General features: G+C 58.1%; 1 protein-coding gene and 1 long non-coding RNA gene across 2 annotated transcripts; both read right to left on the bottom strand.

Annotated features, from left to right (window-relative positions):
• Positions 1–45,489: 45,489 nt before the first annotated feature.
• LOC127493479 (uncharacterized) lies at positions 45,490–55,760 on the bottom strand. Its single transcript, XR_011390045.1, has 4 exons — positions 55,228–55,760; positions 54,940–55,131; positions 47,616–47,890; positions 45,490–47,085 (listed from the first exon to the last, which is right to left on the bottom strand). It is a non-coding gene; the product is annotated as an uncharacterized lncRNA (long non-coding RNA).
• A 5,399-nt stretch (positions 55,761–61,159) lies between these two features.
• Positions 61,160–64,846, bottom strand: CAMK2N1 (calcium/calmodulin dependent protein kinase II inhibitor 1). The gene is made up of 2 exons (XM_051856751.2): positions 63,789–64,846; positions 61,160–62,477 (listed from the first exon to the last, which is right to left on the bottom strand). Exons 1-2 carry the CDS (start codon positions 63,952–63,954, stop codon positions 62,407–62,409), a joined length of 237 nt encoding a protein of 78 aa, XP_051712711.1. The 5' UTR covers positions 63,955–64,846; the 3' UTR covers positions 61,160–62,406.
• Positions 64,847–69,677: the final 4,831 nt, after the last annotated feature.

Here is a 69,677-nt window from a genome sequence, read left to right as displayed (position 1 = left end):
AACCAGTGGATGGAAGATCTCTCTCTCTGTCTCTCCCTGTCTCTTGTGTATCTCTGACTTTCAAATAAATCTTTTTTTAAAAAAGAATCACCATAAATTTGAATAGAAAGGCATAGAAAAGGCCTTTCCAGTGCCTGACATAAAATGAGGCCGTGGTGAGGGCTAATGATCACTCCTGTTTGCAGAGGGAACAAAGCACGACCTCAGCGCTGAGAGCGCCCGAGCCCGGGTGGAGGCTGCGTCTCCCCAGGCCCTGTCCTCCCCTTTCTCCTACGGATGACCTTGCAGATCCTGGCTTCCTGCTCTGTGCAACATAGGAGGGACCCCCCTCAACTTCCCCCATCCCCAGGGCCAGGGGCCCCAGCAGGGCAGTCTCAGAAGGGCGGGAGCAAGGGCAGCCCCTGCAGGTTTGGTGAACTCCCTGTCACTCCCTGTGGCATCCGCAAACCCTCGCTGGCTCTGCCATCTTGCAGGTGCAGGTGGGGCCTCCTCCGGCTCCTCCCCCCAGGGCCTTCCTGTGGGAAAATCACACTCACATGAGCCAAGCCCCCACCAACAGGACCTCCCTGGGGCCCAGGACGGAAAGCCCGGAGTTGTCCTTGTGTGGGTATCAGGAGCTCTGACTCCTACAGTGAGCTGCGTATTGTCCTCGGGGCCTCCGGGCGAGGGGTGGGCTCTGTGCTTCCTAAGGCCCTCCCACCTGCCTCCTGGGGCCCCTGCTGCCTCACTGCCTGTCCCTCTCCCAGTTTTCTCCTTCCGAGCCCCAGCCTCCAGCCTGCCCACTGCTCCCCTGAGCTCTGCTTGCACTGCCTGAGGCTGCCACACCCACAGCCCCACCCAGTTCCCGGCCTCTCCCCAGCTGGCATTGGTGGGCACCTCCTGATGCCAGTGACACCCAGGTCTTCCCCCCACCAGGACTCAGCCATGCCCTAAGGAAAAGCCCTCGGTCCTGTGGGAACCCACAGCAGGGGTTAGCCAGAGCCAGGGTTTAAAAATACAAGGGCCCAGGCAGCCTCAATGCCGACCGCCCGCGCAGCCCACTTCCCAGATGCCAGCGTAGCCACTGTGGGTGGCACAAAGGGAACACATAGAGCTGGGGGATGGTGAATCCAGAGAGGGCCGGGGGTGGCCAGTGAGGGGGCTGGACATTCCACAGAGCCCAGGCCACAGAACAGAGCTGTTGGCGCCATCTGCCCATGCCCACTGCTCTGTCTCCAGGGAACACAGGCAGATTCTGGGCAGGTGCACGGTGCCCGTGGGCGCCGGAGTCTAACGGGCCTGGAGTCAGATCCCGGCTCAGCCCTTGCTGATCGGTCACTTGCCCTCTCTGAGCCTCAGCCTCAACCTGTTATGACGTCGGGAGCAGCTGATGAGCTGGTGCCTGCCCAGGGCTGGGCATGGGGCCTGCCCCACGGGAAGTGCTCGGGCGCTGGTGGTCCTCTTTGTGGTCACTGTTATTGCCATGGGGTATGGCTGGTCTCTGCCACAACCCGATCGGGGAGCAAGGGGGAACGCAGAGCACAGGAGGCTCCGCTCCCCTCCCGTGCCCAGCTCCAGAGCCCCCAGTGCAGCCAACAGGCCACAGAGAAGGAGTCAGAGCCGGGGGAGGGGGTGGACACTGACCCCTAGCACTGAGAGGCCCCCTAAAGATCACCCGGGCCACCCTGCCTCAGTTTTCCAGAAAGGGAAACTGAGGCTCAGAGAAGGAGGGGAACGTTTCTGGGTCCTGAGAGAGCGAGGACCCAAGCCAGGCTCCCCGACTCGTGGCCAGTGCCCCTGCTCTACCTGGCTGCAGCCGCACTTCTGAGCGCCAGGGTGGGCGCTGGGCGAGGTGGGTGCAGGAGCCTGGCCCTGCCCGCCGGGAGCGGCTGCGTTCCCGCGTTCCCACCAGGGCCTGCTACCTTCTTATGTAACCAGCTCCGGTTACATAACCAACTGCTGCTGCCTGCCTTCCGGAGGGAGCTCTGGGAGCAGATGGGAGCGGAGGGAGACCACCAGCTGCCTCCACAAGCAACAGCGCTGGGCCGTGCACTTGGTCCCAGCTCCAGCTCGTGGTGCTCCTGCTGCAGCCTGCAGCCCCCAGCCCCCCCAGAACCTGGAGCAAAGGAGAGGCTCAGGGAGAAGAGGAGCCCCGTGCCAAGACATGGCACAGGGCGAGGTCAGCATCTGGGGTGCAGGTCCTCCGTCGCAGCACCAGGGCAGGGCCCCAGCCCCCAGACTCCAGAGTCCCAGGCACCTTGATCAGCCCCAAAGAGTTCCCTGGAGGGAGACGGGCAGCAGGCACGTTGAGGCGCCAGGAGCTCAGGAGGCTCAGGGCCGAACCTGAGTTGGCGTCCCCTGGTCACCAGCCAGTTACTGTAGACTCCTCCATTCAGGTCCCTGTGCCTCATTTTCCTTATCTGGAGAATGGAACAAAAAGGAGCAAACTCACAGCTGGCTGCTGTGAACATTAAATAAAACGCCGACCGGCAGGTGCCTAGCCCGAATAAGCGCCCCGTAGGCAGCAACCCCCTTTGGCAGAGGTGATTGTAGGGCTGCCCGCCACCAGCACACAAAGCTCTCGGCAGGGCAGCACACCCACTGTGTGCCGAGTGCAGCCGTCCCAGCAGCCCTCACAGCAGAACGGGTGCTGGCGTTGCACCCTCTTCGAAGATGAAAGGCCCAGGGTAACAGGGGCTAAGTGACTGAGACACACCCACAGGAAGTGGGTCTAGCCAGGATCTGAACCCCGGCGTTGGCTTCAGAGTCAGAGACGCTGCCCACCCCCGCTAAGCAATCCGGGCCAGCAGACTGAGACGGCAGCCAGCAGGAGTTCAGCTGGACACACAAGGCAGGATGCTGGCATCACGGATGTCCCGTGGCGTGTCACCACCCTCTGCCAGCCCTCCCTGTGGCTGCTACTGAGCTGTGTGACCTTGGCTGAGCCCGTCAACCTCTCTGGGATCTCACATCCCCAACTGAAACAGGGAGCCAGCTCTCTGGGCTCACGATGAGCGGGGTTATTGGGAGGACACGTTGGACGGAAACCACTTCTGAGCAGAGAAAGTGTCGCACAGCTGTGCACACTCATCACTTCCCCAGCCTCAAGGCGCTCGACTCAGCAGGAAGTGGCTAATGGACACCAGGGGCCTCTCTGCTCCTCTGGCTGTTCAAACAAATGCCAGCGCTGCCCTGCTCTGGGCTACCCTTTGGACGCACAGGAGAAGGGTCCAGCCTTCTCCGTAGCTCAGGGGTGGACCAGGCTGGACACTGAAGACCCCCCCTTCCCGCCTTCGTTCAAAAGGAGAGATGCCTTCTGGGATCCTCGGGCTTCGTCCTCACAGCTACCTGCAGGAAGCTGGGATTCGTCTGCCCTGTGTTTACAGATGAGACGGCCACAGCTCAGAGAGGTGAAGTCACCTGCCTGGAGTCACACAGCTCTCAACCCTGCAGAGCCAGGATTCACACTAGGTCCCCGTGCTCTTAAGGGCCACACAAACACTTCCATGAGAAACGGGCCTCTCAGAGGAAGAGACTGGTGCTCAAGATGAAGGCGATGGTCGGAGAGGCCCAAGGAGGTGGAGCGACTGCCAGCATAGGGCAGCCGCCTAGTGCGATCACCTTGCTCCTTCCTGGCCACATTTGGGATGTCCTGACCAGGACACATAGGTGACAGCTGTGACATTCAGCTCGCAGGGGCAGCCAGGCTGGTGGGCACCGTGATCATTGATGGAAAAGCAAAGTCACAAGACGGAGAGTGCCAGAGTTAGGTCAAGTCATGTCCCCTCGCTGGACCCCAGCCTGCCCAGGTGAACAATACTGGCTTGGCTGGGGAGGCCAGCTAACGCCCTTCCACCTATGGGAGGTTGTGGCCTGAGGGGAGATCCCTAAACCTGGCTGATCATCAGAATCCCCTGGGAACGTGTTAAAACCCCCCAATGCCGGGCTGCACAGTCATAGAGTGCAGCTGCAGGGAGCGGGGCTGGACACTTGCATTCTCTTCATCCCCACGACCACCTCACATACCCCTGCCCCGAGCTCCTGCCATCAGCCAGCCAAGTGCAGGATGCCCCACGGAGGACCAGATGCACTGCCGTCCCCTGCTCAGTCTAAGATCCTCGGGGGCCTGTGGGGTCCGGGGCAGGTCGGCCATGATGCACAGGGTCCCAGGTACAGCCAACAGCTCTGAACCACGACCTGTGAGATTCCTGTATGCGAGGTGGAGCTGAGACCTGGAGACGCCCCCACCTTCCTGGGCCCATTCATCACTGAGCAGGTGCACCACCTACTGTGTGCTGCCACCTACTGTGTGCTGGGCACCGTGCACAGTGTGCAGAGGATGCAACTGTGCCTAAGACAATGCCTTTGTACTTTGTAAAGATTTATTTGTTTATTTGAAAGGTAGAGTGACAGAGAGAAGAGGGATCTTCCATCCGCTGGTTCAATCCCCACACGGCTGCAATGGCCAGAGCTGGGCCAGGCCAAAGCCAGGAGCCAGCAGCTCCATCTGGGGCTCCCACTGGCAGGGGCCTAAGCATCTTCCGCTGCTTTCCCAGACGCATCAGCAGCAGGTGGATGAGAGGTGGAGCAGCCAGAACTCGCAGCACTCCCCTATGGGATGCTGGCATCACAGCAGCAGCTTAACACGCTGCCCCCGACGCTGGTCCCGACGCTGGTTTTTGATGGTTCCTGCGCCGGAGAGGAAGCTTTCGGGGCTTCTAAAAGCTCATGGGGTGGGCATGTGACCTGGTGGGGAAGCTGCCAGTGGGGCAGCTTCCCAAGTCCCACCAAAGTGCCTGGGTTTGAGTCCTGGCTCCACCCCTGACTCCAGCTTCCTGCTCACGCGCACCCTGGAGGCAGCAGGCAACAGCTCACGTAGTGGGCTCCCTGCCAGCCTCATGGGAGACGCGCATGGGGTTCCCAGCTCCCATGCTCAGCCTGGCCCAGTCCTGGCCCTTGTGGGAGTGACCTACAGCTCTCCCCCAGCTCCCACAGGAATAAATCGAAATGCTTAAAGTTTCTTGGAAAATGTGAATTATGAAAAACTGTGCGCAGCTTTCAAATTCTCTGTACCAAAATGAGCTTATCTTTTAATTGCATTTTCCATGAACTTTTTGCAATCGACTCCTAACCGTGACAGCCGGGATTGGCACAGCCCTGAGCTTCCCAGCAGATCTCCCCTTGGACTGACCCTTTAAATTGGACCCTAACCGTGAGCTGGGAGCTTAGCCCCATTTCACAGAGGAGCACTGAGGCTCCGAGAGCCATCTCCACACCCGTCTTCCCCTCCAGCAGGCGACACGAGGATACCTCCTTGCCTGTCTGCTGCTGCCAGAACTTCCGCTGTTGCCACGGCAACCCCCCCAAGGGATGCCTGCCCTACTTTGCATCTCGGGCATAGGGCGGCAGCCTAGGCCTCGACTGAGGCCTGAGATAAGGGGGGGGTGCGGGGGACAGGAGAAAGAACAGCTTCCTGGTTCACACAGTCTACCGACACTGAGCAGGACCCCCAGGGTGGCTGGTGGCTGGTTGCTGTGCCAGAAAGTCATGGTCCCTGCCCTCACAGAGCTCCAAGGGCTGAACAACGCCCTGATGACCGCAGGAGCCGGGCTCTGGGAGAAGTTCAAACCACTTTCCAGGTGCCAACTTGTAGACTCCTTCCATCAGTTTCATTCCCATTTCACAGATGGGGAAACTGAGGCTCGGGGACGTTAAGGAACTCGTCTGAGGTTACATCGCTGAGAAGTAGCAAAGCCAGCGATTGGACCCAAGGAGCTCCCAAGCCACGCTGCAGGTGCTCAGTGAAGGGGCCCCTGACTCCACCAGGGTGGCCCAGGACATTTCCTGGGGAGGGGCTCTGTCCTCTCCCAGAGCTGAGGGCAGGGGTGGGAGCCGGTGGAGCCGAGGGGAGGCGCTCGCAGCTGCCTGAGTACTCAGAGCTGGGGAGGTGACCTGGTTCTCCCTGCCCACTGGGGCACGCGGGGAAGAAAATGCAGCACAAAGCGGCCAGTGCAGGAGGAGCAGTGCACACACACTCAGCCACCTGCCCATCTGCGCACCTGTGGGCAACACTGCCAGACACCTGCTCACCTGTGAGCCGGGCTGGCTTACCCCTCGGAGGACCCGCACAGTGAGCGCAGGCTGGGGAGCCCGAGTTCAAACCCCAGCTCTCCGACTTCCTAGCTGTGGGAGCTTGAGCAGGCTCTGTAGCCCCCCCCCCCCCCGGGCCTCAGTCGCCACATCGCAGAAACGGGAATGTGCACTGAGCGCCGTGTGAGGGCGCGCCGCGTCAGCACCTCCCGAGCTCGCTGTGCTGGCACACGGGGTGCGTGACCATCCTGTGACACAGGTCTAATCTTGACACGGAGAAGCGCAGATGAACAAATCCGTGGACACGACAGCACTCGCGTCCCTGTGCCCTGTGTGTGTCGCTGCCACCCTCCTGCAGCAGGTGTGAGGGGAGCCCCTGCAGCCAGGGGAAGTGGGTCTCTCCAGAGCCCCCAGAGACCCTCCCCCACCCCGGGAGAACACGTGACGTGCACCTGCACCTCCGGGTGGGACGTGTGTGCACTGAGGTTCCCACTTTTCTGTAAATGTATTTACTCTTATGTTGAGAACGGAGGAGGAAGGATCGGGCTCAGTCCCTCATCCCTACCCCCTCCGGCTCCCCCCACCCATCTCCCATCCACCCCCTCCCACCCCCTGCCCAGCACCACCGGGATAAACAGAAATCTCAGCTCTGGAAAACAAAGATCAATCAGGAGGGGGCAGGGCTTGCGAGGGGGGGGGGGGGGGAGCAGTGCTTGAGGCTTAAAGCTCCTGCCACAGGCCCCCTGGGAGTGTTAAAGCCACAATTCAGGAAAAAGAAACATCATTAGCATTAAAGCCAGGCGCCCACAGAGGGGGAGTCCAATCCAGCCGGCCAAGGGCTTTCCTGTTTTCCCAGAAAGGAGGCTGTCCCCGAGGAGGCCACGGCCCCTTGGAAAACACTCAGGGCCTGTCTGGGCCCCAGCTGCCCCCAGCCAATGCAGGAACGGAGTCTTCTGGGGGAGGGGAGGGGAACCCAGCTCCCCCAACCCCATCACCACTTCGGCTCTCTCTTGTCCAGCAGAGACTAGAAGGAGGCGGCTGCGGGGAGACTGGCCTGCAGCAAGTCCTGCCCCACCCCAGCGGGGAGGAATTGGGGTGAGGGGAGCCTGGCTGTGCCTTCCGCTGCCCACAGTCCCAGCCCTGGAAGTCACCCCGACGTGATGCTGCGGGCTCAGGACTTTTGAGCTTGGCATTCCGCTGGTGGCTCCGAGGCTGAGGCCAGCCCCTCGCCCACCCACCTGCCTGCTGCCATCACCGCACTGCCCACATGTCAGAGTGGGAGACCAGAATGGGCCGCCCTGAAATGTGAAAGCCTGCTGAGCCGCGGGCCGGTGGGAGCACACGCAGGGAGACGCCTGCCCTCCTCTCCTGCCGTGCCCTCCTGGAGACGACCCCGGGGCGGAGGGGTGGGGGTAGGGAAGGCGCGCTCTGCACAGAGCGTGCGGGAATCCCTGCTTACTTGTCTGCCCTCCCCCAGGCCGCTGCCTTGGCGACCTGAGTCATTCTCCTTGGGCTTGTCACTCCTCTCAGAGTTTACTGTGCTGTGTTGAAGATGCTACAGGAGCTGGAACTCCAAGCCACCTCTGGGAACCACTCACTCCTGGGACTCTGGGAATCTGTCCCTGGTAACAGGGCTCCACCTAGGAGAAGAAAATCGCCCGGATCTTTTCCCAATGGCGATGCTGGTCCCAGACGCCAAGGAGAGGACTGGGGCAGAGCTGAACAGGCAGACGGAGGGGCTCCTTTGTGCGGTTCCTAGTCCAAGGGCCCTAGGAGAAAGGGGGCTTGGGTGGCCTGGGTGCTGGGGGCTTTCCCCTTGGGCCCAAAAGGAGGAAGAGGGTGTGGACAAGCTGAGGGGCGTGGCGACTTTCTAGGCTGGGAGAACACCAGAAGTACAGGGGCAGAAACCAGAGAAGCTGGGGGTGGGGGATGGGCGCAAGCTGGTCTGATGGGAGAATGTTTGGCAGAAGGGGAGAGGAATGAGGTGGGTAGACCAGATGCTTGGAGTGTGAATGTGGGGTGAGAGGGAGCAGCTGAGACAGCCATGCGTTTCCTGTTGTGTTCAGGCCTGAGATGATACAGGTAGGTTCTTTATATCTGGATGGATGAATGGAAGGAAAAAGAAGGGATGGGTGGGTGGATGGGTGGGTTGGGTGGGTGGATGACCCGGGTGGCAGGGGGAAGTGTGAGGGCCCTGGGCTGGGCACTGGGAGTGCAGCATTCACATCCATGCCCCCCACTAACCACCTATCAAAGGGACACCTCTGGGCCTCAGTTTCCCCCCCTATAAATCCCAGATGATTCTCAAGGGTTCGTCACACAAGATAGTCTGATTTTGTGGACAGGAAGTGGCTGCAGGGGGCCACGCCTGTTGGTGGGGGAGAGGCCAGGCCTGGGGGGGGGGGTGAGAAGCCCAGGCCCCCACCTGGCTGTGATGCACTCCCCCTCCCTGGAGGGCTGGGTCATCGGATGCTGCCCAGCTTGTCCCAGGCATCTTTGAGCCTCGTCAGCGAGGCCCGCGAGGGGGAGGGGCCCAGCCTCACACCTCCCTTCCCCCACTTGGGATGTGAAAGCAGCTCGGGGAAATCGCTTTTTCTCGCCTCCTGGAATTACCTTTCACTTCCCTGGCAGACAAATGGGGCAAAACAGAAGCTGCAGTTGCATTTAAATGGAGTGAGGCAGGCAGCAGCTTAGAAGATTTGCATACGCATGTTGGCCGCTTTTGAATATTCATTTGTTCAGGGGAGAATTGGGCAGCCAGCTCTACGGGCCCACGGGGAGGTTATTTGAGGTTGGGGGGAAGGGAGGCACAGAACCAGGGCTGGCAGGAAGCCCTGTTCATCAGCCTTTCTGGAGCGAACTGCAAATTCTCCACCAGCTGAAATGTCACAGGCTCAGAGGAAATTCTGGGAGTTGATACACCTCATGGTTACTGTTGCCATAGCAACCATCTCCCTGTCACCATGTGCACCAGCAGCTCACAGCTGACAAGGCAAGCCCAAGGAGGTGACGGATGGGGAGCCAGACCAGGCAGGACTCCAGCCGGCGCCCCTGGAGTTCTGAATTCGTCCCGGATATCAGGCTGCACCCTGGCCTCCGCAAGCATCTTTTTTTTTTTTTTTTTTTTTTGACAGGCAGAGTGGACAGTGAGAGAGAGAGAGAGACAGAGAGAAAGGTCTTCCTTTGCCGTTGGTTCACCCTCCAATGGCCGCCGTGGCCGGCGCGCTGCGCTGATCCGATGGCAGGAGCCAGGAGCCAGGTGCTTTTCCTGGTCTCCCATGGGGTGCAGGGCCCAAGCACCTGGGCCATCCTCCACTGCACTCCCTGGCCACAGCAGAGAGCTGGCCTGGAAGAGGGGCAACCGGGACAGAATCCGGCGCCCCAACCGGGACTAGAACCCGGTGTGCCGGCGCCGCAAGGCGGAGGATTAGCCTAGTGAGCCGCGGCGCCGGCCCCGCAAGCATCTTTGAGAATACGGAAAGCGAGCCCAGAGAACCCGAGCGAGCCTGGGGTTCCACAGTCCGTCCTTGAGCTCCTGAATACGTTCCCCCACAGCCCAGTGCACACCGAGACATCCCCCAGATCGCCCTCCGCCAGGGTGCACCCCAGACACTAGGACAAGCTCCTGGCAGCAAGAACACGCCCCTCAGCCTACCTCACTCTGCTGCCTGGGACCACTTTTCTGTCTGAACCGCAGCATTGGGGCAGGCTCAGGGCTGTCAGACAAGAGGGCAGGAGAAGGCGGCCAGCGGGGCTGAGCAATTGAAGACTTTGTCCTGTGCCTGGGGAAACGCCACGGTCACACGCGAGCCCTCGGAGCAAGCAGCTCCCTTGGGCCAAGAGGCCCAGCTGTGCCTTCCCTGCAGTGAGTCCCCCCCACTGTCACCCAAGGCCCCTGGGCCACCAGCAGCACATTCACCCTGGGGCCCTCAGGCAGGGGGCAATTAGAGGGCCAGCCCCGGAACCCCTTTGCCCAGGCACCTGCCTCACTAGGGAGCCCCAGCCCTACTAACAAGGTCACCCAGAACAACCCCTGGCCAAGGGCACCATCCCCTAGGCCAGCTAGGAAGCCTCAGCCTTAGGGCGGACCCATCCTCCCCACCACACACGGCCATGTCTGCTCCATTCTTAGCCCTTTGTCTCCCGAATCCCAACCCTCGTGCCACCCACCCCTCACCTTCCTGCAGCCTCCTCCGGGGCCTCCCTGCCTCCATTCCTGCCTTGTCCTCTTTTATCATCCAAATGCCAGGCCCTGGTGACTTCACTGCCCTGCCCTGAGCGCGGAGCCCACGCCCACATGTTACAAATCAGGCACAATCAGCCCGCCCTTACCGTTGAAGCCGCCCTGCCATCCAGCCCGCCTGATACCTGCCTGGAAGAACCCTAAGTCCCTCCCTCTCCAAACCTTTGCTGCTCCCCTCTGCTTCCTTCTCCCAGGCTCTGAGCACCATCCCCAAATCTCCAGGCCGACTGAGAGGCCACCGTTACTCCTGAGCCCACCACTCACCTGCCCAGCTCAGCCAGCCCACTGTTTTCAGAGTGAACCTGCATCTGGTCAGAGCAGCAAGTAGCCAATGGCTTTCACGCTTGGCCGTGGGGTAACCGGATTGGGGGGCGGGGGGAGGGGCTCATCGGCTGCAGAGGAGAAGGGAATCTGTAAGGGGGTGGTCCAGCCAGGGTGGGTAGGGAGCCCTCCACACCTGCTCCAGCCCAGAGCAACCTCACCTGGGTCTGTTTCAGTCGGGTGTTCATTTATTCACCCACCCACTCGTCAATATTTATCGAGTACTTTCACTGTGTTGGCTGCTGTGACTGGAACAGAGAATGAGACAAAGCCTCTATTCTCAGGGGATTCAAAGCCGATGGGGAAAATAGGCAGGAAGCATTTCTACAATTAAAGACACAAGAAAAGACCACGGAGTGGGAAAAGCTGAGGATACAGCACAAGCGGGTAGGATACAGGACACCCCGGGGATAGCAGGTAAAGGATGTCACTAGATGGGCTGGCCAGGGAAGGGACATCTGGGGTGAGCCCTGAATGACGAGCTGAGAGCCAGCTGAAAGGGCAGGTGTTGCGTGCAGTGATACAGATGCCACTGGGAACGCCTGCATCCCGTACTGGATGGATGGCGTCTGGATCTGAGACGTGGCCCTGTGCCTAACTCCAGCTTCCTGCTAATGCAGACCCTGGGAGGCAGCAGGTGATGGCTCCGGCGGGTGGGTCCCTGCCACCCACGGGGACACCTGGATTGGTCTCAGCCTAGCCCTGCCCCATGGCCATGGCAGGCGCTTGGACAATGAGTCAGAGGATAGAGCTCTCTCTAAATAAATAAAATATATTTTTAAGCTAAAAAAGAGCCAGCTATGCACAGATCATCCTAGGAGAAGGAAGTCATGCAACAGGAAAAGCCAGTGCAAATCCCTGAAGCAGAAACAAGGACACCACCTTCAAAAAGCACAGAACGGGGGCTGGCCCTGTGGTGTTGTGGGTAAAGCCTCCGTCTGTGCTGCCGTCATCCCGTATGGGCACTAGTTCGAGCCCCAGCTACTCCACTTCTGACCCAGCTCCCTGCTACTGCACCTGGAAAGCAGTGGAAAATGACCCAAGTGCTTGGGCCCCTGCACCCACATAGGGGACTTGGAAGAAGCTCCTGGCCCTTGGCTTCGGATCAGCACAGCTCCAACCATTGCAGCCACTTAGGAAGTGAACCAGCGGATGGGAGAGCTCTCCCTCTCTCCTCTCTCTGTATCTCTGCCTTTCAAATAAATAAATAATTCTTAAAAAAGAAAAAGGCACAGACAGGGCAAAAGAGTAGTGACAGGCCTGTCCAAGGTGAGATTTCAGGGGCCAGTTTCACTTAGAGAACTTGTATTTTTCTGCAAAAAGATGGATGGGTGAATGGATGCACGGGTGGACGCACAGACAATGGATAACTCCTGAATGGGCACATGGACGGACACACGGACAATGGATAACTCATGAATGGGTAAACGGATGGACACATGGACAATGGATAATTCAATGACCTTGTCTAATCCCACTACACCACAGAAGAAAAACTAAGGTCTGACACAGACAGGGATTGCCCAAGATCCAGCCCAGAGTGGGTAGCTGAGCCAGGACCAGTGCCCCAGGCCTGGCGTGCCATTTGTCACTCCACGTGGGTGGTCACCCAGGGCAGGCCTCCCCTTGCCTGGCCACCCCTGCTCCTGACCCAGCCCCGCCCTGAGCCACACACGGTGAGAGACGTGACTGAGGCAGTGTCTCCCGGGCCGACTGGGCAGAGAGGAGTGGGCAGACAAACCAGAGGCGTCACTGGATTTGTGAACCACTCGTCCCAAGGCCAAGGCCTCCTGTACCAGGCAGCATCAGAGGGGACAGAAAAGCAGACGAGGACATTAAAAGGCATTTCATTTCCAGAGGCAGGGCTGACGGGCGCAAGCCAAGGATGCGTCTCTCCTGGGCTCTGTCCCCATTGTCCCCTGCCCCCTACCTCCCCACGTCTGCCTGTGGTGTGGCCCCACTGGCCACGGCCTCCTGGGTGGCATCCTCAGGCACCTGTCCCAGGAATGCAGGGCCTGGGCGGGGCCCCAGGACAGGTGTGTGGGAGGTCAGCCGGCCCTTCACTGCCTGCTCCACAGAGCGAGCTGAGCCAGGGGAGTTGTCTGTGGCCACCTTCTCTTGGAGAAACTAAAGGGAGAGGCAGATGGACAGACGGACACATGGGTGGACAGGAGACTCATCGCCCCAGCCTAATCCCACCTGCTCACAGGAGAAACGCTAAGATCTGGCGTAGCCAGGGATTGCCCAGGGGCTGATGGCAGAGCCAGGACCCAGGGCACCCACGAGAAGGGGGACGGGCGGTGAGGAGCAGTAGCCAGGCTGGCTTCAAGTCCCAGCTCTCCGCCAACCACACTTGGCCTCCATGTGCCTCTGTGTCCCCTGTGTGTACAAGTGTGTGTGTGTATGTGTTTGTATATATGTATGTGTGTATTGTGGATGCGGTTGTTTATGTGTGTATATCATGTGTTTGTGTGAGTGTGTATGTGTGTATATTTGTGTATGTGTGTATATATGTATGCATGTGTGTATGTGTGTATTGTGTATGTGTGTATGTGTACGTATACGTGTATGCATGTGTGCGTGTGTATAGGGAGTAATTTTATTAAGCGGATGTTCCCAAGGCCAAGGTTTTCCCCTGGTCTATGCCACCTTGGAGGAACAATCTATGGGGACTGAAAAGCCCCAGAAGGACACGAGGCCGTCCATGGATTTCTCTAGAGATCGCGTCACTCACTGCTGGTCCTTTTCAGGGTTTTGTCCAGCAAACACTGACCGACCACTTGGTGTGGGCAAGGCACGCATGAAATGGAATCTGTCCCCCAGCGCGGGCAGAGCAGACCCGGCGCCGCTCCTGCAGGGGCTCCCGGGTCAGGGCCGAGCGACTGCCCGGTTCTGCAGACCTGTGAACCCTCCAGCGAGCCGGCCCGGGGCTTGGACCAGCGGCTCACGTCAGGCCACAGGAGGTCTCTGAAGACGGCCGTGGGGGTCTGACCTGGGTCCTTCTCTGCAGGGGTACCACGACTGGGCCGTCCCAGATGCAAGCGCGCTCAGGGCAGCCGTGCACTCTGGGCCAGGCACTGGGGACACCGCAGTGAGGAAGACGGTCCCCAGTCTCTGTCCTCGTGGGGCTTAGGCTCTCACTGAGGAAGAAATCAACCAGGAAAGAAGGTCAACAAAGAGGGGGCCCCGCGACAGTGAGCGAAGGCACTGAAATTTCAAATCGAATGACCACGAGGGGAAAGCATTTCAGCAAAGACCTGGAGGAGGGGAGACCAGCCAGGCCAACCACCTGGTGACACAGAGCGTCCCGAGCAACGCGGCATGTGCAAAGGCCCCGAGCGGGGTGTGCCCTGGCCTGTTGAGGGAGCAGCACAGGGGCTAACGACCAAGAGGAGCAGAATAGGAGATGCGGTCACAGGGAGTGAGGGAGAGGGCGCTGCAGAATCCCGGATCCCAGTGACAGCACTCGGACCAAGGCAGACAGAGCCTGGTGGCTCAAACAGGGTCCCAGAGCCAGGCTGCTGGGGTGGAGACTCGGCGGCTACGTAACCTTGAACAAGCTACTCAGGACTCCGTCTTCTCATCTGTAAAATGGGACTCAGTGGGCTAGGCTGCTCCTTGCGATCCTGGCACCTCATATCGCAGTCCCAAGTGCTCCACACGGCTCCAGCTTCTGCTACTGCACATGGGAAGGTGGCAGAAGACAGCTCAGGGGCTCGGGCCCCTGCCACCCACGCGGGAGACGCAGATGGCATTCCTGGTTCCTGGAATGGCCATTTGGGGGTTGAAGATCCCTCTCTCTCTCTCTTCCTCTCTCTCTCTGCCTTTCAAGCAAATGGATATATTTCTTAAAGACAGTTGTGGAGTGTCTTCCTCCTAACGTGCCTGTGAGGGTTGAACGAGCCAGCCCTGTGAAAGGGTTTGGTGTACACTCTGCACACGTGTGTGAGTTCTACAGCTTTATCGTGGAGAGACCTGGCAAACACCAGCCGAAGAAAACAGTCAGGGTGGACAGTACATTGATGCCACGTGGTAGCATGTGTTTCCAACATTAGGAAAAGGCACTCCACCTCTGTGGTGTATACCCAAAAACCCACAACATGGGACTGGCATTGTGGCATAGCAGGTAGGCAAAGCCGCCACCTCCAACACCTGCATCCCATATGGACACCAGTTCAAGTCCTGGATGCACCACTTCCAATCCCCCTAACGTGCCTGAGAAAGCAGCAGAAGATGTCTCAGGTCCTTGAGCTCCTGCACGCATGTGGGAGACCTGGATGGGGTTCCAGTTACTGTCTTCTGGGCCTAGCCCTAGCTGTCACGGCCATTTGCGGAGAGAACCGGCAGAGGAAAGACCTGTGTGTGTGCGTGCACACGCTTATGTGTGTATTGCAATGGACCAATGTCGGGTTCTATTTTTTAAGATTTACTTATTGATTTGAAAGAGTGACAGAGGGAGGAAAAAGGGGGAGACAGAGGTCTTCCATCCACGGGTTCACCCCCAAAATGGCCGCAACAGCCAGGGCTTGGCTAAGCCAAAGCCAGAGCCAGGAGGGTCCTCCAGGTCTCCCACATGGGTACAGGGGCCCAAGCATTTGGTTCTTCCAGCAAGGAGCTGGAACAGGAAGAGGAGCGGCAGGGCCTAGAACCAGCGTCCGTATGGAATGCCGGCATCGCAGCTGTCGTTTAACCTGCTGTGCCACAGTGCCGGCCCCAGTGTCGATGTCTTAGTTTTGACGCAGGTGCCACGGCTGTGTGAGATGTTAACAACGGGGCGGGGGGTGGGGGGAGCATTAGCTTATACTCATTCACTCCCCAAGGGCCAGAACGGCATCTTCCTGTCATTCATTCAACAAACACACGGGTTAACAGGCCAACCCCACTCAATCCACAGGACCCCAGCAGAGAAAGCACAAACCAAGCAAGGAAGCAAGGAGTGCAAAAGGAGGCGTTTGCCGACAGTCGGGGCCCCTCTCCCCAAGCCGAGCGGACTTCTCCCACCCGGGAAGGCCTCAGACAGAGGCAGCAGAGCCCTTGGCTGTGGAGGCCACGTTCTAGAATCCAGAAAGGAGGCCCACACGCCCTGGCATCCCAGTCCCCACCCAAACATCTGAAGCTCCTGTCAGCCTCCAGGTCTGATGAGTGGCCCGGGCCACCCTCCCTTCCTGTCCCTACAAAGACTGCAGCTGACAGATGTGAGCTGTACAAAGCATTTCCTGCTCATACCAGCATCTACCATCATAGATCATCACTGTTAGTCACTCAACAAACCCTGAATACAGCAGAGGGAGACGACACGTAGCTCAGCACCCAGCGAGGGCTTGGACCTCAGCTGTGTGACCATGGCTGGACTTCCCAACATCTGTCTCCTCCAACAAAAACATCCACAAGGAAAGGAAAAAACCCTGGCGCTCTCAGAAAGATAGAAGGATGAGAAGAGCCAAGTGAAGACGGGAGGGAGGAGAGCAAGGAGAGTTAAACCTTCCCTTACAGGAAGAGAACTTAGTGTAAGGTCCAGCGGCTTGAGTTCCACTGCCGGTGTGCAGGGTGCAGCTGCTCAGGCCTGCTCAGCCATGACACTGCTGCAAGTTATTTACAGACAGCCACGTGAAGTCTCCAGAAATGGTTGTAAGATCATACAGCCCATGAGGACATGTTCATTCAGGAGAATGTTCCAGAACTCAGGAGAACAGCAAGAGTCTGGTGTTTCAGCCACGATGCAGTCACCCCCCGCCTCATGTCCCAGCGTCATGCACCTTGCATTCCAGAGGGCGCAGCTGAGACCACAGGGGTCCCTCTCTCTCCAGCTCCCAGCTGGAGATGCACAGGATCTTCCCAGGAAGGGCACCTACCATCCTGCCCCAGCCGATGGTTGCAGAGGCCAAGTTCTAGGTGAGTGCAGCAGAGAGATGGGGCTCCCTTCTGTCCAGCCCCCACCAATGAGATGAGACTCTGCCTTGCTCATGGCATGATGAGAAATACTGGAGCCCCAGCTGCACTTGCCCTGGCTGGTTCATAAACAAGAGGTCCCACGCCAGAAGACGCAAGCTGAGAAGACCAGAGGCTATAGCCAGCCCCCACTCCACCAGGTACCCAGCTCCTAAGGTAGGGGTGTGATGCCACTGTCCATCCCCAGCTCCAAAATCTAGCTCAGAGATTTTCCCAGGGTGAGAGACAGACCATAAAATAGAGTCCAAAGTCATTGCTCAGTCATTTGCAACAGAATGTGAGGAAGCTGAAACCTAAGGATAACAGCAAAAACAGTCCAGGTTGTGGTGAGAAAAATGAAGATAGAAGTAGACTTGCCAGAAGTAACGTGGAAAGGGGATCACTAATAAGAGTCCTCCTAGGGTCACAGCAAATATCAAACAGTCACTTTGAAAACCACCCCTGAAAAGGAAGCCAGAATGGCCACAACATATTATTTTTTTTTTTTTTGACAGGCAGAGTGGACAGTGAGAGAGAGAGACAGAGAGAAAGGTCTTCCTTTGCCGTTGGTTCACCCTCCAATGGCCGCCGCGGCCGGCGCGCTGCGGCCGGCGCACCGCGCTGATCCGATGGCAGGAGCCAGGAGCCAGGTGCTTTTCCTGGTCTCCCATGGGGTGCAGGGCCCAAGCACCTGGGCCATCCTCCACTGCACTCCCTGGCCACAGCAGAGGGCTGGCCTGGAAGAGGGGCAACCGGGACAGAATCCGGCGCCCCGACCGGGACTAGAACCCGGTGTGCCGGCGCCGCTAGGCGGAGGATTAGCCTACTGAGCCGCGGCGCCGGCCACAACATATTATTTTAAATGACCAATTTTGAACAGAAGAAATTATGAGACATGGATGGAAACAAGGGTGTGTGACACACAGGAACAAAAACGCAAACAACAAAAACTGCCCATGAGAATGAACAGATGTCAGATTTAACAAAGAATCCCAAGTAGCCATGTTATAATACTTACAAAGAACTAAGGAAGTCACGCTTAAAGAAGCAAAGCAGAGTATGATTACATCAAGTAGGGAATACAAATAGCCAGATTTTTTAAATGGAAATTGGAAATTTTGGAGCTGAAAAGTATGACAACTGAAGTGAAAAATTCACTATAGGAGTTCAAAGTAGGTTTGAGTTGGCAGAAGAAATCATTATCAAACCTGAAGAAATATTAGAGAAAATTATGCAGTCAAAGGGATAGATAGGGAAAAGGGATAAAAGAAAGTGAACCAAGCCTCAGACAAGTGTGGACCATCATTAAGTGCACCAACATATGCGCAATAAGAATTCTGGAAGGAGAGTCAACAAATAAAAGAGCAGGAAACAAATCAAGGAAATAATCACTAAAAACTTCCCAAATTTGATTAAAAATAATCAACATATTTAAGAAATCCAGAAAGTCTCAAGCAAGATAAATGTAAATTAGTAAAACTGCAGAAAGCCAAAGAGAAGGGGGAGCTATCTCAAAAGCAATGAGAGATGAATCCAATAAGATTCACAGCTGAGTTTTCCTTAGAAACAATGGTGGCCAGGCAACAGTGGAATCATGTATCCAAAGTGCTAAAGAAAATCTGTCAACCAAGAATCCTCCATCCAGAAAAACTTTCTTTTATTAAGATTTATTTTTATTTATTTCAAAAGGCAGAGTTACAGAGAGAGAGAGGAAGAGAGATCTCCCATCCATTGGTTCACTCCCCAAATGGCCACAACGGTTATGGCTAAGCCAGGCAAAAGCCAGGAGCCAGGAGCTACCTCCAGGCCTCCCACATGGGTGCAGGGGCCAAGGCACTTGGGCCATCCTCTACTGCTTTCCCAAGCACATTAGCAAGGAGCTGGATCAGAAAAGGAGCAGCCAGGTCTTAAACTGGCACCCATATGGGATGCCAGCACCGCAGGCAGTGGCTTAACCTGCTGAGCCACAATGCTGGCTCCAGAAAACCAGCTTTCAAAGAGGAAAGTATCCAATTCAACTCTGATACCAAAACCAGGCAAAGACATCATAAGAAAATAAAATTACAGAAAAATATATCTTTTGAATATAGAAACAAAGTCGTAAACAAAATGCTAATCAACCAAATCCAGCAACAAACAAAAAATTATACTAGGACATTTATCTCATGAAAAAATGAAATGAACTTTCTGAAGACCCCCTGGACAGCATGACCAAATGTGATTAGTCCCCAGAATTCAAGTGTGGCTTAACATCTGTAATGCAATGCACCATATCAGTGGAATGTTTTTAAATCAGACAATTGGGGGCTGGTGCTGTGGCATAGTGGGTCAGTCCACTGCCTGCAGTGCTGGCATCCCATATGGGCACTGGTTCAAGTCCCAGCTGCTCCACTTCCAATCCAGCTCTCTGCTATGGCCTGGGAAAGCAGTGGAAGATGGCCCAAGTCCATGGGCCCCTGCACCCACATGCGATACATGGAAGAAGCTCCAGGCTCCTGTCTTTGGATTGCATAGCTCCGGATGTTGTGGCCAACTGGGAAGTGAACCAGCGGATGGAAGACCTCTCTCTCTCTCTCTCTCTCTCTCTCTCTCTCTCCCACTCCTTCTCTCTGTGTGTAACTCCGACTTTCAAATCAATAAGTAAATCTTAAAAAAGAAAGACAGCCTATATTGACGTATCATCAGACAATATTGTTAAGATGGAAATCTTCCCCACACTGATCCACAGGTTCGGTGCAATGCCTATCAAAACACCAATGGCGTCTTTGAAGATATGAAAGAGTGAGCCCTGAAATCCATACATAATTGTAAGAAACCCCAAACAGTCAAAATCATTTTGAAAAAGAACACAGATAGAGGAATCCTACTTCCTAACTTCTAAACCACTACAAATTGGACTGATGAAAAGTGTGGCCCTGGCAAAAGGACGGCCATGTAGATTGACAGAGCAGAACCAAGAGGCCGAAAGGGAAGCCCTGGGTCTGTGGTCATCTGATTTTCAACAAGGACGTCAACACCACCCGACGAGAAGAGACCACTCCAGGACACCTGCGAAAGAATTCAGCCTGAGCCTTACCTCATAGCAGACACAAAAATAATTAATGTAAAATGAGTCAAAGAGCCAAAGCCATAAAACTCTTAGAACACAGGGGGACATTGTTGTGACTTCAAATCTGGCAGTGGGTTCTTTATAAGCACAAGTAACAAAAGAAAAAACAGATACATTGGATGCCATCAAAATTAAAAACTTCTATCCTCCAAAAGATGCTGCCAAGAAAGCCAAGAGAAAGCCCACAGAATGGAGAAAGTGTTTGCAGATCACATCTTGTAGGTACTTGAGTGTATAAGGAATTCTTACAACTCAATAGAAAAAATCACAAGGGATCTAAATAGACATTTCTCCAAATAAAATATGAAAATGGCCAGAAATGCATGAAAGCATCATAAGCTACCATGGAAACGCAGGTCAACACTGACACCAACTCCCACTACGACGGCTGCAGTCAGACTCAGAGAATCCCAAGTGTTGACAAGAAAGGAGGAACGTCACACATCGCCAATGGGGGTGCAAAATGGGGCAGCCACTGGGGAAGGCGGTCTGGCTGCTGTTCAAACCCTGTGGCCCAGAGCCCTCCTCCAAGGGTGATACACCCAAGATGAACAAAGCGTCCGTGTTGCCGAGGACCAGGGTTTGAGGGAGGGGCTGAGACGGGGGTGGCCGGCTTCCTCTCTGTGCAACAGAACCCACGCAGGAACCCCGGGCAATCACAAGGTGATGAAACTCTCCATGACTGCACCAGTGGGTGCCCTGGGGCTGCAGGCCATGGCTCTCAACAGGCTGGTCCAGTCTTCCAGAGCCCTCCGCAGGCCAACGACCCAGCCATCACCGCTCAGCTCTGTCTGGGGCCACCTAGGTCTACGCCAGGGCTCTGAGGCCACTTATGGTCGCCCCACATCAAACCCCAGGAGAAAAAGCTGGCAGTGACTTTTCTGATGTTGCATTTTTTAATAAGTATTTATTTATTTGACAGAGTTAGACAGTAAGAGAGAGAGAGACAGAGAGAAAAGTCTTCCTTCTGTTGATTCACTCCCCAAATGGCCGCTATGGCCAGAGCTATGCCAATCCAAAGCCAGGAGCCAGGTGCTTCCTCCTGGTCTCCCATGCGGGCGCAGGGGCCAAGCACTTGGGCCATCCTCCACTGCCTTCCCAGGCCACAGCAGAGAGCTGGACTGGAAGAGGAGCAACTGGGACTAGAATCTGGCGCCCATATGGGATGCCAGCGCCACAGGCAGAGGATTAACCAAGTGAGCTATGGCGCCGGCCCCTGACATTGCATTTTAAAAAAAAAAAAATTTTTTTTTGAGAGGCGAAGAAGCAGAGAGCTCCCATCCTCCGGTTCCCTCCCCAAATGCCACGGAGCCTACAGATATGCAACCCAGATCTCCTTATGGAGGTGGCAGGAATCCAATCACTTGAGCCATTGCTGCTGCCTCCTAGGGTCTGCGTGGCAGGAAGGAGGAGCAGAGCTGAGTAACCAGCCCGGGCACCGCGACCCGCAACGTGGGTGTCCTGGGCAGTGGGTCACACGCCTGCCCCTGGCCATGACCTTAGCCGTCATCTAGGCTGCCGCCCTTCTTGTACAAATGGGAAGTGAAATCCCAGAGAGACCTGGACGTGCTTGGAGCCACACAGCAAGGGAGTCGGCAGCTGAGCAGGGCCTGCCCGGAGGCCTCCCCTGCCGGCTCTGCCGCCTGGTATTGGTGCCGGCAGCCTCCTGCCACCACCGCCGCTCCCCCTCGCCATCTGCCACGTGTGCCTCTTTCTTTCCCTCTTCTCCCACACCTATCCCAGCACCCAGACAGCCACGAAGCGACCCACGGGCCCCCACCTCTCCTCATCTTTATATTTTAAAAGGAATCTGGAATGTCTGTCCCTCCCGCCCCCTCCACGACACACAGCTCCCGCTCAATTCTCACCCCACAACACCCAGGAAAGGCCACAGGGGGGCCACACGCACATCACGGGCAGGGGCGGGCCGGCTGAACTTCAGTACCCACGTGGCCCGGGGAAGTCATCTAACTTTTCTGAGCCTCAGTTGCTTTGGCTGTGAAGTGGGGACACAAATACCCAGCTCTGGCATCACCTCCTTCGCACGCTGCCCCAGCAGAACGAGCGCCTGAGCCGCCGCTCGGGGGGGGTGGGGGGCGCACGGGGCTGCCCTCTTGCACGCCACTCCTGTTTCTCTCCTGCGTGAGCCTCGTCCCAGCAGCTAAGGCTGCCTCGTGTCAGAAACACACTTTTACTTCTGCTCTGCCACCCCATAGCACAGGGCCTGTCACAGCAGGGGCTCAATAAAACCTATCGGTGGGGACAGCCGTTGGGCGCAGTGAGGTAAGCTGCCACGTGGGACCCCTGCACCCTCTGCCAGAGTCCGGGTCTCTCTGCTTCTGATCCAGCTTTCTGCTCATGAGGCTGGGAGGCAGCAGATGATGGCCCAAGTGCTCGGGCACCCTCCACCCACATGGGAGACCCAGATGACGCTCCCATCTCCCGGCTTTGGCCTGGCCAGCCCTGGCTGCTGCAGGCATTTGGGGAGTGAACCAGCAAATGGAGAATCTTTCTCTCTCCCCTCTCTTTGTGTGTGTGTGTGTGCGTCTGTGTCTGTGTTTCTGCCTTTCAAGTAGATGAAAAGAAATACTTTTTTTTTTTAATCAGAGTTACAGACAGAAGGATACACAGACAGGTCTTCCATCTGCTGGTTCACTCGCCAGGTGGTCACAATGGCTAGGGCTATGCCAGGCCAAAGCCAGGAGCTTCATCCGGGTCTCCCACGTGGGTGCAGGGACCCAAGCACTTGGACCATCTTCTACTGCTTTTCTCAGGCCATCACAGAGAGCTGGATGGGAAGTGGAGCAGCCGGGACACGAACCAGTGCCCATAAGGGATGCCGGCACTGCAGGCGGCAGCTTTACCTGCGACACCACAGCGCCGGCCCCGGTAGTGACACATGTTTTTAAAAACCTATGAATTGATGCAAAAAGAGCAGCTCCATATGAAGCTCGCAGACTTTGTGGCACCAGGAACCTCTCTGGCAAGGACAGGGGAGCTCTGTCAGAGTCCCGTGGAGGGGATCGGGATCAGCTCTCTCCCATTTCACAGAGAGATAAACCAAGGCCTCAGGCCACGGCCTCGGCGATAGTGCTGGAGAGCCCGAGCCCTGGCTCTCCGTGCTCCCCCGCCAGCTCAGCCTCCCCGTCCACGTGGCTCCTCCTTCTGCCCGGATCCCGACGGCGCCTCCAGAATGTTCTCTTGATGCCCACCTGCTTTATTTTTAGATGCTCCATGATGGCTGGGGAAGAAGAAAAGAGCCACTTCCCCGCTCAGAAACGCTGTCCTCACTTTGGAAACACCCCCTCTCCGCTGTCACGGAAAGGCAGCTGGGCCCTGTGCTTGGCCGGTCCCCAGCCCCAGGGCTGCACGTGGCCTGGACGCTCCCCGAAGCCGGGGGCCCTGCCCACTCTGCAGCTCCTCTCACCACACAAAGGGCCACCCTGGGTGCCTGGGACGCAGCCCCTCTGCTCCCTGCAGACTCTGCACCTGCCTGGAGCCCTTCCCTCCTGCCTCCCTGTGATCCACCTGTCCATGCTTTGGCACTCAGCTGCCACGCCAGACCCAACTGGGTCTCCCACGTCTGCATTCCGTGGCACCCAGAGCTTCTGCAACATATCACACACGCGTGTGATCACGGAGGAGTCGAGAGTGAGTTTCACGATTCTTTACAGACGCGCACGAATGCCATCCCTGCCTGGGTGAGCACCCATGATGCCACGCCCGGCACCCCCTGGTCCCTGCTGCCCCCAGCATCTGGCAGAGCCCCCACCCCATCCTGGTGCCAGGCAAGCATTTTGTGACCCCCCCCTAAGGCAAAGGGAGCTCCCTTTCGTGCACCTACTGTGTGCCGCTGGTTCCGGGGTGTTATTCTGTCCGTCCTCACAGAGAGCCTCCCAGGCAGACTGGTTGCCCCCACTTTATGGAAGAGGGAACTGCAGCTGCGAGAGGAGTGTGGGGGCTGGGGTTCCCTGGAGCACCACCCTCCCCAAACTCATTCCTCTTAAGATTGTTAGGGGAGGCCTTTGGGACATTCTCAGCCCTTAGGGACAGCCCGGACCCGCCCAGGCTGCAAACAGACTAGAATCAGCCCAACTCTACAGAGGACCCAGGTGCTGAGGGGGCTTCCTCCTGGGCCCCACCTGCCCCACGAGGTACCCCCAGCCAGCCTGAAGCTGGAAAATCCCAGGGTGACCGTGGCGCCTGAGCGCCCTCTAGTGGTGGCAGGAAAGAGTCTACAGCAAGGGTATGAACGAGGGAAGGGAAGGGGGGATGGGGCAGTAGGGAGTGATGGGGTGCAGGGAGAAGAGATGGGGAGAAACTGTGGAACAGAGGAAGGGATGGTGATGGGGCCAGAGGAGGAGGCAGAGCTGTCCTCGACTCCTTCTCTCATCCACAGCTCTGGGTCTCCACCCTCCAGCCAGCTGGACCCTGGCCCAGGGGCCTCAGAGAGACCTCTCATTCCCCCACGGAACCGCTGAGACAAGGGACACCACCATCTCCCTCCTGACCGGGCCAGTCCACTATTGGGACAGAGCTCCCCGCCGTCAGGGCAAAGGCCCCAGTTAGCTGCAAAGGGTCCGGGAAGGGGGTCCTTCCCGGCTCTCCCTCCACCTCTCCGCTCCCAAGAGAGACAGCACCGGCAGGCACTGCTCGCCCTGCCAGCCTCCCAGCCCAGCAACCCCCAAATCCCAGCAGCTGCAGTTGCCATGGTGACAGCACCCTCACCCCACCCCCCACCCCTTGCACATAAATAAACTGCAACCTGGGGAGCCGAGCTGGAAGCGGCCGAATGTGCAGTGCCAGCTCCTCTCCCGCTCTCTCACTTGGGGATAATTAGTGCAAATGAAATTTCACACCCTGCGCCCCAGCACTCAGAGTTCCCACGGCAACATCTGCCTGCAGACGAGCACCCCAAGGTCCCCCAAAGTGGCCCCCGCACACAGAGCCATGGACACGCGTGGACGGGAGCACGCCAAGGAGCTGGGGTAGCTGGAGTCCCGCACCCAGCCTTTTCTCACCTGTGAAACCAGAAGGCGGGCCTCAGAACCCCGTGCCTCCAGCCCTGTGCCTGCCCTGGGACCCGCCTCCTGGCTGCGCTGCAGGCACACAGTCCCCAAGCTCAGAAGGGCCCAGGCTTGACCTAAGGGCCTGCTGGCTGAGTTCTGGGTTTTTCATTTGTTTGTTTGTTTGTTTAAGATGTGTTTATTTATTTGAAAGGCAGAGCTACAGAGAGAGAGAGAGAGAGAGAGAGAGAGAGAGAGAGAGATTGATTCTCCATCCGCTGGTTCATTCCCCAAATGGCCACAGCAGCTGGGGCTATGCCAGGCCAAAGCCAGGAGATAGGAGCTTCCTCTGGGTCTCCCACACTGGTGCAGGGGCCCAAGGGCTTGGGCCATCTTCTACTGCTTTCCCAGGCCATAGCAGAGAGCTGGATCAGAAGTAGAGCAGCTGGGATTTGAACCAGCGCCCATATGGGATGCCAGCGCTGTAGGCTATGGCTTAACCGGCTTCACCACAGCACCGGCCCCTGTCTGAGTTTGGAGCAGGGGCTCTTCATTTTAATTTTCTCCTGGATCCTGCAAATTCTGTAGCCAATCCTCCTTATACTGATGTTCTTACCCACCCCCGACCTCATCCCCACAGAAGCCAGGGTGCTCTCCCTGACCCGCCTCTGCCTCTACGTTCCTCAACGAGGCCGACACCACAAGTGCCCAGTGCAGTCACAGAGCTGCCCCGTGGTCTTTCCAGATCACAGAATGCCCTTCCTCCCCATGCTCATGTCCAGTGTGGTCCCCCAGGCATGGCTCCAAAACAGCATCCGTGCACAGACAGCAGTGGGCCAGGGGGGTGTGCTCAGCCCACACAGGCACTGGCTGCAGCCAGAGAGAGTCCAGAACTGAAGTCCTGTCCCTGCTCTGCCACTTGCTATGTGACCTTGAGCAAATCGCTCTTCCCCTCTGGGCTCCAATTTCTCCCTCTGTCAAATGAGAGGACGGGATGCTAGGATGCTTGAGGATCTGGCCTTCGTCAGGGCACTAATCTCCCCTCGACTGCTGTGATTGGCTCCCTGGGTGGGCACATGGCGCAGGCTGAGCCAATGAGAGTCCATCCTGGGACTTTGGTTGAAAGTGTTGCCCAGAGCATCTCGCTTCCGGCTGGGGGTGCTGGCCGGCAGCGTGTGAGCCTGGAGACACTGCCACCCCCGCCCCGGGAGGAGAACCTGCTTGCAGACAAAGCCAACACTTATCCCTGAGGCACGGTTCAAGCACCTGGATCCAACCATGCCTGAAATCGGTTACATGAACTAATAAATCCCCATTTTTGCCCAAGTCCACCTGGGCTGCACTTCTGGTGCTTTGGTGGAGCCCTAACCCACCAAAGTCTTTCCACTCACTCGCACATACGCTTTCTCCGGCGGTGCTTGTGGGAGACTTGCCCTCTCTCACGTCGTTCTCCCATCCTCCTCTCCTCAAACCTGGCGGAGGTGACTTCTCCTCCAAGAAGCCTTCCCTGACCACCCTAGCACTACCCAAAGCATGCTTCTCTAAACGCTAACCTTGCAAACATCCTACTTAATTAAACAATAGTCCACGGCCATCCTCGCTTGGAAAACACCACCTGCTGTGGCCTGCTTTGCAGAGCTCACTGCTCTGAGTCTGTCCGGGATCCTGAGATGCTCCAAGAGAAAGAAACCAGCTCGCCCTGTGCAGTCCAGCGTTTCCCAAACGTGCTGCCTCGGGGAGCCCTTTCCTTTCCGTGGACTGTCAGCTAACATCCCGCAGGCCACTGCACGGGACACCCCCTGGGCAAACACTGCTTCTGCCGCGACTTCCAGTTGATCCACTCTGTACCGTTCAGGGGGCCTTTCTAGTGCTTCTTGGATACCTACCGGGTGTTTGGCCAGAACAGGCGGCTAGGAATATGCCGGTGAGTCAGACACAGGGCACACAGGCTCAGGACAGCCCTGCCTTGGCAGCTGAGTGGCACCCGGGCCACCACTGCTGTGTGACCGCAGCACATCGCTCTTCCTCCTCGTCTTCAGTTTCTCCATCTGGGAACGGGATGGCGAGGATCCGGCTGCCCAGAGCACCAAATCCCACCCCGCCCTGCTGCAGTGATTGGTTCCAGGGTGGGCACAGGACCCAAGCTGAGCCAATGAGAGGCCATCCCGGGGGCTGTCCAGGAAGTCAGTTTGGGCTTGACAAGTGCACGAGGCTTGTATTTTGGAAGGAGATGTCTGTAGTTTTCAATCCTTTCTCCAACCAAGAGAAGTTTCTGGGTGCCAGGGTTACGGTGCCGTGCGCCAAACTCCACCTGCCATGCTGGTATCCCCATCAAAGCACCGATCCAGCTTCCCGCTAATGCGCCTGGGAAAGCAGCTAACGATGACCCAAGTGCTTGGGTCCCCGTCGTCCGCGTGGGAGATCTGGATGGAGTTTGGCCCAGCCCCAGCTGTTGCGGCCACCTAAGGAGTGAATCAGTGGATGGAAGCTCTCTCTTTTCTCTCTCTCTTCCCACTCTCACCACCACCACTCTGCCTTTCAAATAAATCTTTTGTATATATGTGTAAAGACACTTCTAAGTGCTGGCAGTGATAAAACCCAGCAGCAGGAGAGCCCTGGGGTGAGGAAGCTAAGACCTGTGTGTAAGGATAAGAGGGTTAGCAGCGCGAGTGATGCACATGTGCACGCCTCATGACCACTCACGCTCTCTGGTTGAGAGGCTGCGGCTGCCTGGCGGTGAGCTGCAGTGACACCGTTGAGTAGCTGTGTGTCCTCGGGTAAGTGACTTAACCTCTCTGCGCCTAGGAGGCCTCATTTGTGAAGTGAGGATACGTTCAGGTCTGATCTCATAGAGGGAGGACGTTCTTCCTCCAGAAGAAACATGAGATCAAGGTTAGCAGAGCAGGAGCGAAACAACAGCAAGACTTGGTCCAGCCCGGAGAGAATGCCCGCGGCTCTGCGTTCCGCCCTGAGTGATGCAGAAAGCCCCCAGTCCCTAAAACGCCTGCCAGTTCTCCTTGCCCTGGGACACGTCAGAGGCCAGGGTTGGTGCCCAAGCGTCCGTCTTGTCGCTCAAGGCGCTTCTGGCTTTGTGTGTCTACAATGGGGTCCTGCTCCCAGTGGCTTCTGAGATGGCCCCTTGGGGTCCTCACCTACTGGCCTGTGTCCCTGTGTGAGGTCCTTCCCCAATACAACATGAGCGCTGGGGTCACTCTAACGATTAGGCTCCATGGGGCTGGCATTGTGGCACAGCCGGTTAAGCTGCTGCCTGCAACGCCAGGATCCCGTATCAGAGCCCAGGGCCAAGTCCTGGCTGTGCTGCTTCTGACCCAGGTCCCTGCGGATGCACCTAGGGAAGTGGCTGAAGATGGCCCAGGGGCCTGGGCGCCTGCACTCACATGGGAGACCTGGACGGAGTTCCTGGCTCCTGGCTTTGCTCTGGCCCAACCCTGGCTGTTTGCAGCCATTTGAGGAATGAACCCACAGATGGACTCTCTCTCCTTCTCGCTCTCTTTCTCTGTCACATTGCTTTTTAAGTAAATAAAGTAATAAATCTTTTAAAAATAAATAAATAAATAAAAATTGGGTTCCAGGGGCTGCTGTTTGGCCTAGCAGCTAAGACGTCTGCTTAGCATGCCCGCATCCCATATCAGGGTGCTTGGGTTTGAGTCTTGGCTCTGCTACTGATCCCAGCTCCCAGCTAGTGCATCTTGGGAAGCAGTGGTGATGGCCCAAGTACTTGGGTCCCTGCCACCCATGTGGGAGACTCAGATGGGGTTGCTGGCTTCAGCCTGGCCCAACCCAGCTGTTGAAGGCATTTGGGGAATGAACCAATGGTTGGAAGATTCTCTTTCTCTCTTTCACCTTCTGCCTCTCTCCCTCCACCTCTCGGCCTCTCAAATAAGCAAAAATAAATGAATAATTTTTCATTACAAAATCGAGTCCCAAAAGCCTCTGGCTCCCTTACTGTTCTGCTGCTCGCTGGTCCTCTTTCCTCTCCCCGTCTGCTCTGACGGAAGCCAGCTGCTGTGTTAGGAGTCGCCCTGGTTAGAGGTTCATGTGGCAAGGAATGGAGCGTGGTCCCCAGCCAACAGAGAGCAAAGAATGGAGGACCTTGACCCGGGAGCCCGTGAGGAAGTGAACTCCACCAGCGGAAGTGCTCTTGGAAGCCTTCGGGTGATGCAGCTTCGGCTGCCACCTGCGCTATAATCCCAGAAGGGAACTGGAGCCGGAGGCCCCAGCAAAGACACCCTGGATCCTCACTCACAGCAGCAGCCGCCGCGCCTGGGGGCAGGTGGTTATCCCACGGTGGGCAGGGGGCGCACCTAGCAAAAGCGGGGGGTGCTGGCCCACTTCCCTGGAAAGCTCAGGGGTCGAGAATGTGTCGGGTGTGGCTGGGCACAGGGCCCAGGCATCAACAGGAGCCCGTCTCAGCCTGGTTACCCGCAAGAGCAGAGCCTGTGGCCAGGACACGGGCGCAGTGGTTTATGCCGAAGGTGATCCCAGGACGCAGGCGGGAGGCAGAGAGGAGGCTGAGGTGAGAAAGGAGGAAAAGCAATAGAGGACGTGGTTTTCAAATTTTCTGTAGTAAAGGGCGGGCGTCGTGGCACGGCTGGGTAGACTGCCGCTATGTGGGACGCCCACATCCTTTGTAGGAATGCCTGGGATCAAGTCCCACTTCTGCTCCTGATCCACTTCCTGGTGTGCACCTGGGAGGCAGCAGAGGGTGGCCCTGGTGCTTGGGTCCCTGCTGGATGGATGGAGTTCCTGACTCCTGGCTCAGGGAAGCGAGTCAACAGATTTCTCTTTGTCTCTGTCTCTCTCTCCCTCTCTTTCTGTCTCAAATACATACATACATACAAAGGTGGCAGGGCTGGCCTCCTCGGGAACCTCTGGGAAGCACCCGCCCTCCATGCTAAGTTTTGTTCCAGGAAGTTCTCTGTTCCGGGTACCGGTGCACGTGGCCATTGGGTCACAGGTGAATGGCATTTCTTTCTGAGATCAGCCAGGCAGTGACATTAAAGTACTTTGTCCAGAGTCACTCAGCTACAAGGCAAGGCGGCAGGGACTTGCAGGTGGGATTTAAGGCTCCTACCCAGCCTGCAGGGTTGGGGCAAATTGTCAGACCCAAACAAGCTGCGTGGCTGGGACAAGAGAGCAGTCTGCTTCCGCCTCACAGGTGCACAGTCCAGGCTGGGACGGCAGCTGCACGTGGAAAGGGGGATGGAGAACACATTCGGGTTGGTTTCAGAGCAGACCGGAAGCTGCGGGTGTCATTTGCACTCACGTCCCATTGGCTGGATGCCAGTCACCTGGTCAGAACAGCTGCAAAGGAGGCTGGGAGGTGTAGTCTTGGGCTGGGGAGGGGGCACAATAGGCAGACTCGACACTATTGAGTAGGGTGGTCTGAGGCCCTGACCGAGGCACCCACCAGGGCGGACCCCCAATTCCATCCCAGTGTCAGTGTCCCCGAGAGACAACAGAAGGTTGGCACTCCTCCCAGCACCCCTGCCAGCCCCCAGCTGTGGCTCCAACGCTCCAGCTCGTCTCGTGTCAAGTGGAGTTTCTGGTTGTAAGCATCAAAGTTTATTGACTTAGAAAATGTTTGCTCTGTCGAGAAGGATGGTCTGTGGCTATAAATAAACCCACGCCCCCTCCAGTCAAGAGCACAGCGCCCCTGGCTGGGTGGGAGTGCGGCCACTTCTAGACTCCAAGCCCAGGCTCTGCTCTGGCCGGCCCTGCCCCTGAACTTCACCTTGCCGTCTTACCCCCAAGCTGCAGATGCCTCTTTTCCTAATTTTTCCCATAAAGCAGTGACTCATAAGCAAGAACAGATTTCTCTTGCTTGCAGAAAAAGGTAAATTGCTGGCAGAAATAAATTTGCAGATGCTAGAACTCCACAGGCGGGCCCTCATTGGTGGAGAGTGTCGACTCTCTGGCCCGCCCCCACCCCCGCCCCTTCCTCGGCCCTCCCCAGCCAAGCTTTGCGGGGCCCAGTGTTGGGTATGGAGGAGGTGGGCTCTGCCTTGGAGGATGATGACTCCTTGTTTATCTCTGGGTTTGCCCCAGTTTCCTGAGCCTAGGAGTGGGCTGGGGGCCCCTGAGGCCGAGGACTCCCACGTCCCCGCCCCGCCCGCTGCACCGACCTCAATATATGTGGGTTACTCTCTGCCTGTGAACCTGTCACGCGACAAGAAGGCCCCTGGGACCAGCCCAGGGCCTGCGGGAGGTGGTTCCTCACCCGGGCAGACAGCAAACACCAGCTGAACCTGCTTCCCCGAATAAGAGCCTGGGGCAGGGCCTAGACGCCTCCCCCCTGGACAGAGTTCCTGGCAAAGTGGACGCAGAGTGCCAACGGCCATATCCTTAGTAGCTGCTATGTGTGTTCGCTGTGCCAGGCTGCCACACACGTCTTCCCCAGCCCCCCCCCCCCCCGCCGGCAAGTTACTGGACTCATTGTGCAGATAGGGAAACCGAGGCAGAAGGCGCAGAAGCCACACACACACACACACACACACACACACACTGCCCTCTAGTGACAGATCTCAGGTTCTGCTTTCTTCCCCCCCTCCCCTCCCCCACCAGCCCACGTTCCCCCCCCCCCCCCCCGTGGAGCTCCCACTGGAATCCTGCCTCCTCCTCTTCACTGCTCTTTTCACACAAGCACAGAGCATCCAAGGGAGAACTTCTTCCAAAGAAAGCACATTTACAGGAGCCAGGAGTGGGGGAGGGAGACTCCCCGAGCACGGAGGGCAAATCTCCGCCTCCCTGCAGGGGCCAAGGCCAGCTGGGGCATGGCTGCCTCCCTGCCCTCCTCAAGTCACCAAGGACAGGTTCTGTGTGCCATGGCCTCTGCGTGCTCCGAGCTCCCTTAGCAGCTGGGTTTCCAAGGTTTTAATGTGCCCACGCCCCCATCCCGTGCCTAAAACCAGCTGACAATTTGACTGCTATTAAAACCCAGACCCTGGCCGGTGGCGTTTGGTGCAATGGTTAAGATGCCGCTCGGGGCACCGGCAGCCCACGCCCCAGTGCCCACCTCAGCTTCCTGTCCCAGTTCCCTGCGAATGCAGCAGTGATGGATCACGTGCTTGGGCCCCTGCCACCCACATGGGAGACCCAGATGGAGGTCCGGGCTCCTGGCTTCACCCTGCCCCTGCCCCAGCCCAGCTGTTGAGGTCATGTGGGGAGTGAACCAGCAGATGGAATCTCTCTCTCTCTGCCTTTCAAATAAAATAAAAAATGAAAGCTTAGATTTCTACCTACACCCTCTCCCAACCCACTGCCCTCCCAGAAGGGGTTGGTCACTTACACTCTAGTGTGAACAAGCCTCTGGTGCCTCCCTGAGCAAGCAGATCACTAGCAGAGGCTAGCCCAGGGAGAACACTGGGCTTCCCCAAAGCCCGCTCGAGGGACTCCGGCTGCATCAGCTCCACACACTTCAGGGCTGACAGGTGCAGATGTGGCCAACGGCTGGCCCGGAACAGGTCAGCCGCCCACCCACATTGATCCCCAGCACGGCAGAGGCCTGCCCGCGGTCCCTAAAGGTAGCAGATGGAGAACACCTGCGTTGCCATGGCAGCCCTAGAGTGGGGTGTGCGCAGACACTGACGTCTGGACAACGCGAGGCCACGTGGGAGTGGACGCAAGTTTCAGATGTCATCCTCCCCCCCACCCTGACCCATCGGGTGGCTGCAAGAGGCTCCAGAGGTGCCCTGGTGGGTGGTGTGGTGGTCAGGATCCAGGTGGAGCAGACCTGGGCTCCAGGCTGCCGGGCCCCGGTCCCCAGCTGGAACAAGGCCAGCATGAGGTCAATTGCTCCCCCAAGGGCTGCTGGGAGCCTGCATCGCCCTGAATGGAGGTTTAGGGGTTGGAAAATCTATTCTCTGGAGGACACTCAAAGACAACAGGGACCCCCGAGGTCAAAGGTCAAAGTGCAAACTGGTTAAGAGAGAGTCCCAGGACCTGCCGCTCCTGTTTCCACCAGGAGGAGAGCAGGTGCTGAGGTCTCGGAGTGGTCCCAGGGCCAGCCCAGGACCCAGCTCCCTCCAGGCAAATCCCGCTCCTTGGCCAGTGTGAGCTGTGAGAGCAGATACCACAGAACCAGGACCTGGGCCGAGCTGGAAGGGTTGGGCAGAACACAGAACACAGCGCCGGACCTTGAAATCCTTTCCTGGGCTACCCGCAGAGCCTTGACTGCCGTGGGTGTGCACGCTGCACACACACGCAAAGTTCACACTCAGTGCGCACCTGCTCCTAGGGCTCCCTGACCCACAGTGCACGCACACACACTGTGCACAAACAAGCACGTCTAGGAAGCCCACACACCAGGCAGAAAAAGAGTACGGTGAGAACTGATGTGAGCACACCCACACACCCCCAGGCGTGGACACAGTGTGCACAGGCTGCGTGGAGGCAACCCCATCAGTGTGCCACTGGACAAAGTTCACGCAGTGTGTGCACGCATGTGCAAGCACACGCACACTCATGTGTGCACATTCCCAGCAGCTTTCTCTCTCTCACACACACACACAGAGCAGCCCCAGCCCTGCAGGGCCAGCCAGGGAAAGGCCGAAAGAAGCAGGAAAACCCCTTCTTTCCTGTTCGGAGGTGAGCTAACACCTGCCCGGTCGTCCAAACAAACAGGCAGGCTGGGGCCTGCGGCATTCCTGCCGCGCCATGGAGCTCCTATGGCGACGAGCGGAGCCCAGGAGGGAGGGACCGCACACGGCAGGCCCAGCAGCCCGGCAGTCACCTGGGACAGAGGTGGATCTGGAGAAGAGCCCGGGGAGCCTTCCTGGTTCAAGCCTGAGCCTGCCTGGCTGCTGCCTCCTCTCAGTTGCACCTGCAAGGCCAGGGCCCCATGGTGGTGGGGGGAGGAGGCTGCTCAGAGTCAGCAGGCTTGGTTCTAGGCCTGGGCAGCCCTGCCCACCCTGAGCCTCAGTTTCCCCCTGGATACCCAGAGGAAATAACCCCAGTGCAGCTGCCCTCTGATCTCATACTGAAGTATGGGTCACACAGGTCACTTGTCGCCCAACTCTCTCACCGCCTAGGTAGCCATGGTGATGGCCCTGCGTCTCCCAGGGAGCACTCCAGCCGTGGTACTGCTGGGCACGTGGGAAAGCTCAGCAGGAGGACTCTGTCACCCACAGAGAGATGGTCCTTCCATGTGGTCCATGCAGGGCAGGGGGCAGGGTCTTGCTTGGGCTGCTCTTTTGAGCCCCTGAGCCTGGAACACACGGCCTTGCAGGGTTATGATAGCATCAGCATTGGTGGAGGAAGCACCAGGCTGCAGGTCAGAAGGTGCAGGCTCCAGCCGCAGCTGTGACCTTGGGCAGGACCCGCTTCAGGCCTCCGTCTCCCCAGCCTCGATACGGGAAAGTCGAGCTAGGACTGGCCTCCCAGGGAGAGCCCACTCGGAGATTCAGCAGAAGGAGCAGGTGGTGGAGCCAGGGCGCGGAAACAGGACTCTGCGGGGGGAGGGTCTCCTTCCCGGACCCCTTGCGATGAGGTCACTGGGCAGGCCCTGGGTCAAGGCCATTATCTGCCCAATCGTATTGGCGAAGAAGATGCTAGTAGGGTCCCCAGCTACAGATCGGGGTGTGGCAGCTTAGCCATGACTCAAAGTCAGACTTCTAGTACGTGGTGGAGCCAGCATTCTGACCTTGAACCCATGGGAACTACACTGGGATAGCGTCTGTCAGTGCTTAGCACGTATTAACTCCCTCAACCCATCAACAATCCCAAAGGCAGGTTCTAGGATCACCTGGATTTTAGAGAAAACAGAGGCCTCTCTGCTAAGTGAGCTGCCCAGAGCCATACGATGAGAAGATGGAAGAGCTGGGATCAAGGCCGTCTCCATCCTGAACTTGGACTCTTAGCCATCACCCTGAGCTCGGGCGCCCACACGGATCAAACATGGCCCAAAGCCACCCTTGGTTCCTGTGGTCTCGGGGCTCCCTTAGCTGATGACTCCACCAATGCTCACAAACAAACAAAAAACGCCTACAGCACAGGCAGTAAACCCTGATCTCCCCTCCCCAGTCTGCAGGTCGGAGGGGCGGGCCTGCCCACCTGGACCAGCCTGGACTCTCGGCTGCTCGAGCTCACCTGTCTGCTGAGGGTCAGCAGGTGCGTGGGGGGCTAGCTGTCTGCAGGAGGAGGCAGGGGCAGGGTGGCCACTCCACTCTCCTCCAGGGCAGTGCCAGGCAGGTCCTCCAGAGGCCTAAGCCTGGAACTAGCACGTGGCCACCCCTTCCACTCTGTGTTCACCAGAGAAAATCCCCCGGAACGGCCAGATTCAAGGGCGGAGAGAAATAGATTCCATCTCTTCCCGGGAGACGCCGCCAAGTCATTTTGTAAATGGTGTGATCACAGGGAGCGGGGAAGGATTGGGCAGCTGGTCCACCACACCGCGTGTCTGCTTTCCACTTTGATTTCTGTACATCGTCTTCTCCTACCAGAGTCAGAGAGAAATCAGAGCTGGGGTGCAGGAGGGAGCTTAGAAACTGGTGAGCCCCCATCGCCCATCCTGCAGATGGGGAGACCGAGGTCCAAAAAGGCAAAGAACTGCCTGGGACCCTGGTGCCTGCCTCTTCTCCTTCCCTGTGGTTCAGGGAGCGGGGCACAGTGGCAGCCTCGCCTGGCTCCTTCCTGCTGCTGTGCTCTGGGCCCTGAGTGCCGCGGGGCCCCCACCCCCTCCCGCCACCCAGACTGAACACCCGGTATTTATGAGTCACACCAAGCCCTGACATTCGGGTAATTGTCTTCTACATGCAAAATGCCTTCACATATTCCTCCATCCCCTTGATCACCCTAGTGGGGGAGGGGCTGAGGTGACACCAGCCAGCATCCTGGAGACTTACGGGCATCGTGCTGGGTGCGACACATCTCAGCTCCACGGAGAAGACATCCCTGTCACCCAGAGAGCAAGTTCAGAGAGGCGATGTGGCTTACCCAAGGTCACCCGGCTAGGAATTATCAAGATGCAAACCGGGCCCGCCCCACAGCACTGGCGCCAGGCTGGGCCAGGACATCAAGAAGTGCAAACTGGGCTCTTCCCCTTGGTCTCCCCAGAGTTCTAGCCCCGGGTGGGGCTGGAGCTGGCCTCATTGAAAGGCACTGCCCAAGACCCCACCAGGAGTCTGGGAGGCTGAGAGGTGAGAGGCTGAGGGTGCCGGAGCTGGGGGCATGGAGCGAAGGTGCCCAGGTTCAAGTTCTGGGACTTTGGGGGCTGTATGTGCCCTCTCTGTATCTCAGCTTTCCAATTTATAACAGTGCCCACCCCCTGGAGTTGTGAGGATGAAACGAGTTAACAGATGTGAGGCAAGTACTGGCACGTAATAAATGCTCAATAAACCTTGGCTGTTCCTGGCCCCTCTGGCTTCTGTCAGTGTTCAAAGCCACCCTGCCAAGACTGAATGCCTGTGAGGGGGCCAGCCAGGGAGGCAGCGTCACCACACAGGCTCTCGCGCCCTCCCCATGCACTCCCCTAGGCAGCGAGATGCACCTGCTGACCATCCGGCTGAGCACAAAATGAACACGAGGAAGTTGCACAGCACTCCGAGTTTTTGGAGGGGGACCACGTGGATGCTCTGCCTCAAATATCATTTGAGTTTATTTTGGGGCCTCCTTCTTGCTGGCATCTCTAGTGTGTGCTTGGTTGGACTTGGCGTGCCCCTGCCCTGGGCTCCCGGGAGCCCACAGTGCTGTTGGATCCTGTGGCAGCAACAGGGGCAGATCTTGTCCCGAGAGTCCCCCATGCTGCAGGGGACTGCAAGGAGAAAACCCCCGCCCAGGAGGCAAAAAAAGCCTCCAACCAATAATTTGGCAGCTGTGGTTGCCAGGGAGATGCTGAGGGATGCGTGCAGTGCTGCCGCCCGCCTGCTCTGCAGAGCCCCCGCCTCCCCCCCACCAGGGGGGCTTTCTCCTGGTGTCATCGTGGGGACAAAGGACCAGGCCTGGAAACAGGAGCCCCCAGATCACATTCCCCCATTGTCACACCTTGTCCTCAGAGCAGAGGGCGCAGAGCAGACAATGGGCCAGTAGACAATAGGGAACAGCAGATGGCCTCTCCCTCCAGCTGGTGCCCCTGGGCTCGCCAGGTCTGCCTGAGAGGTTGGGCTGCAGACCCCAGCCTGGCACCTGCCCACAGTGCTCAGACCGGGAATTCAGAGCCCTGAGTGATGGGAAATCTAAGGAAGAATAATATCAGCCAGCGTTGCCCTGGGTCTGAAATAGATCTGCTCTTTATGTAAACTATAGCAGCCGGCACCCTGAGTACCAGCCCCCGGCTCTCCCTTCTCTCTGCACCTGCCCAACCTCTGCACCTTTGCACATGCCGTTCCCTCACCTGGGACACCCCCTCCCCCAATTCACAGACATGGGCAGCCCCTCCCCACCACTCAGGACCCCCGAGCTCCTCACAGGGACTCTCTGACCACCTTGCCTGAAGCAGAGGACAAGCCGGCCCCTGCAGAAGCACTTGTCAGCTTAAGAGGGTTGATTTTGTCTGTTTCCTGTCTTTTATTTCCTATTTATGTGAGAGGCAGAGAGAGACAGAGACAGAGACACACAGACAGAGACACACAGAGAGACAGAGACAGAGAGACACAAAGAGAGCGCCCATGTGCAGGCGGACTCCCCAAATGCCTGCAACACCCCGAGGCTGGGTGAACTCAGCCCAGGTCTCCCGTGTGGGTGACAGGGACCCAAGAATTTGAGCCATCATGGCTGCTTCCCAGGATTTGCATTTGAAAGAATCTGGAAGGGAGCCAGGATTGGAACACAGACGATCCAGCAGGGGACAAGGGCACCCCCACTCGGGTCTTAACTGCTAGGCCGAATGCCCGCTCCTGGTTCCTTATTGATAACCTGTCTCCCCACTGCCAGCAAACCCCTTAGCACAGGGACAGGTCACCTTAGTCCCCATTGTCTGCCCTGCACCAGGAATAGTGTCCGGCACATAGTAGGTGCTCAATAAATACGTCCTAGGGCGGGCACTGTGGTGTAAACGATGAAGCCACCTGCAATGCCAGCATCCTGAATGGGTGCCGGTTCAAGTCCCGGCTGCTCCACTTCCGATCCAGCTCCATGCTAATGCGCCTGGGAAAGCAGTGGAAGATGGTCCAAGTGCTTGGGCCCCTCCACCCACGTGGGAGACCCAGATGAAGTTCCTGGCTTCTGGCTTCAGCCCCATTGCAGCCATTTGGGTAGTGAACCAGCTGATGGAAGATTTCTCTCAGTAAATAAACAAATATTTCCTGTCTCTTTCACGCCCCAGGCACTTAACCTCCCTCTCTCAGTCCTATGCTATGGAGTTGTCTTGGTCTCTGGAGAGCTTAGTAACTGGGTGAGCCAAGACTGGAGCCTAGGGCTTCTCTGGCTCCCAACTCCCTGCATTCCGCTGCCCCTCCCGGCACCAGCTCCCTCTGGGACCAGTGCAGGTCCTTCCCTTTTGTCATCTACAAAATGACAAGGATTGCTGGTGTCCCCGGTGGCTCTCACCGCCCCGAATCCTCACGGAGACCGGAAGCCTGCCCATGCCTGGCCTGCACCCCACTCCCGCCTCCCCACCGCCTGACTCTGGGGCCAGTCCTGGGCAGAGGAGGCCACGAGGACTGGGGGAGCTCGGACTGTGCCACGCTGCTGGTAGAAGCACAGAGCAGTGCACGCACTCAGCATCTGACCCAGCAGTTCCACTCCCAGGTTCGCACCCAAGAGACAGAAACTCAGGGCCCCGCAAAGACTCCCACGCGATCGCCCCGCAGCTTGATTTGTCAGCTCTCAAAAACGGACACAGCGTCCATCCACTGGCGAAGGATCTAGAACATGATGGGGCTGAAGAGCGGTGAGCCCTGAGCCAGGCGGCAGCTCCGGGAGCCTCAAAATGATTTTGCTGAGTGAAAGAAGCCAGACCCAGAAGCCCACATGATGCCATTTATAAGCCATTCTAGAAAGAACCAAACTCTACACGGGTACTTCAAAAAGTTCCTGGAAAACGGAATTAAAATGTGAATTTGAGGGCAAGCACATGGCCTCGGAGTTAAAACACCTGCGTTACATCCAGCTCAAGGCCCGGCTCTGCTCCTGCCTCCAGCTTCCTCCGATGCAGACCCTGGGAGGCAGCAGTGAGGGCTCGGACGGTGGCTCGGCCACCCATGGGGGAGACCCTGGTGGAGCAGCAGACGGGCCTGGCCGAAGCCAGGAGCCAGAAGTTTCAACAGGGTCTCCCATGTGGGTGGCAGGGACCCAAGGACCTGGACAATCTTCTGCTGCTTTCCCAGGTGCATTAACAGGGAGCTGGATCAGAAATGGAGCAGCCAGGACTCAAACCACACCCATATGGGATGCCAGCATCACAGGCAGTGGTTTTACCCATTATGCTGCAATGCCAATAACTTCTAAATGCAATGTGGTGGTCTGGACCAGAGCCTGCAACAGAAAAGAGGCAGTGTTGGAAAAACTGGTGAAATCTGAACACAGTCCCTACCTGGATTAATAACGTGGCAGCCATGCTACCCTCTCTACTTTAATATGATTGTGTGAGAAGTTAGGGGCCGGCACTGTGGCACGGTAGTCAGGCTGCCGCCTGTGATGCTGGCGTCCCATGTGGGCACCAGCGGATGTCCTGGCAGCTCCACTTCTGATCCAGCTCCCTGCTTATGCTCCTGAAAAAAGCAGCCAAAGATAGACAAAGGCCTTGGGTCCCTGCACCCACGTGGGAGACCCGGGTGAAGCTCCAGGTCCCTGACTTGGGTCTGGCCATTGTGGCCATCTGGGGAGTGAATCAGCAGATGGAAGATCTCTCTCTTCCTCTCTCTCTGTAACTCTGCCTTTCAGAGAAATAAATAAATCTGAAAGAAGAGAGGGAGGGAGGCGGGGGACAGAGGGAGGGAGGGAGGGAGGCGGGGGTTGACATCAGGGAAAGCAGGTAAAGGAATTCCCTGGACGACGCTGGCTAAAGTGGGAGATTGAGGGGCAGGCCCGGCCCAGGGAGAGCTGCCCTGCAGGGCTGGAGAGAAGCGAGCAGCTCTGAGAACTCATCAGCAGGCAGGATTTGGGAAATTTGGCTCCAATCAGATAAGGGGTGAAGGGGAGTGCTGGGCCAAAGGTGGCACTGGAGCGGCTGGCTAGGGCAACACGACCACCAGGATTCTTTGGCTGCAAGTGACGGAAACCCACTCTAACCCACTCTAACCACGCAGGGCCAGGACAACCGCGTTACCCACTGCTGTGGCCTCCAGGTGTCCCCCAAAAGCTCATGGGTTGGCAACATGCTCCCCAAATTCATGTGAGTGGTATTTGCAGGGGATCCTTTGGGACACAATTAGGCCTGGATGAGGTACCGAGGTTGAAGAACAGTTATCCCAGGAGATGACTCTTGCCAGACGAAATGAGAGGGAGAAGGAGAACCGACGGAGGACGGGCGTGAAGCCGCTCCCCAAGAGACGGACGAGCGGGGCGAGGCAGGGGAAGCAGGTGGAGCAGAAGGGAACGGGCTTAGTTCTGAGCGTGGGGATTGGCAGAGCCTGAGGACGCGGGATAGCAAAGCCCCACAGGCTCGGGAGGCGTCCTCTCTGTGAACTCGAGCCAGACGTCCTCTGCCCCAAGCCGCCCGGGTTCTGGGGCCAACGCTCTGGCCTCGGTTGGCCCTCCGTGGCACCCCCGGCACACTGACCTGCCACTGCCCACACAGCAGCTGCAGGTTCATGTCGCTCTGACTGCGGAGAAGCTGCGGGGAGTCAGGACGCTAGGCTTGGGGCGCGGTCCTCCTCCTTCACCATCACCCCGACCTGGGCTATTGCCTCCAGGCCTCTCCTCACTCTCACTCTCTCTCTGGGGCCCAAGGAGGACGGTCATGGCCGGAGGAGGTGAGGGCTGGAGGGGGTGAGGGCTGGAGGGGATGAGAGTTGAGTGTGGGAAGTCTATGTTGTTGGGAGAAGGACGTGCAGGTCGACGTAAATCATTGCCCCTAAAATATTTCCCGCTAAAGAAAAAATTGGGTAAAGGATGTCTACTTTAGCCTATCCTGTTTCACGTCAGCTGCTCAACTTTACAAAGTTTTGAAAGAAAGGATAGATGTTTGCATGGATATGGATAGATGGATCATTGACAGACAGATGATCGATGGATGATGGATGGATCATGGATGGGTGATGGATGGATGATGATGGATGGGTTATGAATACATGGATAGTTGGATGGATGGGTGGTTGGGAAAATATATGGATGATAGATGGGTAGGTGGGTGTTGGATGGAATGGATGGCTGTTTGGACTCTGGCTTTGTGGCTAGGGTAGATGATCGGATGGATGGGTGATTTTTGCTGATAGATAGATTTTTGCTGATGGATGGATGGATGGATGGATGAGATACTGAAATACATAGTCCCTGTCCTCACTGAGCCCTCACAATTCAAAAACAAAAAATGACACAGAAACAGATATTAGAATTATTATAACATAGAGAAGGTACGCAATCCAGCCAGGGGAGGGAAGGAGACGGGGAAGCAGGGGTTAGCCTCTCAGAAGAGGAGGAAAGATAATGAAGGCACTTCCTGCCCTCAAGGAGTTCACAGACTAATTCAATAATTAGCCGCTGCAGATTCTTTCTGAAACCGGTATAAATAAAACTCTCAACAGGACAGTTAAGTAAACAAGTTGTTCTTTAACAGGCAATGCTCTCCTATCGCTCAATCATTTCTCATTTCAAAGCAGCATTTTCTCCTTGGCACAACCTCAGAGTTCATGTCCCAAATTTGCCAAACACACACTGCTCAGCCTCACCTCCTCCCTGCACTGCCTGTGCTACCATGATCAGAAAACAAATGCATGAGCCCGTGCCCCTGTGCAGGCCCGCGGCTGGTGCGCTGCACGGTGCAAGGACCCAGTCACGTCTGTTAGAGCTTCGCACCCTGCCCCAGGACAGGCATCAGAAGCCTGTCCCACTTGTAAGCCTCTGCCTCCTGGCCGGTGTGAGTCTGACATCCCAGCATGAGATCCGCAAAACACCCAGCAGGGGCCGGCGCTGTGGATAGCAGGCACAGCTGTCACCTGTAGTGCCTGCATCCCATATGGACACCAGTTCGAGTCTCGGCTGCTCCTCTTCTGATCCTGCTCTCTGTTATGGCCTGGGAAAGCAGTGGAGGATGGCCCAGGTCCTTGGGCACCTGCATCCGAGTGGGAGACCTGCAGGAGGCTCCTGGTTCCTGGCTTTGGATGGGCACAGCTCCAGCCATTGTGGCCAATGGGGGAGTGAACCAGTGGATGGAAGACCTCTCTTTCTCTCTCTCTCTCTCTCTCTCTCTCTCTCTCTCTCTCTCTCTGCAACTCTTTGAAGCAAATAAATAAATCTGAAAGAGAGAGAGAAAAGAACAGGAAAGGAAAGGAAAGGAAAGGAAAGGAAAGGAAAGGAAAGGAAAGGAAAGGAAAGGAAAGGAAAGGAAAGGAAAGGAAAGGAAAGGAAAAAGAAAAACACCCAGCGAAAAGTAATGGACCCCTGATGTGGCGCTGGCCATTGAGCGGCCTGGGGGAGACCGGCCTGCATAACTCACTTCTGCAGCTGGGGAATGGGATGGTGGTGTCTACACTATTCAGATACAGCTACTCATGGCTTTCGAAGTTTATCAAAGACTGAATGACCTCAGGCCAGGCCCTTGTCCTTACCCTCTGACACAGGAAGGCGATCCCACTGGCCTTGTGGCATGCTTGGGTGGTCAGACAAGACTAAGTCTGTGAAGGCAGCAGCCCATACTGCTCTGAGGCCATGAACAGGGAGATAGCTCTCTGATGTTCAGAGGCGGGAGGGAGGAAGGAACCAGCATCCCGAACTATGTACCTGCAGCTCCGGCAGGGCCCTTGGAAGTCCACGGCCTGTCTTTGGAGGGGGCACTGGGGCCCCAGAAGTGCTCAGAACTCCCCCTGGGCCAGTGGGGATATCGGGATGAGAGCCCACATCTCGCCACTGCTGTCCTCTGCACATCGCAGCCCAGGCCTGGCCAGGACCTCACGGCTGCCAGAAGCTCGGTTTTCCCAAGGCCTCAAGCTAAGGCGTGATCCGCTTCCAGACCCCTTCTCCCAGCGGTTTCACGGCTGTGCTATCCACATGTGAGGTGGCGCAGGCGAAGACGCCCACCGTGGCGGCAGTGACAGTGGTGTCACATCGGCAGCTGGGGTGTGGGTGGCCGAGGGAAGTGTTGTTTTCCACTCTGAGATGCTGGTGCCGGGAGATGCAGGAAGGCTGCCCTACTGCTACTACCGGAGGGGGAGGGGAGTCCCGGGGGCGCAGCACACAGCAACCACACACCGCTGTCATCTTCTGTGGGCTCTGGGGCCCCCGGCTGACTGACGGTTCCTGGCTGGGCTCCGGAGGGCAGCTGAGCTGCAGTTCTGCGTTCAAGGCCAAGTTCTGCACTTGCTCCCTGGGCAGCTGCGAGAGGAGCTATGATCCTCCACTCCAGATTTCTCTGCTGTAAAAAAGGTTGGGGGGCGGGCACTGTGGTGCAGCAGGTTAAAGCCCCAGCCTGAAGTGCCAGCATCCCATTTGGGCGCCGGTTTGAGTCCCAGCTGCTCCACTTCTGATCCAGCTCCCTGCTAATGCTCCTGGGAAAGCAACATAGGATGGCCTAAGCACTTGGGCCTCTGCACTCACGTGGGGGACCTGGAAGAAGCTCCTGGCCCCCGGCTTCAGATAAGCTCAGCTCCAGCTATTGGAGCCATTTGGGGAGTGAACCAGCAGATAGAAGACATTCATTCTCTCTCTCTCTCTCTCTCTCTCTCTCTCTCTCTGTAACTCTTTCAAATAAATAAAATAAATCTTTTTAAAAAAAGCTGGTGGGAGAGGACCTCAGTCCTCATTGAGGGACTTCTGCAGTATGTGCACCATTCACTAAAAATGTTTAGGAGGCCGGCGCCACGGCTCACTAGGCTAATCCTCCGCCTTGCGGCACTGGCACACCAGGTTCTAATCCCGGTCGAGGCACAGGATTCTGTCCCGGTTGCCCCTCTTCCAGGCCAGCTCTCTGCTGTGGCCTGGGAGTGCAATGGAGGATGGCCCAAGTGCTTGGGCCCTGCACCCCATGGGAGACCAGGATAAGCACCTGGCTCCTGCTATCGGATCAGCGCGGTGCGCCGGCCGCAGCACACCAGCCACAGCGGCCATTGGAGGGTGAACCAACGGCAAAGGAAGACCTTTCTCTCTGTCTCTCTCTCGCACTGTCCACTCTGCCTGTCAAAAAAAAATGTTTAGGAATCAATAAGTATTAGCTGCTAATATCATCACCACCCTATCACCACCACCACCACCATCATCGTCATCCATCATCTTTAATCCCCGAAACCACTTCCGAGGCCAGTTTATGGGTAAGCCACAGGGAAGCCTGGGGACCCAGGTCTGCATGTGCCCATCCTGGACTCGTGCCTCCCCCCTGCCAGGTACAGGTCTGTCTGTCCCACACCCCCTTCCTTCCAGAGCCAGGCGCGTGGCCACCATGGCTACTCCCTGGACAAGGCTTGCTCTCAGCCAGATCCAACAGGGAGCCAAGACTGTCTCCCCTGAGCTTTAACTCACCAAAGACCTAGATCCATGACCAAGAAGTCTAGCCCTCCCCTGCCAACACACACGTTCCCACCTCCGGGGCCCCAGGGGACGGGGCTTCAAAGATCTGAGTGTCGTGGGGGCCTCCCAGCCCTGACACAGTCATGACCAGATGCCCTCCGGCGGGAAGCTTGCAGAGCCCTCAGTGGGCCCCGGGGGATAAAAGCTGAGCCCATCTGTTAGACCCTGAACAGGATTTGGCTTCCCAAAGTCATACAGACATTAGGAGCCCAAGGTCTTGTGTTAATGGCTAAGGGGCTACTGGCTGATGGAGTTAGGGTAGAACTGCATCCATCAGGGCGTCAGAAGGTGGGGCCTTGGAAAGTGACCGGGTTGGATGAGGTCACTAGGGCATGGGGTTTAGAGAAGGAGGGTAGAAGATGGGGCTGCTCCCTGCCTCTGTGTCCTCTTCCTCCCCCTGCAGCTGCCGGATGGACGGACGGGGCCACCCAGGCTTGGGCTGGGAACCTTTCAACTGTAAGCCGAAGCAAACCTCTTCCTCCTCCTCTCAGCTACTCGCTGTAGTGATAAACACCTAACACACACCCGCGTGGCCAAACGCCCCTCCCTGCATCGCCTTGCCCACTGGGGCCCCTTTCAGTCCCCTGGACACACACACACACACACACACACACACACACACTCACCTGCCCCTCCACAGGCACTGTCAGGTGCTACCTTCCTCCATCTCCTCTCCCTCTAGTCGCAGCTCGGGCATCAGCCCCACCCCCCCCCAGGAAAGCTTCGAGGTCAGGGGTCTGGCACCCCATGCTTTCCCTTCTCCCACTGCACCGAAGGCTTTTGAGGGCACTGGGTGCATGGCAGGCACGCAGCCTGCAGTTAACAAACAGCCATGGCCAGCGCCGCGGCTCACTAGGCTAATCCTCCGCCTTGCGGCGCCGGCACACCGGGTTCTAGTCCCGGTCGGGGCACCGGATTCTGTCCCGGTTGCCCCTCTTCCAGGCCAGCTCTCTGCTGTGGCCAGGGAATGCAGTGGAGGATGGCCCAGGTGCTTGGGCCCTGCACCCCATGGGAGACCAGGAAAAGCACCTGGCTCCTGGATCCTGCCATTGGATCGGCGCGGTGCGCCGGCCGCAGCGCGCAGGCCGCGGCGGCCATTGGAGGGTGAACCAACGGCAAAGGAAGACCTTTCTCTCTGTCTCTCTCTCTCACTGTCCACTCTGCCTGTCAAAAAAAAAAAAAAAAAAAAAAAAAAAAAACAGCCAAAGAACAAACGGACGCTCGCCTGAACACCGGAGGGTGGAGGAAGGAGAGGCCTGGGCTGAGATTTACCCCGGCACCTGGAGATGAGCCAGAAAGGAGCAAGCCCTTGACCCGAAGTCCTGGGAGTCCAGACGCTCCCTGGCCCAGCCCCTCCCTGCCGTCTAGGGAACCTCCTCCGACCCAACCCGGAAGAACCAGATCTGCTCCCAGACAGGGAAGTCGTAGTTGTCCCACAATCAGCCTCCAGGGATCCTTCAGCTTGAGGAAGGCCCAGAGAGGGTACAGGAGCCACACAAGACCACACAGCAAACTATCAGCCTAACTCGCCTGGTGGCCCCAGTCGCCCCTCCCTGCCCAGACCCTGGCAGACCAGCAGCCTCTCGTGTCCGGTTCCTGGGCTGGCAGCCCCTGATGCCAGCGGGGTCCCCTGAAGGCGTCCCCCTGCCTCCCTGCCCTCCCCCTTCCCTCCCGCCTTGCTTGGTGGCCGCTGAGCTCTGCAGGGGCGGGAGCGTGGGAGGCCGGCACCAGGGAGGCTGCAGGTTGGAAATAAATTCTAATCAAACACAGAACCATTCCGTCTTCCCCTGCACTCCAAGGCCGCCGTTTCTGCCGGGTTATTACTCATATGTTCGCGAAGAACTCTTTGGAGGCTTCTCAGAGCCAGGGGGAAACTTACAGGGCTGAGAGGAGCAAAGTCTCTTCCTTCTCCCCCAGGCTGCTTCCAGCTTTTATTATCTTTCCTCCCTGCATCTCATTATTGAGGACATAGATTTCATGGGCTTTTCTCTCCCCATCTTAAAGGCACAGGAGGCTGGGGGTGCAGGCAGCACAGGACAACCAAGGGTGGGGGGATGGGGCCATCCCTGGACGTTAGAGGGGAGCAGACAGGACAGGGGACAGGGGATGGATTCTCATAACAATGCGGCCAAGGAAGCCACTAGGGAAGGGACAGCCTCCCCCAGGAGCAAGAACCAAGAGAGCCCAGGATGGGGCAGCAATTGGCAAAGTCATGAAGCCACCACTTGCGAAGGCTGCATCCCACACCAGAGCGCCTGCTCGGAATCCCAGCTTCCTGCTTACCTGCGTGTGCAGCAGGTGATGTTCAGGTGCGTGGGTCCCTGCGACTCACCCACATGGGAGACCCGGATGGGGTTCCTGGCTCCTGGTTTTGACTTGGTCCAGCCCCAGATGTTGCAGGCATTTGGGGAGTGCACCCGCAGAAGGGAGATCTCCATCTGTCTCTCTCTGCCTTTACATAAGCTAATAAAAATGTAAAAAGTCGGCCAGCACCGCGGCTCAATAGGCTAATCCTCCACCTTGCGGCGCCAGCACACGGGTTCTAGTCCCGATCGGGGCGCTGGATTCTGTCCCGGTCACTCTTCTTCCTGTCCAGCTCTCTGCTGTGGCCCAGGAGTGCAGTGGAGGATGGTCCAAGTCCTTGGGCCCTGCACCCGCATTGGAGACCAGGATAAGCACCTGGCTCCTGCCTTCGGATCAGCAGGGTGCGCCAGCCACAGCGGCCATTGAGGGGTGAACCAACGGCAAAGGAAGACCTTTCTCTCTGTCTCTCTCTCTCTCACTGTCCACTCTGCCTGTCAAAAAAAAAAAAATGTAAAGAGTCCAGGGTTAGAGCTCTGTTACTTTGCAGGACCCTGGTGCCTGCCTACCCTTCATCACACAAACTCCCCTCAACCCAGTCTCTATGTCCTGAGGGGATCCAGAACCCACCTGCACCACTGCCATCCTGGACTCTTTGGACCATGAGCTAGCTGCCCCTCCCCCATCTGGGGCCTTCTAATCCCTGTTTTCCCACCCCACAGGGTTTGCCCAGCCAGCAGCATGAGTGAGCTCTGGAAACCTTAGCTCATTGCCCTACCTCTGTCCTGCTTAGACGTCTCCCCCTGCAACCAGGCCCAAAGCCTGCTTCTGCCACCTGGGAAGCACTACCTGCTATGGCTCCCACCACGCTCTGGGCTGCAGCTCCTACCTCCCCCAGCCTCCAGCCCACAGCCGCCTCGCCCTTCTGCCTGGCCCTGGACCACCATGACCCACTCCATCCTGGGGCGGCTGTGCACTGCGACAATGCAGCTTACTGAAGCTGCAGGAACAGGCCCCAGAATACCTCTCCCTGGGTGATGCCCGGTGGCGGGGAGCAGGAGACAAAGCGTGCGACCAGGAGGGCAGAAGGAGGTGGCAGCGGCTGCTGTCTGCTTTCACAATGTCCCCCAGGTGCATGGTCGTCTCAAGTCTGCTGGTCCATCTTGGTTCCAAGGGGCAGCAAAGGGTCCTGTGGCTCCTTCGCGCCTCCAGATCTCACTCCTTCCGTTCCCCAGGTCCTGGCCAGGTGGGTGGGCAGCTCCGTGGTGAGGGGTGCCAGCCTCAGTGGCAGTTGGTCACCTGGCATGGAGGATGCAGTTCCAGTCTGTCCCTGCTGTCTCCCGCACCCAGCTTACCCTCCTAGCCAGAGGATAAGAGGCCGTTCTTAGCCCTTCTCACTGACCTAGAGTGACCCCTGCCTAACCCCAGAGTCAGGGGCAGCCACACCACTGCCTTGAGTCCCTGCACTGGAGCCCAGCCAAACCCCAGCATGCAGAGCCGCAGCTGGCGCGAGACAGGTGCTCTGGGGCTAGTGGGGGGCTGACCAGTCCCACTGGCTGGCAGGTCAGGTGACTAGGAAGCCACAGAGGCCTAAGAAGATGACAGATGCACTGGACACACCCTGGAGATCTCTCCTGCCCCAACCTGCTCCTGCCCACCTCCCTTCAAAGAAAGGCCGAGCCCCCCACACACACCCCTGACTCCTCTCCTTGTGTCTCCCTAGGTTCTGTTTTCTGTCTCACAGTCACAAGGGGCGGCCATGCCAGAGGTCGCCAACGCCCAGCCGGCCACCAAGGCCTGGGTCACCTGTGGCTTCGACTTCGCCTCATATCAGGATCTCTCCCCCTACTCCTGCCAGCTCAGCACCCAGCTCCTCCTCCCCCCGGGCTTGCACCCACCCTTCCCGGCATCCTCCTCCCAGACCCTCCTCTCTGTCCCCTCGCTTCTCCCTCACCCTCCAGCCCCTGCCCAGGCACTCGCGCCCTCACCCTCTGGCCTGGGCCTACACCCTCACAACTTCCTTCTGGCTCTGGTCCCACACCACCCGCAGTACCCCATTGCCAGCGATCTGGGAGTGTTGTGACATTTGCCGTGGGTTGTGGACCCAGAAGCACCACAGTGGCCAGGCCTGGTTGTATGTTTGTGGTCTGTATCAAGTCCACTCTCCAGCCCCTGGCCTCCCTGAGCCTACTGAGGCAAGCGAGCAGGCCCTGGGGGAGGGGAGGGGAGTGCCTGAACCCCGATTCAAGGACAGGCCTCAGCACAAGGGGAACTCGATAAAGGGTTGCCAGGTTAACACGTGAATGAACTATGTGGTGGAGGAGGGGTCTCGCGATGGAAGAACCATCCTTTTGCCAACTGAAAACTCAACGAAGGGGATTGGGGTCCTCAGAGGGAGGCCAAAGCTCTCATCAGTCAATACCGAGACCCAGGGGTGGGTGGTCAAGGGTCACTCAGCTATGGTCTCCATCATGGGATGTTGGCCTGGGTGAATTTTGTGAGATTTCCTGCAAGGCCCCAGGTAATCAGACACCCATAAGTCTCAGGCCGCTCTGGCAACAGGCCACGCCCTGGAACACCCCTGCAGCAGGTCCAGGCCTACAGGGACAGGCCTCCCAGACCACCCTGAAGGCCCCCACATCTCCAGCGGCCTGGGCCCCCTGGGCCTCTGCCTCCACAAGCACTTAGAGCTGCTAGAATGGCTCTTACGCTAAGAGGGTGCTTGATATTTCGGTAGAACCCTCAACTGCCCTGCACGTGGGAATTACACCTCCATCCAACAGAGAAGGGACCGGAGGCTCAGCCAGCCATGTCAAATGACCTGTCCAAGGAGGGCAAAGAGCCACAAGTGACTTGGGGAGATTGAAACCCAGGCCTGGCTGCCTGGGGTTTACCCATCCCCCGAACACGCCATCTTTTGAAGAAAGATGAACCCGACCCAGCTGAAATGTATAGTCAAGGCATCCATGTGTCTCGGAGTGCAGTCAACACACACTGTTGATGCTTTAAATACATGACAGTTGCACACAAATTGAGCTGAATAATATTCAGCTTCGCGGTAGATGATCTCCTTATGTGCAGTAAATGCACCGAGCAGGTGCATGATGGTGAAGACCAAGGTGACGGGGGAGGGGGGAGGGCCACAGGGACGTAGCAGGATCTGCCCTCCACACCAGCCAGGTAACCAGCCTCATCAGCTGTCCTCCAGAAGCAGGGATCCGGGCACAGGTGCCTTTGACAGGCAGTGAGTAAGAATGGAGGGGTCAGGTGAGAGTGGAGAATGGATGAGAAACAGAAGGTCGGGGCCAGACCAGGCGGAGGTGCACGGGCCGGCTTTACCAATGACTCCAACTGACCATGGCCCACACACTAGGTCCAGGAAATCCTGGTGATCATGATGGTGGTGACAAGGACACTCAATGGGCCACCGTTCCGGCAGGCTCCGCTGAGGCTCCATCTGGGTATCAGCCCCCTCCTCTCTGTCACCACAGCACCGTGAACTTGCTCTGTGACTTTAGAGCCTGATCAGCCATCTACCTCCTAGACCACAAAGTGTGTAAAATCAGGCAGGTTAAGCCACCACTTAAGACTCCTGCATCTCATATCGGAGTTCCTGGTTCAAGTCCCAGCTACTCTAAGCTCCCAAGCCAGCTTCCTGATAATGTGCCTGGGAGGCAGCATATGAGGGCCCAAGTGACCCAGAGGGAGTTCCTGTCTCCTGGCTTTGGCATGGCTTAGCTCCAGCTACTGTGAACATATGGAGAGTGAACCAGCAGATACAGGGTCTCTCTCTCTCTCTCTCTCTGCTTTTCAAATAAATAAATAAATAAATGTTTAAAATAAAATGAAACCAGGAAATCTAGCCCTAGGATCTAATTACTTATCTACAATTGTATTGCTTCATAATGGGATGGATGGACAGATGGACGTTGGATGGAGGAATAGACGGATGGACATTGGATGGATGGATGGGAGGGCGGGTACATGTTAAGATCTTGCCAATCAGCCTGCGCCGCGGCTCACCAGGCTAATCCTCCGCCTTGCGGCGCCGGCACACCGGGTTCTAGTCCCGGTTGGGGCGCTGGATTCTGTCCCGGTTGCCCCTCTTCCAGGCCAGCTCTCTGCTGTGGCCCGGGAGTGCAGTGGAGGATGGCCCAAGTGCTTGGGCCCTGCACCCCATGGGAGACCAGGAGAAGCACCTGGCTCCTGCCATCGGATCAGCGCGGTGTGCCAGCCGCAGCGCACTGGCCGTGGCGGCCATTGGAGGGTGAACCAACGGCAAAGGAAGACCTTTCTCTCTGTCTCTCTCTCTCACTGTCCACTCTGCCTGTCAAAAAGAAAAAAAAAAAAGATCTTGCCAATCATGGGGCCAATCATGGGTATCACGGTCATTTCAACCCATATCCCCAGACAGATGAGAAAAAAAAAAATGAAGATCTGACCTAGACCCCTAGCTCCAGGGTCAGAACTCAGGAAAGTGCCGGTGGACAGGCCTGAAAGGACGCACTGGCCTTGACTTCCCAGAGCTGAGGCTGATCCCGTAGCTTCCCCCTCTTCACACACACACATTGTCAAGGACAGAGTGGCACACAGCGGCCACAGCTAACAAAATCCAGCTGAACTTGACAAGGGTTCGTGAACGCCTACTATGCGCCCAGCAGCGTCGTGTGCAGAGCAGCTGGCCGGCTGGCAGGCTGTGGCTGGCCGGCTGCCAGCCTGGCCCGTGGGCTGACGGAGCCCCTATCAGCTTACACAGCACTCTGCTAGAAATGTCCTTGTCTCACTGCACAGAGCGCGCGTGCAATGATGACAGGGGTGCTCAGGGCGATTTAGTTCCCTTCCCGATGCTGCCTGCCTGGGGAATTCTGGTCATCAGGGGGCGCCAGGTCATGGCTGCGGGCATTTCAACAGCCTGGCCGTGGGTTTCAATGGGCGCCCTATAGAATCATCGCACAAGCGGGCGAGAGGCGGGAGGCACATCCGATCTGGTTAGAGAAAGCTTGCCTGGGAGCTGCCCTTCCAGGTAGAGAAAAATATTGACACGGGTGTATTCCCAGGGCGCCCAGGTGCTGCCGGGGCTGGTGCCTCCCCGTGGTCACCCTTCTTGCTCCTGAGTCTGTGGCCCCACAGTTGTTGGGAGGAAATAAAAGTTCATTACTACATGACAATAAAAAGGAATACCACCAGTATAAATGACTTACAGAATTCAGGGAAGGAGGGGCTGACGCTGTGGCATAGTGGGTAAAGCTGCGGCTTGCAACGCCCACAGCCCATATAGGTGCTGGTTCAAGAACTGGCTGCTCCACTTCCAACTCAGCTCCCTGCTAAGGTACTTGGGAAAGCAGTGGAAGATGGCCCAAGTGCTTGGGCTCCTACACCCACGTGGGAGACCCAGAAGAAGCTCCTGGCTCCTGGCTTCAACCTGGCCCAGCCCCGGTCCTAGTGGCCATTTGAGGAGTGAAGCAGCGAAGGAAGACCTCGCTGTCTCTCCCTCCCTCTCTCTGTAGCTCTGCCTTTCGAAGAAATAAAATACATCTTAAAAAAAATAACTAAATAAATACATCTTAAAAAAAATAACTCAGGGCCGGCGCTGTGGCACAGCGGGTTAACGCCCTGGCCTGAAGCGCCAGCATCCCATATGGGCGCCGGTTCTGGTCCTGGCTGCTCCACTTCCAACCCAGCTCTCTGCTGTGGCCTGGGAAAGCAGTAGAAGATGGCCCAAGTCCTTGGGCCCCTGCACCCACATGGAAACCTGGAAGAAGCTCCTGGCTCCTGGCTGCGGATCAGCGCAGCTCCGGCCATTGCGGCCATCTGGGGAGTGAACCATTGGATGGAAGACCTCTCTCTCCTTCTCTCTCTGCCTCTCCTCTCTCTGTGTAACTCTGACTTTCAAATAAATAAAATACATCTTAAAAAATAACTAAATAAATAAAATACACCTTAAAAAAATAACTCAGGGAAGGAGGAAAAAAAGGAAGGAAAAACTATCCATTAACCCACATCCCAAAGGGAACAGTGTTAAAATCTCCTTCCTTCTTATTCATTTTATATATATATTTAATAGTAGATATAACATATAATATGCATCTGTATATATTTATTTTGTATATAATAGGTAATATTATATACCTATTATATATCCTTATTTGTTGTTATATATATTTGATATTGCTGTGTTGATAATAATAACTACTAAATCTTAATAGACCCTAGGCATTGTACTATGCGCTTAACAAGTATTAACTCATCAAATCCCCCCAGCTCTCTCAGTCTGGTTTACAGATGGGGAGACTGAGGCGCAGAGAGGCCCACCTGTCTGGGTTCACCACCAGTAAGTCCAGATCCAAGATTAAAACCCATCTCAACGCCACCACTGTCACCCATCAGCTCATCTCCTCCTTCCTGCCCCCAGCCTGGTGCCACACCCACTTTCCCGCGTCAAGCCACCTACACCCTTTTTAATGGCTGCCAAACATTCCAAGAAGCGGGACTGCAGCTCACTGAGCAGCTCTCTGCTGTAGATACTTTTCCCCTGAATCTCCCAGGGTGCATCAGCGAAAATGCCCTCACGGGAGAAGCCATCACCTCCCAGTTCTCCTCCAGAGAACCCACCCAGCCCCTGGCCACCGCCACACCAAGCTGGCCCCAGCTCCTGCCAAGCACAGCGAGCCGTGGCTTCTGGCCGCTCACCCTCCACCCCCGAGACAGACAACGTGGAGCCAGGGACTGAAAAGCCTCCTGCTCTGCACCAAATACACCCACACCTGCTACAGGCTGGATAGCGTGGGCAGTGGGCCTACCCCAGTCCACCTGAGCAGGCCACCTGACCCCTCCCAGCCTCCTTTCCTTCCCTACAAAATGGAGACACAGATTAAACCCCGCCTGCCTCCATCAACAAGTCTTCCGTGAGGATCAGGTGGTTAGATCCAGAAGCTTTGGAAACTGAAACACTACATATGCAAGAGGTTGTTATTATCACATCACTTCTACATCAGTCCCTGAGGACCTGCTATGTGTCAGGTGTTTGTGTAAAGCCCTGCGGATGTGCGGATCCACAAGAGAGCACCAGCACCTGCTCACAAGGAAAACACAGTCTGATGGAGGAGGACAGAGCAGCAGAGGGAAGCAGAGAGAGAGGTCTTCCATCCGCTGGCTCACTCCCCAGATGGCCGCAACGGCCGGAGCTACGCTGATCCGAAGCCAGGAGCCAGGAGCTTCCTCTGAGTCTCCCACATGGGTGCAGGGGCCCTAGGACTTGGGCCATCTTCCACTGCTTTCCCAGGCCACAGCAGAGAGCTGGATCGGAAGTGCAGCAGCCAGGACTCGAACCAGCGCCCATATGGGATGCCGGCACTGCAGGCGATGGCTTTACCCACAGCGCCGGCCCTGAGACAACATTTGCAACAGCATCCCAGGTTGTGACTGGCACACAGGAAGCCTGAAAGATGGTTTCTGTGTCCTCCAACATTCGCTATCCTAATCAGCACATTTCATTTATGTATTTATTTTAGTGGTTTTTTTTTTTTTTAAGCTGGAGAAGCAAAGAAAGAGAGAGAGAGAGCTCCTATTTGTCCATAGGGGCCAAAGCTGGGGGCTGGGAACTCAGTGCAGGTCTCCCACGTGGGTGGCAGGGACCCAGCACTTGCGCCATCACCACTGCCTCCCAGTCCCAGGCCCAGGCTCTGATATGGGATGCGGACATCTTCACAGCGTCTTAACTGCTAGGCTGAGCGCCTCTCCCTCATCAGCCCATTCCAGAGAGGAGAGAATTGAGGCAGAAGTTGGTGACTTGCCCCGAAACTTAAAGGCTCTTAGGCGCGCTGTAAAGTGGGATTTCTCACTCTCAGCGTCAGCCCCTCTGCTGGGGGCCCTCCTTCACCTGCAGGGGTCAGCAGCATCCCAGCCTCTACTCCACCCCACCCCACGTCCTGACGTGGCCGAGGTCCCTTCCACTGAGGGCCACTGCTCCACACTGACCCTCTGCTCAGAGTCCAGGAGCCCCCATGGGGTGACCCCGCACTCCCCCAAGGACAAGGACCTGCCCTGTCGCCGGCAGAGCCCAAACTTGTCATCCTCTGTCCCTCTGCTCCTGTCTTCCTCCACCAAGAGAGCCCACCCCACCCCTACCCACTTCTCCAGGGCCCGTGGAAACCCACCCTGTGTGTCTGGGCCCAGCCCCATCACGCCAGGCACAGAGCCTTACCCCAGAACCAGGCCTGAACGTGGCTGCCGCCCTGTTCCCAGTCCCCAGCCCCACTCCAACTCTAGACAGAAGCATCTTGGGGGCAGGGGCTGTGCACAGAGCCAGGCACACGGGGCTCGCTGTTCCCTGTGCATACGACTCTCACCCATGCGACTGTGCCCATGCACCTCCCTGGGCGCCTGTGAAAGGCCTTCAGGCAACTCGGCATCCAGCTTAGGCCTGGCTAAGTGTTGAGAGCTCCTGGCAGGTGATGGTGTCCTGAGGACGAGTCACTCAAACCCTCCGGGCCTCAGTTTCTTCATCCGGGAAATGGGCATAGTAGCTAGGGTTGCTGTGACTATTAAATAAGAAACCATATGCAAAATACTGAGCACTGTGGCAAGGCAATTCATGAAACACAAATAATGGAAAAAAAACAAAATACTGACAGTACCATTGTGTGTGCCAACAGCGCTTTGCCGAATTCAGAGGTCATTCCTGCACGTGACCCTGTTGGGTCTGCTGGGCAGCCCCGGAAGCAGAGTGCAGGAATCACCACCCCAGTATCGCAGAGGGCCGTGGGGGGAGGGGGACAACGGGGACCCAAGCCGGGCCCCAGCCCAGTGTCCCCCGCTCCCAGGACCGCCCCCGCCCCCAGCTCTGCCGGGGCCCGGATAGCGGCCAGAGGGGCTTCAGAACCCGGGAAGTGAGGACCGCGGGGGCACTGAGGGCCGAGGAGGGGAGCGAGGCCGCCGGGGAGGCCGCCAGACGCCGTAAATAATTCACGCCAAGAACTGGAGAAGCGCGCTGCGCGCACGGGGGATTGAGTTCAGGCCGCAGGAGGCTGAGACGCTGCGGGGGACAGGGACTGGTGGTCTCCCCGGTCTCCGAGGGGTGGCTGCCGGTGGCTGCCAGGAAAACACAGCCCCAGGTGCCGGCTCGGGGCCACTCCCTGCCAGAGGCGGGAGGGAGCTCCCCGGAACTGCCCGGCGGGGCACCGGCCGGGCCGCCGCCGCCCTGCCGTCCCCATGGCAACCGGCTGGCCTGGTCCAGGGTTCACGGCCAACCGGATCCTCCGTGGGGGGAGGGGCGCTTGGGCTCCTGCCAGGGAGCGCGGAGCAGCCAGAAGGGGCGGGGACTGGTCTTGCCCCGCCCCCTGCCTGCCGGGGAGCGGTGGGGAGCCTGGACTCCCGGGGCCGGCCTGCCAGGGTTTCAGTCCCAGCCCCACCCCTCTCCAGCTGCGGGATCTCAGGCAGGCGACTGAGCTCTGTGCCTCTGTGTCCTTATCTGTAAAATGGGCATGATTCACCCAGCAGTGACTACTCCGCAGGGTGGTTTTACAAATGAAATAAATCGAATGCCAAGGGTGTGGAGCAGAGCTTGCTTTGCAGCCAACACGGGGTAAATGCTATTTTCCACTTTGGGAAATGCAGTCCCAGTGAGACCAAATACTTGCCCGAGGGGACGGTCGCACAGGGAGCTGCTGGCTGGTCCTGTCTGAGACACTCCTAGTGGATGCCCCCAAGGGTTGGCTGTGCTCCCGCGGCCCCACCCCCTCCTGACCTCTTGAAGTTCACAGCCATTGACTGGTCATTGACCAGGCAGGGAGGTCCCTGAACCGGAAGACGCCTCGTTTTAGCACAAGCCCCGCCCTCTGTGCCTACCGGAGTCGAGCCTGGAAACCAGCAGCCCCCGGCCGCCAGCCCTTGGCCTTACAGAGCCGCCTACCCCGACCACTTCCTGTTGCCACGCCCCCGATGGCCCTCTCCTCTCTTAGGGTTTTCCCTGGCACGGTTCCCGGGATCTCCTCCTCCCGCAGCCTGTCCCTCTGACCTCTCTCTGCCTTCAGTGACCCTTTGTCCTCAGAACAGCTGATTCTGGGTCACGGACCTTCCTCCAGCCCTAGGGGGTGTGTACCTCCCCTGGTTCAGGGACAGAGGGCCCGGTGCTAGGGGCAACAAATAAACCAAATCCTCATCCTGGAACTGGGGGCAAAGGTGCACGGTGCCAATGAGGAGGGGGGAGTGACCCAGCCACTGCCTTTCTGGGACTCTACATGCCACTCGGGGAGCTGGCTGGGGCCTCTGTCCCTGGGGGCCACCTGACGAGTTCCAGGCCAGCTGCAAGGTCTCCTCCAGGACCGGCCAGTCGCCCAGGATTTATTTTTGCATATGGTTTGAGAGATTCTCTGTTGCTGGAATAACTACAACCTTTTTCCTCTCTCTCTCTTCTCCTCCCTCTAATAGGCAGATTTTATAAACCAGAGCAGCTGCCTGAAGGTTTCCAAGAAAAAATTCTGCACAATTTCTAACGAGAGTGACAGCTCCCCTGCACAGGAAGTTGCTTTTATTAATTTTTTAATCCCTTTTTTTTTCTTTGCAAGGCTCCATCTATCGGCCATCAGGCAGCACCTTGGCCTTGTGGGCATCTTTGTTCTTCCTGTCTGCCTGGCAGTCGCGTGCGCATCTAAACCACAGTGCATTTGCCCAACATCGAGGCAAAGGTCAGACGACTGAAAAGTGGGTCACTCAAGCCGCCTGTGCACAAGAATCCCAAATAATTTATGGAGGGAGCTTTCCCCGAGGAGGCGGAGCATGATTCCCTACCCTCCACGGTGAGCTTGCAGAATGACTTCCTGCCAAGAAGTACAGTATGGAAAGGGAAAAAACGGGGATTTTGCAGTGAGAACTCCTGCCTAACACTCCCTCGGCCAGAGGATCAAGTTCAACAGCACCAGAGGAAAGTCATGTCCATGGCTTGGCCCCTGACAGGACGCGATGAGGACGGCCCCCGACCTCTGTGGGCTCCCTCCCAAATGCTGAAACCCCCAGGAGCCGTAAGAAAAACATCAGACAAACCCCAGCTAGGGGGCTGGCTACACGGTGGTTGGCCAGCACCCCATCAAAAGAAAGACAAGGGGCTGGCTTTGTGGCATAGCAGGCTAAGCCTCCTATGGATGGTTCTATATGGCTCCTTATGGATGTGGCACCAGCATCCCAAATGGGCGCCGGTTTGAGTCCCGGCTGCTCCACTTCCGATCCAGCTCTCTGCTATGGCCTGAGAAAGCAGTGGAAGATGGCCCAAGTCCTTGGGCTCCTGCACCTGTGTGGGAGATCAAGATGAAGCTCTTGGCTCCTGGCTTTGGATCAGCCCAGCTCTGGCCGTGGCGGCCATTTGGGAAGTGAACTAGTGGATGGAAGATCTCGCTCTGTGTCTCTCTATAACTCTGCCTCTCAAATAAAAAAAGCAAGGCAAGTCTGAGACACTATCATAGCCAAGAGAAGCCCAAGAAGACAGGTGAGTACGTGCAATGTGGTGTCCTGGGAACAAAACAGAGATCTTAGTTAAGAAGAATAAAGGGAGAAACTGTGGAGTTAACAGTGATGTGCCAGTGGGGGTGCCCTCCTTGGGAGAAATACACCACAGTCATGTCAGGTGTCACCGCCAGGAGACATGGGGTCAGGAGGTACGGAAGCCCTGTGCTGGCCTCACAGGTCTTCTGTACAGCTAAAGCTATTCTAACAAGGTTATTAGTATTTTTGAAGATTTGTTTATTATGTATTGGAAAGGCAGAGTGACGAGAGAGAGGGAGCGACGAGAGAGGAGTTCTTCCACCTGCTAGTTCACTCCCCAAATGCTGGCAACAGCTGAGGCTAGGCCCAGGCTGACACCAGGAGCCCAAAATTCCAGCAGGGAGCTGGGTCAGGAGCAGGGAGCTGGGTCTCCGCCCAGTGCTCCAGTGTGGGATGGCCATGTTGCAGGTGGCCACGACACCGGTCCTCAAAACTCCCACTTTACTCACCATCGTATACCCAGTTAGCCGAGCACAGCACCAGGCACACAGCAGGTGCCAAATCAATATTTGTCAAATGAATGTAGCTCAAGGAGAAGATCCAAGCTGGAAGCCAAGCTCTTCCCTTCCCGGGCCTGGAAGCCAAGAGAAGGAAGGCTGGGGACAGCCTGATTAGAGGGCCGGAGGGGTTGCCTGACCCTGCCCCTGGGGAACAGATACCCGGATCCACCTAGAGTTGTACAAATATTGTTTGGAGGTTTTGGGGAGCTGGTGGCACAACCACTCCCCACCTGTCTTCCCAATGCCAGGATGCTCCTCCCACTCAGTGCACCTGCCGGAGACCACCTGCAAGGAACTGTCTGCTGCTCCTGCAAGTCCATCGGGGCCCCCGCTATCAGCTCCCGTCGCTGGTGGCCACTCACTGTGCACCAGGCCCTGTGCCCAGGAGGAGGAGAGAGTTCCCGTCCAATCCTTTGTGAAGATTATCATCATCCCTGTTCTTCAGACAGGAAACAGAGGCTTGAGAAACACCCGAAGTCATAATCTGGTGGCTTAGGAGAGAAGTTTCAAATCCAAGCTAAGTCCCAAGTGTGTGTAAGGCAGCCACCCTAAGAACGAGTGATGGGCTAGGCCCCGAGAGCTTGGGGACCTGTGCCCTCCTGTCCAACGATCCCCCTCCCCCGGGCTCCCGCAGCTCTGGCCTCCAGAGAGCACTCATTTCCAAGTCCCTTTCTCTTACAACTCAATTTGCCAGCTCCCCGGCTGTCAGCCGGACAGGCCTCGGAAGCAGAATCCAGGGAGATGATCGCTTACTGCAGGCATCCAATTAGTGCCGTTGGACTAATGCAGCCCTCGCGCGCCCATCGATCCGCGCAGGCCTGGAGACACCCTCCCCGAACGGCCTCGACCGTGTTTCTGGCTACCTGATTTGATGTCTGCCCAGTCCCCAAAGTGCCTTCTTGACAAACCCTTACCCAGTGTTGTGGTGTACTTGGAAGATTTCGATTCCCTTTCGCTGGCTGCAGGTTCTCTGGGAAAAGCAGACGGTCTCTGGGGGCAGAGGACTGGGCGCCCACGGCCAGGGTGTCTTCCAGCAGGGCCGTTCTTAATGCATCACCGATTACAAGGGCCCCAGGGCCTTGGCCTGTGGCTGCACGCTCCCCGCTTCCCAGCAGAGGCTTCCTGGCCTGCACTAACCCGTTGGCTGCTTGCTGTGCAGAGCGGCTGGAGACAGGCAGAGCCACCCAACAAAAGCAGCTGAAGGCGGAAGGCCAGTGCCTGCAGCTGGGACTGAGCCCGTCTGGGATTCTGCCCGTCCCAGAGCGTGGGCTCTGGGTTCAAGACTTGCCCCAGCAACTTCCCAGCTGGGTCACCTTGCCGGAGTCCAGTCTCTCGTGAACAGTAATAGAAACGCGGATTTGGTAGGGCTGCTTGCAGGAAGCACTAAGTAAATGCAGGTGAGGATGGTTTCCTGCCTTGTTGGAGAAAGCCAATGGCCTTAGGGCTCCTGGGCTGGGGTGGCAACGCCCACCAGAGGGAAAGCACTGCTCAGCGCTTCGATGAGGCGGGTGCTCAGTGCTCAGTACCCAGTACTCCTAGGTGCTGAGTGAGCCCTGCTCTTCCTGTTTGGCACCTCATAGCCTTCTCAGAAGGAAAACCAGGGGACTGCTGTGCTCCCGGAGAAGAGGGTCACGTGCCAGGGGTGAATCAAACAGGCGCCCCAGGCATCCGTGGCGCCCTGTTCCTGATCATCACTGCCAGCCCTGGGCCCCCTGCAGCAGCGGGGCCCACACCCCCCTTCCCCCTGGGCCTCTGGTGCCCCTCCTCCTCCCCCACCCCGCCCCCACCTCCCGGGCCTCTACCTGAAGTGAGTCACACTCAGGCTGTGTCACTGGGAGCTGTGTTGTGACTCCCCAGCTGACAGTTTTACAACACACACATTAAACGCTCCAGGACCAGGAGGGAAAGCTGTCTGGGCCTTTCTTTGGCCAAAACCCTCCTCCCATGCCCTCCTCCCCCAGAGGCCTGAACCACCAAGCCCCCCAAGGAGCTACTTTGCTCCCTGCCTCCACAAGCCTCTGTCAGTGGTGATGGAAGACGTGGAGTGGGGACGCGGTGTGGGGGGGCGCCCTCAAGCAGGGAGCTGGGAGCCCCAGAAGGTAGGCTGCGGGGATAGGGCAGGGCCTGTCCTTGGCCCTGCCTTTGAGGGCAGGTGGCCCTCGGAGAGGGACGAGATGGGCACGGAGCGGCTCCTCCTCTGGGTTGTGTTCATCTGGTTCTCCCCACTGCACCGATCCGGAGCCTGAGGCTTAAAGAACCGCAGGGACTTGCTCCAGTCCTCAGGGCTGAGCGTCCAAGCGCCCGGCCTCTAAATGTTGCTCACAAGGCTGACTGAACCCCCCCTCCCCGCCCCACCCACCCTACAGGGGGAGAGCGCAGCAACCTCAAAGCAGGGAAACTGGCAAACCTCAACCCAGGAACCTGCCCCGTGGCGGCGGCCCTGCCAGCCCCGCCACCTTTCCCGGACCCGAGCCCACCCCACCCACGCGACATTGTCATTTTGCATCACAGACCCAAAGCAGAGGGCAGAGGAGACACAGGAACATTCTTTTATTGTACATTGGAGAGAGCCCTGTGTGCTGGTTCAAGGTGCAACAGACAGAATATCCAATTCAGAAAAGAGGGAACCGGGAAAGGGACGGGAAACCTCTTGAGGTCCAAAGTTGCAAACGAAAAACGGTAAAAGATTTCCTCACGCAAGAGGCATTTTTGCAAATACCATGCAAAACAGGCAGCTGGTGTGCCTTAAGAGAATCCCTATAAATAACAGAAAAGACGCTCCCAGCATTCCTTTACGTGGACTCCGAGCACGGGGGAGAGAAACGAAACCAAAATGCCTTTTGGCATTTCAAGATATTTGGCACTCTTGTGGTTACATTTTTTACAGTCCATTAAAGAGAATAAACTGACACAATATTAGAGAGAAATCAGGCTGCTCACACAATAGACTGCCAGGGGCCTCAGAGAAAGCTCAAGCATTTTTTTTTGTTTTTCATGTTTTTTTTTTTTTTTGTCCTGACATATAAAACGTGTCCATTTGCATTAACTTGGGCAAATAGCTTGCTGCAACAAACACAAGCTTCACACTTTATTTTAAAATAAAACAAGGATCCTCTCTTGTCTTGTCCCTTCGAAAAGTTATCTTCTTGTTCGAGACACATTCCTCATATAACCTCAAAGGATGACCAAAATCAAACAGTATCTACAGACATCATTTTCTGATTCTCTTGTACATCCAAGGATAACATTTAAAAAAAAAAAAAAACTGAACAGCATTTCACATCCAAGTGCAAGAATCATTTTTGCAAGATTAAATAATGTAAACATGGGGAACGGCCAAATCAGCAAAGAATGCCAACACCTCAAAACACCCGCGGCTGCAGATTCGCAAGTGCCTCCCATCCAGATAATTGCGCAATATTCACCAGATAGAAAAAGAAATGGATATTAATTTTGACAAATAGCTGCAACTGAGACTTCTTTTTATTCTTTATATGTGTGTATATAGTGATTTTTTTTTACTTTTTATTTATTTTTTATTTTTATTTTTGCAGAGAAGACCAAAGCCGCCTCCGCCGCCTCCTCCTCCTCCTCCTTTTCCTCTTCCTCCTCCTCCTCCTCCTCACGCCTCATCTGTTTCCCGGCCTGACACGAGATACAGGTTGTTGATTTCATCGTGGAAGCAAGCTAGTAATAAATTTCCAAGTGCTTTCTTTTCTCATGCTTTTTGCCAATGACCGTGATCTCGTCCTTACTCTTCCCTCGCACTCGCTGTGGGGGTTACACCCCCGGAGGCGCCTTGTCGCTCATATTTTTCAGCACGTCATCAATCCTATCATCTTCAATAACAACTGCAAGAGAGGGGGAGAGAGAGGTGAGTGGCCTTCCGGTCTAGCCAGGGGTCTCCGACGATCCCCGCCGTGCCCAGTGGGCGGGGGCGGGAGGCCGGGCAGGAGAGCTCACCGCGAGCTCAGCCAGCCCCATCCTCCCGGGCCTCTGCGCGAGGTCCCTTCGAAGCCCACCCCGCACCTGGCCAGCGCCCAGGGAAGATTCTGAGATGAAGCAGAGAGGCTGCGAGCCGGGCGCGCGCTGGCCGCGTCCTCCACCCACCGCGTGCATCACTTAGGAATAAGGCTCGGAGGCTAAGGAGAGAGAGGAGGGCGGCCGGGGCCGCCCCGGGGACGTCCCCGACGCAGCTCCGGTGGCCAGCGCCAGGCGAGGCGGCGCACTGAGCCAGGAGGCAACGCCGCGGCAGGTTCCCACGCGCGCAGCCAGTGCAGGCTTCGGGCCCGGCCCGGGCGGGCGCCCCTCTCCCGCAAGCCTCGGGTCCCGGACTCGGCCGCCAGGTCGCCCCGCGGCGCTTTGCCGCCGGCCTGGGGCTCTGCCTCTTGCCAAACCGTCCGCCTCTACCCAGCCTTGCCTTTCTCCGCGCGCCCTTCGGCCCTCGGCGCGACAGTCACCTGTCGAGGCCCCCGGGTCTCTCCGCGGTGGCCCTCGCGCTGGCGGCCGCCACTGCCGCCCCGACTGCGTCCCAGGCGCGCTGGCCCTCCCGCCGCAGCTCTACCGGAGCTCTGCCGCGGCCCCGTGCGTCTTCCCTCCATCCCTGCGCGCCGGTCCCTCCCGCCGGCCGTCGGTTTCCCTTACTGTCCTCGCGCCTCCGGAGCTCCCCTCGGAGGCTCTGCGCGTCCCCGACCTCCCGGGGCTTTTCCAGGTCCCCCGCCCGGCGCCCAGGCTTGGAAACCCCCTCCCCCTGCCGAGTAGCGACCGTAAAGCCCGCGACCCGGACGCCAGCTCCTCGAGCCGCGCGTCCTGGGGAGCCCAGGGAGCCCTGGGACTCCCACCCCGGAGGGATACAGCGAGCGCGGCCGCGACTCCACTGCGCCAAAGTGGGGGGAGGTGGATATCAGAAAGCAAACTTTGGCGCGGGTGGGGACACGGGTAGCAAGCTCCAGCCTCCGCCGCAGCTGGGAGCCGCCACGCCCCCGGGGTGACCCCGCCGGGGATCGGGCTGAGCGGGACGCGTTCCCGCGGCTCGCCCCAGCAGGACCCGCAGTGCGGGATCCCCCAGTTCTGCGGGAGGGGGCTCCCTCGCGTCCGAACCTGAGAGCGTCCGAGAGGGGACCCTGCGAAGCTTAGGCCGGGGCCAGGGGCTGAGGACTCACCCCGCTTGCTCCGGCCGATCTGGCCCAGCTTGGGCGGCCGCTTGTTCTGCCCGGCGCCGAAGAAGTTGTTGGTGTCCTGCAGGCGGCACGAGAAGATCTGGCCCACGTCGCCGCCGTCGCCGTAGGGGCTCAGCTTCTCGTCGCCGTAGGGTAGCACCTCCGACATGGTCGCGTCCCGGGGCTCCGCGGCGGCGCCTCCTCCGCCCGCGTCCCCGCCCGCGGCGGACAGGGTCAGCGGCGCTGGGGCCGGGGGCGGCCGGCCGGGGACGGCCCGCGGGCAGCGGCGGTGGCGCCGGCGACAGGCCGGGGGACGCCGCTAGGGCGAGATCGCGCCGCCCGCGCCAGAGACCCGGCGAGCGCCCGCGGCTGCGCTGCGCTGCGCTCGGGCTCGGCGCGCGAGTGGCTGCTGCTCCCGCAGAGGCTAGCAGGACTCACATCCTCGGCGCGCTCGGGCGCGGGGCGGGGGCCGGGCCGGGCGGGGCCGCGAGCCGGGGGGGGGGGGGCGCGCGGGCGGGCGGGCGGGGAGTCCCTGCGAGCCCGGAGGGCGCGGGGCCGAGGAGGGCGCGCCCCGGGGAGAGGCGGCCGGTCTAGCGGCGGGGGCGGCGGCGGCCGGGGAGGCGGACCCGGGAGCAGCGCGCGGCGGAGCTGCGAGCGACGGGGGGAGGGGCGCAGAGCGAGGAAGGGGGGAGGGAAACGGAGAGCGAGGGAGGCAGGGGAGCGAGGGAAGGGGAGAGGGAGACAGGCGAGGGGCTGGGCTGCAGGGGAGGGGCCGGGGAGAGGCGAGCGGAGGGGGGACCTGGCCGGGAGGTGGAGAGCGAGGGTCGGAGAGGGAAGGCGGAGGGGGGTGGGGGAGGAGGAGGAGGAGGAGGCAGGGGCCGGAGCCGCCGGCGAGCGCGAGCGGCGAGCGCGAAATGCCGGCCGCGGCGCCGAGCGAGGCGCGGGGCGGAGCGCGGAGGAGGCGAGCGCGGGTCTCGGGGAGAGATCCCGGGAAGCCGAGCGACGTCACGGGGCCGCGCCGGCCGGCCGGGGCCGCGCCGGCTTCCTGCCCCCGCCCCCAGCGCCCGCCGAGGGGCCCCGGCGCGCCCCGCCCCGGCCCGGCCCCGCGGCCTCCGGGCGCCTCCCCCGCGTCCCCGCCCGCGCCGTGTTTACCCGGCCGGGAGCCGCGGCTCAGATTCCCGAAGGGAGCTGGCCTCGCCGGGGTCCAGCTGCCGGGCCAAGTCGGAGGGCGCCCTCCCCCGACGCGCCCCTCCCCCAACCTTGCACCCCACTTCGGGGCCGCGCCGCTGGGGCCTCCCTCTGGCGCTCGCCCCGCCCGTCCTGAAAGCCTCGCTCGCCCCGCAGCGCCGGGCTCCCGCTCCCTCGGGGCCCCAGGGCGCGGGGTGGGGGAAGGCAAGGGCAGCCCCGCCTCCCGCCCGACGGGGGAGCGCCTGGTTCCGCCGGGCTCGTCAGGGATGCCCCGCTCCCAGCTCCCGCGGCCTCCGCCAGGGACGTCCCGGGCCTGCCGCCTCTGCCCTCGGGGGCCTCTCTGGCTGCTTCAGGCGTGAGCCCTGGGGAGAGATTGCGGAGTGTGGGGCGAAGAGCGAGCTCCCAGATCCCGGGGCGGGGGGGTGGGGAGACTAGGGTAGCCCCAGAGGCCTGGGAGGCGCACCTGCCTAGCAGATGGCAGCTCGGAGGGCGCAAGGTGCGTGAGGAGCGCTCATTATCCTTGCCCCGGGCCGGCGGCACCTGCTCTCTCCCTGGGGACCCTCGTCGCTCAGCAGGGCCGGCTGATGGCAGAGAGGAGCCGCCGGCGCAAGGTCAGGCCACCTGCGGGAGGCAGGGCTGGGTAACGCGGCCACGTCGCCCTGGCGACCTCTCACCTGACCCGACCCGCTGCCCTGCGTCACCGGTGAGAGCCCCGCTGGGGTCACCGTCCGCTCCAATCCAGAACTCTGGGTGGGTGGGGGCGGGAAGGGAAGGGCAGAGGTTGTTAGTGGGGTAAGCCCGGGAGAGAGACCACCTGAGAGGCGCCAGCCTGGCCCCCTCCCCAAATTAAACGTAGGGTTGGCACGCCCCCAGAGGCCAGTGCCTTGGCGGAGAAGGAAGGGGACTGAGAGGGGCCGTGGAGGCAGTGTGGCAGGTGGAGCAGCCGGAGCTTGCGATGTGCTGGTTTTGCCAACCTTTGGGGAAGCCCCCTATCCTTTCTGCGTGGCAGCCGTCCCAGCTGTCAGACGGGGTCTGCGGTTGGCTGGCTGCTGTGTGCCTTCCAGGACAGCGATAAGAACAAAAGCAAAAGGGCTCCGACCTCCACTGGGAGTGGATGTGCACTAAACATGGAGAAATGACTCGGTGAGCCACAACCTGCCAGCCCATTTCAGAGCTGACCCCCGAGGCCAGGAGGGCCGGGGCTGAGCCTTTCCCCCATCCCATTAGCTTCCTGGCCCTGTTCATCCAGGCTCTCCTGGGGGTCGGCTCTGAGGCCAAGGGCGGCATGAGAGCAGGCAGTTCAATCAGAAAACCGCAGAAGGCGCCTCCATTTGTATCCTGCTTGCTGTTTTGTCCGCCCCCCCCCCCCCCACCGCCCAGAGCATTTTCCCATCCATTGTTGACCTTGCTTCTCAAAATAAATACCGTTGGAGATAGATGGAGACGTTGCATTCCCTGTTTAACTGATGTAGCAGAAACAGGATAAAGACTTGCCCAAGGTCACTGCCTAGTTGCGGAGCCGGGAGAAGCCGGGCTTCCCGGCTGCGGTTCCAGGTCCCTGCAGAGGGCTCCCTGCCGTGGTGACACAGCCAGCAGGGCTGGGACCATGCCACTGATCCTGCACCATGCTGGCTGTGAGAGTCCCACAGAGCCGCTGCAGGGAAGGTGAGTCCAGCCACTGACCAGCCCTGCGTGCGGCGTGGGAGCGGAAGAGAAGCCGGTCGTGTTTGCCTCGCCTGGTCCAAATGAGGTTAAAGGTGGCAGCATCCACCCTCAGGCACTGGGCCTCTCCCTCTCCTCCCGGGGAAAGCATCCCCTTGGCCTTCTGGTCCGAAGGAGTCCACCTTCAGAGCTGGGAAGGACTGCGAGCCTCAGGCCCATTTGATAGATGAGGCTGGAGGCTGGGGGATGTGGCCAGGGCCACTCATGTTTCTGCCCAGGGAAGGTGGGAGTCAGCATGGAGCCCTCCACCGCTGCCCCCCGCCTGTCCAGCTTCCTCACCGACTCGGAGCTGGTTGTGCCAAAGATTCCAGATCCGGGTGAAGGAACCAACTAAGGAAGGTAGGCATGAGGGCTGCCGAGGAAGCCCAGGAGTACACGGTGTGGGCAGCAGCCAGGGCGAAGAGCTCAGGAGGGGACAGCCAAGTTCAACCCCCTGCCCTGTCACTTCCCAGCTCTGTGCCTCAGTCTGTCCATCTGTCAAATGGGGATCACAGCTGCTGCTCCTTATTCTGGGGCAGGAGGCCTCCGAGGACTCTCCCTGTGGCTCTGCTTCCCTGCAGATCTCTGACTGCATCACAAAGTGGGAAACGTGGGGACCATCACAGCTCCCCCCACCCCCTTGCAAAGCCAGTTCTCCCAAGTCTGAGGGAGCTAAAACTGGCTGGAAGCACAGGTTGGGGTCCCAGAGCCCTGCCTCTCCACCCACCCCCCAGCCCTCGTCTGCAGCTCCTTCCCCATAAGCCCAGGACTCTGGACGGAGTCCAGCACAGGCCTGGACCACCTCCACGGGGCCCCAGCACCAACGCTGCAGGATCCGTGAGTCAGGAAGAGGGAAGCGCACAGGAGAGTTCCCTCGGTGCTTGGCCCTCCCTCGGATGGGGAAACTGAGGCACGGCAGCGTCAGACAATGATGGCAAGACCCGGAGAGGGATGTCGCTGCTGGACATCCCAGTGTGGGCACGGTGGGCAGGCCACACCCAGGTTCCCATGGCAACGGAGCACCAGGACCGCTGAGCCTTGCCAGGCCCAGCTCCTCGGACCCTGTGGTCAGCAGGGAAGGCCAGGATGTGCCTGTCAGTGGCCAGCTGATGGCCTCCCTACAGGGAATCACCACTCTGAACCAAGGCTGGGGACAAAACCGTCCCCACCAGCCCCTCCGCTCAGTGACAGGTGTAGCTCCCCACCATCCCTCTGCCTGCCCCTCCTGACAACATTCACACACACACACACACACACACACACACACACGGGTCGTGGGGGAGGGAGGGAGGGAGAGAGAGTCTTCCATCCACTGGTTCACACCCCAAATGGCTGTAGTGGCTGCAACTAGGCCGATCAGGAGCCAGGAGCGTCTTCCAGGTCTCCCATGTGGGTGCAGGGGCCCAAGCACTTGGGCCATCTTCTACTGCTTCCCCAGGCCATAAGCAGGGAGCTGGATCAGAAGTGGAGCAGCCAGGACTTGAGCCCATATGGGATGCCGGTGTTGCAGGCGGCAGCTTTACCCGCTACGCCAGTGCCTGGCCTCCCTGAGACCCTCTCCTTAAATACAGCCTCACAAGGGAGCTCCCTAGATGAAAAGCAATAGGAGCGGAGAAGCTGGGGCCCCACCCCACAGCTGGCGTCCAAAGAATAACTGAAGCTCTACAAGGCTGTTTTTTAAAAAATTATTTTGTTTTGTTTGAAAGGTAGAGGAAGAGAGACAGAAACATAGCCAGAAAGATCTTCCATCCACCCAGGCTGAGCCAGGCCAAACGGGGGGCCAGGCTCCAAAAGCCTTCCCCAGCCTGTCCAGGGCTCCTGAGACCCGATGTCCCTCACTGAACAGCCCCCACCTTTGCCAGACCACTGAACGGAGCCAAAGCGTGGCCACGGCAGGGTCCAGGGGGCGCTGGCTCACCCCAGTGCCGAAGGAGCAGCCACCGCCTGCCCGTGCCCGACTCAGTGCCAGGGCCGGGCTGATTGCCGTGCCCACGTCCGCGCCCCCAGCAGCCTCAGGGCGTGGCTGTGATCCTCACCTCTCTGCCAGGGCCGGCAAAGTGGAGTGAGTGGCAGCCCAGACCCACACGCCGTGGAGAGGCAGCAGGCCTGGCTCAAGGCCGCGCTGTCCGCTGCTGGGTGACACAGCCCACAGAGGGGGTCAGGAGAGCAGGCACTAGGCCTCTTCCAGTCTCTGGACCTTGGCACAGCCGCACTGGGAGACTGGGGGCTGAGGGAGCAGATTAACAACTCCAGCCTGTCACGGCTGAGCCCGGGAATCTGACAGGTGCGAGACGTTCTTTGCCATTTCCAGGGAGTCTCTGAGCCCCGATGGCCCCTCAGGTGAAGAATTCAGGGTATTCTGGGAGTCCCCTCAGTGTCCCCCCAAGGACACAGAGAGGTGTTCACACCTTAAACCTGGAGGCAGGGGGCTGGTGCTATGGCATAGCAGGCTAAGCCTCTACCTGCGGTGCCAGCATCCCATTTGGGTGCCGGTTTGAGTCCCGGCTGCTCCTCTTCCGATCCAGCTCTTTGCTATGTCCTGGGAAAGCAGCAGAAGATGGCCCAAGTGCGTGGGCCCCTGCACCTATGTGGTAGACAAGGAAGAAATACCAGGCTCCTGACTTCTGATCAGCCCAGCTCCAGCCATTGCAGCTATTTGGGGAGTGAACCAGTGGATGGAAGGTCTCTGGCTCTCTGTTTTTCCCTCTCTCTCTGTAACTCTGCCTCTCAAATAAATAAATAAAATCTTAAGAAAAAAGAAAAAACCTGGAGGCAGCAGAACCAACTGAGGCGGCCCCCAGATCAGACTCAGCGCTGATCAGAAAGATGTGGCCACCAGCTGCAGAGCCCAGAGCCCACCAGGAAGGTGGCTGCAGCTGGCTCTGGGCCCATCTTTCCCCAAGCACTTGATCCAAGTCCTTCCCTGCCCATGGCTGGAGCGCATTTGGCATCCGTGCCGGCCCCGTAAGGTCGGCAGGGCTGAGAAGCGATACTTGCCCGTGG

This window comes from Oryctolagus cuniculus, chromosome 7 (genome assembly GCF_964237555.1).
Source record: "Oryctolagus cuniculus chromosome 7, mOryCun1.1, whole genome shotgun sequence".
Lineage (NCBI taxonomy): Eukaryota > Metazoa > Chordata > Mammalia > Lagomorpha > Leporidae > Oryctolagus > Oryctolagus cuniculus.
Note: the sequence above shows the minus strand (reverse complement) of the source record. Positions and strands in the feature narration are given on the sequence as shown.

Bases quoted from the DNA above. Each gene is read 5' to 3' on its own strand.
- CAMK2N1 (XM_051856751.2), bottom strand. From the start codon at position 63,954: ATGTCGGAGGTGCTACCCTACGGCGACGAGAAGCTGAGCCCCTACGGC. The intron at 62,478-63,788 runs GTGAGTCCTCAG...CCTCTCTTGCAG, and splicing joins GATCGGCCGGAGCAAGCGGG to TTGTTATTGAAGATGATAGG.